At 34.4% G+C, this 72,089-nt stretch overlaps 1 long non-coding RNA gene and 6 other non-coding genes across 7 annotated transcripts; 3 read left to right on the plus strand and 4 right to left on the minus strand.

The window, feature by feature from the left end:
• The first annotated feature begins 14,748 nt into the window (after positions 1-14,748).
• Positions 14,749-15,742, plus strand: LOC108488423 (uncharacterized). The gene is made up of 2 exons (XR_001871754.2): positions 14,749-15,010; positions 15,468-15,742. It is a non-coding gene; the product is annotated as an uncharacterized LOC108488423 (long non-coding RNA).
• Positions 15,743-19,370: 3,628 nt separating this feature from the next.
• LOC128283073 (U4 spliceosomal RNA) lies at positions 19,371-19,521 on the plus strand. Its single transcript, XR_008273415.1, has one exon. It is a non-coding gene; the product is annotated as a U4 spliceosomal RNA (small nuclear RNA).
• Positions 19,522-21,934: 2,413 nt separating this feature from the next.
• Positions 21,935-22,095, plus strand: LOC128282660 (U1 spliceosomal RNA). The gene has a single exon (XR_008273014.1). It is a non-coding gene; the product is annotated as a U1 spliceosomal RNA (small nuclear RNA).
• Positions 22,096-27,186: 5,091 nt separating this feature from the next.
• On the minus strand, positions 27,187-27,347 carry LOC128283343 (U1 spliceosomal RNA). The gene has a single exon (XR_008273685.1). It is a non-coding gene; the product is annotated as a U1 spliceosomal RNA (small nuclear RNA).
• Positions 27,348-35,533: 8,186 nt separating this feature from the next.
• Positions 35,534-35,731, minus strand: LOC128283006 (U2 spliceosomal RNA). Its single transcript, XR_008273352.1, has one exon. It is a non-coding gene; the product is annotated as a U2 spliceosomal RNA (small nuclear RNA).
• A 2,074-nt stretch (positions 35,732-37,805) lies between these two features.
• Positions 37,806-37,965, minus strand: LOC128282916 (U1 spliceosomal RNA). Its single transcript, XR_008273266.1, has one exon. It is a non-coding gene; the product is annotated as a U1 spliceosomal RNA (small nuclear RNA).
• Positions 37,966-57,515: 19,550 nt separating this feature from the next.
• On the minus strand, positions 57,516-57,712 carry LOC128282972 (U2 spliceosomal RNA). The gene has a single exon (XR_008273319.1). It is a non-coding gene; the product is annotated as a U2 spliceosomal RNA (small nuclear RNA).
• Positions 57,713-72,089: the final 14,377 nt, after the last annotated feature.

Here is a 72,089-nt window from a genome sequence, read left to right on the forward strand (position 1 = left end):
TAACAAGCTGCGGCACAAGGAAAAGAAACCCTTAGGGTTTCTACTCAAAAAATATCTTGGGCTGTTTGGGTCTGTCTCAGGATAATTGGGTAGGGTTTCAATTGGTTAAGGCTATTAGGAATTTGGGTTAATAATTTGCTTGTAAGTAGGCTAGGTAATTGGGCTTTGTGACTTGGACATTGAACTGCTGATTATTGGGTTTTATTTTTGTTTTTATTATTTTATATTTTGGTTTTGGTATGGGCCCGGGCAAAAATTGGGCCTTACAGCATACATAATTACCTTCCTAAGAAACTCTGGGATTCCGGCAGCAACAAGAGAGGCATCAATGAAATCCCAACTAATCCTGTCATAAGCTTTCTCAAGGTCCAACTTAATGGCCATCCAACTCCTACCCGTTTTCCTACTACGTATGGAATGGATTATTTCTTGTGTAATGATGATATTATCCGAGATGCTCCAACCAATAATAAAACCCGCTTGCTCAGGAGAAATAAAATTAGGAAACACCACTTTGAATCTATTCGCAATCACCTTCATCACTAGCTTATACAGAACCGAGCAGAGGCTAATTGGCCGAAATTGACTAAAATCCTCCAGGCTATCCTTCTTCGAGATAAGCATGATATGGGTGTTATTTAATTCCACCTCGATGCTATTACCAGGGAAAATACCCTGAACCCACTTACAGACTGCTCTTCCAACTGAGTCCCACTGACTTTGGAAAAAATGTGCATGGAAACCATCACTTCCTAGCGCCTTCAGCGGGGCCATATCAAAAAGGGCCTTCTTGATTTCATCATTTAACACCGGCTTATTAAGAAAATCAATGTCATGCTCCTTAAGACATGGAAAAATATTTAAAGGAAGATCAGACATGGAATTAGGAATTTCACCATACAAATTCTCAAAGAACCTGGCTACCTCATCACTAAGAATAGACTGATCCAAATACCACTCCCCATTGCTAATTCGTAAGGCCATAATGCGATTAGACTTCCTCCTCTGCAAAGTGCGAGAATAGAAGAACTTGGTATTACGATCCCCAAATTGTAGCCAGTCACATCTCGCCTTTTGTCTCCATAAAAGCTCCTCATGATTAAGGACACTCTCTAATTCATCACGAACCTCTAACTCCAGATTAACAAGTCTCCTAGAATTAGACTGGTCCCTAGCCTTTTAGATATTCCCAAGCGATCTCAAAAGCTTCTATTCCTCGTTCCAATAAAGCCATAGACGGACCTCTTCCAATTTTTGACATGTGAGGTAAAATTAGATAAAGATTCCGCCATATTACCTGAGAATTTCCATTTCTCCACAACCAGTTCTTTAAAATTGGCTGTAATGCCCCAATTTTCGGGAATTCTATGAATGTTGGCATAGGTTTAATTATGTTAGTGGGCCTTTAGAAGGCCCAAGCTTAAGATAGAACCCGACAATTTTAGTTAATTTATGTTCCATAAGAAAAAGAGGGTGAAATTATGAAATAGAACCTATGTGAAAATGTTTGAAAATGCTATAGGCTAAATTGAAGTGGCCAAATAAATAGGAGTGCAAAATAGGAGGATTTGCATGACAAACCTCCCATTTTACATGAAGTGGCCAGCCATCATGTTGTTGTAGACAATATGAGCACTTGATATCCATAATTTATGGTACAAATTGATACAAATTGATAATGGGTTAGGTAAATGTTCCATGATAATGGATTAGGTAAATATTCCATGATAATGGGTTAGGTAAATGTTCCATGATAATGGTTTAGGTAAATGTTCCATGATGGGAATTTCATGTCTTTTGTATTAAAGAATTAAATGGATGAAATATGAAATTTTATTAAAATAAAAAGGGGTGAAAAGAACAAACTTTGTCCATCTTTGTTCATCATAGCCGAAAGTTAGAGAAGAGAAAGGAGAGGAGAAAGCTCTTGAATGTTTGGTCACTTGGGGAAGAAAATTGAAGGTAAGTTCATGGTAGTTTGCTTTTATTTTGAGGTTCATGAGTTCTTCTTGATTCTACCTTAACTCTTGAAGCATATTTTGGTTTTTAGTTGTGTTGTGAGCATTTAGTCATGAATTAAAATGAAGGAAATGGTTATTGTTTCATGTTTTTTTGATGAAAAATGGAAGATAGGTGAAGTTGAGCCAAACAAATGAGCATCATGTGCCTTAGATGCTAAAGGGAAAAATCGGCTAACATGTTGTGCTTTAAAATGATGAAATAGAGACTATACTCAAGTAAAATCATAGATATGTGATGATTGATTGGTGATATACATGTTTAAATAACATGCATGCAAGTTATGTGTGAAAGAGTGAATTTGGTAATAACTCTGCTTGGGACAGCAGCAGTAACGTGATTTGAGAAAATCACCATAAATTGTGGAAGATGAATTAGAAGCTGAATAAATTATGTAATTAAATATTAATGAGTCTAGTTTCAAATGGAATAAACGAGAACATATTTTGAATTCTGTACAATGAGAAATTTGATTCGTAATGAAGAGTGGTCAGATTAGTCAAACAGCAAAACATGAGAAACTTTAAGAAAAATCTGGTATTGATTGGCCATACAAAAAATTCTGAAACTTTTATGGATAGAAGATATATGAGTCTATTTTCAGGAAAAATTAACGGAACTTGATTTGGAGTTTCGTAGCTCCAGTTATAAATAATTTAGTGACTGTTGCTCAGGAAGACAGCTTGCAGTGAAATTATGATTATGTGGTAAACATTGACAAAAATTTGTTAATGAGTTGCTTATTGTTTTCTTATAAGCTTACTATGATCTGTAGGTGTGGTTGGCCGAATATTGTAAGGGGTTAATACGTAGTTTGTATTTGAATAGTTAGATTAACGTGTTAGTAATCAAATTGTAGGCAGTTCGTGTGTGGATCTCGTCAGCATATCGTCGCAAACAGGTGTGTAACTAACACCCTCTTTCTTAGTTTGGATCGGCAAAAGTCGAAAAGCCGAAATGCTAAAAATCGGTATTTTGTAGATTTGCGAGTGTGCGAATGCTCGTGAGGTAAATCGATTAATGTTTTTGGTAAGCTGCAAAATTTGGACTGCAAAGTGCATGATTTCTATGCACTCGATATTTTTGGGCTGAATGGGCCAAAATTGGAATGATGGGCCAACGGGCCCAATTCGGTAAGAACTCTCGGTACGTGATTCTGTTAGTACGTGAGAAGTAGGAATATGCATGAAAAACTCTAAAATAGATAAATTACTGAAATACCTTTAAAAGTGGAAAATTTACAGTTTTTCCCCTAGTAGATAAATTACCGAAATACCCCTAGGGTTAAATTGGCCTAAATGCATGTTTGACTGTTGTTATTTACTGCATGCCATATTGTTATTATCTAATGCATGGGATTGGGATATTAACGGAGGAAGTACTGAAAGTGGCTTGTCCACGTATTGGAGGCTTTGCCTCAATTTACTGTTAATTGAGCAAAAAAGGTCAAGAATCGTGGAATGTTAATGGGTGGGTTGAGCTATTCCCACATGGAGTGTAGGGTTGGTACGGGTGGAGTGTAGTGGTTGGTGGGTTGAGTAGTCTCCCAAATGGGCTTGCATATGTTATTGATGTTGCATGTATTTTGAAATGGGCCTATGGGCCATATTATTATCTGAATAAGGGCTAAGACCCGGTTTATTATAATCTGAAAAGGGCTTTGGTCCAAGACCATCATACTGAATGGGCTTAGGCCCAATAGGCTTGAGTGACTTGGGCTTTGAATGGGTTTTCCTTACACACTGAGTTTCCCCAAACTCACCCTTTTATTTTCATCTACGCAGAAATCCCCAACCATAGTGGGCTTGGAGTCGTGAGGGAATTCGAGTGGCCACCCATTCAAAGCTTGATTTTCTTCCGTGAACTGGACATCCTTTTATTTACGTTTGAAGTTTTGGGTTTTAAATGTAATAAGGCCGCTTAATTATTTTTTATGGTTTTAATATGTATTACTAAGATAGGTATTACTTATTTTAACTGTTGAAATTGGATAGCTTTAGGGCACGTTTTCAAAAACAACAATTGATTTCAAAATAACACGACAACAAGCAAAGCTTCCACAATGAAAGTATTTTCCAAAACTAATCACTTTTCCTAAAAATGACTTAATCAAATCGGTTTCCTAGAAATATCCATGACGTTAAGGTGTGGCAATGGCGGTATGCATGTCTAGGATTGGATCCGAAGGGAGCTTGGTACTTAAGCAGTCCGATGGACTCACCACCTCTTTTCCGGTTTCCTACTTGGTGCACAGCTTCCATTCACTTTAACCTATAATGAAATTATCTTTTAAAACACTAAGTAAGTTTTTCTAGATCAACAATATAAAATGTTTTGAACACTTCGATGTGGCATGTCGGATCCGGTCATAACGTCTGGGCCGGGTTTGGGGTGTTACATTTAGTGGTATCAGAGCCTAGGTTGCAACAACTCGGCTGTGGAATGAGTTTACAAAAACAAAGATTTTCAAAAGCGAAAATTTTATAAAGAATGCGAAAAACTCGATTTTCAAAATTTAGATCTTTAGAAGGTGGCATTCTAAATCTCCAGCTCAAGTCTGTATGTATTCTGAATTTTTCTGAATATTTTCCTGAATTATCTGTCTGTACTGAAACCTTATTAGGATACTCTAGATAGGATGATACTGAAACCATAGGAAAATCTGATAAGAGACTCAAACTGTAGCTAGACTTCGATTCTGCGAAAACAAACTCTGAACTACTGTCTGATTCATAAAACATATGTAATAAACACTGGAATATTAATTGATGCATAAAAATTCGTAATCAAGATAATACGATATGAGTACAAGAGGCCGTGGACAGAGCCGAGGAAGTGCTCGAGCGAGATCTTCGTCTTCGAGACATATGCCGTCGGTGGATGCACCGGTACCATCGACAACGGAAGTGGAGTCTCATGATCGTGGTGCCGGGGATGACGCTCTGTCGCATGCAATGCTTCTTATTCTGGAAAGGGTTGCCGGGACAAGTTCGGGCAACAGAATTCGAGGATCGATTTCTGAACGACTCCGGGCCAACAGAGCGGAGATCTTTAGGGGTGTGTCTGGTATCGCCTCGAATATGGCAGAATATTGATTGGAGGCCACAGAACGGATTATGGACAACTTGGACTGCTCTGAGGAGATTGTGAGTGGGGTATCTGTACTAAGTCCTTTGGGTCACTCGGTTAGGGTAGACAAGCTATATAGGGATGCACCCTTAGAAACTCAAGGTAGGATTTTCCCTGGAGATCTGATGGAGTTACCGTTCCGAGAGTTTGATCTCATTTTGGGAATGGACTGGCTTATTAAGCATAAAGCGACCCTGGATTGTGCTGCTAAATGAATGGTGTTAAGGACCACAAAGGATGAGGAGGTTATGGTGATAGGTGAGCGAAGGGATTATTTGTCCAATGTGGTGTCGGCATTAAGAGCCGAGAAGTGGATTCGAAAAGGTTGTGAGGCCTATTTGGCATTTGTAAGTCAGTCGGAAGAGGAGGGACTGACAGTGGATAAGGTTAGGACCGTAAAGGAGTTCCAAGATGTTTTTCTGGAGGAGGTTTCAAGATTGCCTCCGAACCGAGAAGTTGAGTTTGGAATAGATTTGTTGCCTGAACGGCGCCTGTGTCCATTGCACTGTATAGGATGGCACCGAAGGAGTTAGTGGAGTTAAAGGCTCAAATTCAAGAGTTGTTGGATAGGGGCTTCATTAGGCCAAGCGTGTCTCCATGGGGAGCACTGGTGCTATTCGTGAAAAAGAAGGATGGTACGATGCGAATGTGCATTGATTATCGCCAGTTGAACAAACTGACGATTAAAAATAAGTATCCATTGCCAAGGATTGACGATCTGTTTGACTAGCTTAGAGGGGCTTCTGTATTTTCCAAGATCGACCTTCGATCTGGATATCATCAGTTAAGGGTCAAGGAGGCGGATATCCATAAGACGGTATTCAGGACTCGGTATGGTCATTACGAGTTTTTGGTTATGCCATTTGGACTGACGAACGCTCCTGCAGCATTTATGGATCTGATGAATCGGGTGTTCCAACCATTCTTGGATCGATTCGTAGTCGTCTTCATTTATGATATCCTGGTATATTCTGAAATTGAAGCGAAACATGATGAGCATCTCCGTATAGTACTGCGAGTGTTAAGGGAGAAGGAAGTCTTTGCGAAGTTCAGCAAGTGAAAATTTTGGTTGAGGGAGGTAACCTTCTTAGGGCATGTGGTCTCTGCTGAGGGGATTAAGGTGGACCCTCGAAAGATTGAAGCAATTTTGGAGTGGAAGCCACCTAGGACGGTGTCGAAAATTCGAAGTTTCCTAGGGTTGGCAGGATACTACAGAAGGTTTGTGAAAGGTTTTTCTGTTATGGCAGCACCCCTGACAAAACTCATAAGGAAAGGAGAACCGTTTGTATGGACTGAGAAGCAGCAGGGAGCTTTTGAGAAGTTGAAGAAAGTTCTGACTGAAGCACCTGTGTTAATTCAGCCGGAGTCTGGGAAGGATTTTAGTGTGTACAGTGATGCATCACACGTGGGTTTGGGCTGCGTGTTAATGCAGGAGGGTAAGGTGGTTGCATATGCATCACGACAACTTAAACCTCACGAAGGGAACTATCTTACTCATGATTTGGAGTTGGCGGCAGTGATATTTGCACTTAACATTTGGAGACATTACTTGTACGGGGAGAGGTGTATTACATACATAGACCACAAGGGTCTTAAGTATTTGTTGACTCAGAAGGAGCTGAACCTTAGGCACAGGAGATGGATTGAGTTGCTTAAGGATTATGACTATTCGATCGAGTATCACTAGGCAAGGCTAATGTGGTAGCCGATGCTCTAAGTTGTAGAGCTGTATCTGATCTGAGAGCAATGTCTGCTCGTCTGAGTCTGTATGATGATGGAAGTCTGTTGGCTGAGTTGCAAGTGAGGCCAACCTGGGTGGATCAGATTAAGGAAAAACAGTTGAACGATGAGTCTTTGGTCGCTCGTTTCCAACAAGTTAAGGAAGGGGAAACTTCTGAGTTTGGGTTAAATGGCGAAGGAGTTCTGTGTTTCTGAGGAAGAATTTTTGTTCCGAAGGACTCTGATTTGAGGTAGACAATATTGAAGGAAGCTCATGGAGGACTTTGTGCCATGCACCCTGGAGGGAACAAGTTGTATGACGACTTACGAGAATTGTACTGGTGGCCTGGACTTAAACGAGAAGTAACGAGTTTGTAGGGAAATGTCTGACATGCCAGCAAGTGAAAGTTGGGCATCAATTACCCTCTGGACTGTTACAGTTAGTGAAGATACCACTTTGGAAGTGGGAGAGGGTAACCATGGACTTTGTGAGTAGGCTGCCCTTGACACCATCAAAGAAAGACTCGGTGTGGGTGATTGTGGATAGGTTGACCAAATTAGCCCATTTCATACCTGTACGTACTGACTTTTTACTTCAAAAGTTAGCCAAGCTGTATGTGGCGGAGATTGTATGAATTCATGGAGTCCCAGTTTCGATTGTCTCTGATCGGGATCCCAGATTTACATCTCGATTTTGGCAAAAGTTGCATGAGGCATTAGGGACGCGATTGAATTTTAGTATGGCTTTCCATCCCCAGATTGATGGTCAATCGGGAAGGGTTATTCAGATTCTGGAGGACATGTTGAAGGGATGCGTGATTGATTTTCGAAGTAGTTGGGAGGATTACTTGCCGTTGGCAGAATTTACGTACAATAACAGTTACCAGGCAAGTATTCAAATGGCACCGTATGAAGCACTGTATGGACGAAGGTGTCGTACACCTAGTTGTTGGATTGAACTAGGAGAGCGACAAATTCTTGGACCAGAGTTGGTAGCTGATACTGAGGATAAGGTCAGAATAATTAGGGATCGGTTAAAATAAGCATCTGATAGGCAAAAGTCGTATGCAGATTTGAAGCGTAAGGAGATTGAGTACTCAGTAGGTGATATGGTCTTCTTAAAGGTTTCTCCTTGGAAGAAGATATTAAGGTTCGGTAAGAAGGGCAAGTTGAGTCCGCGGTTCATTGGGCCTTATCGGGTTTTGAAGCGAGTAGGCCCAGTGGCTTATCAGTTGGAATTGCCTCCAAAGTTAGACAGGATTCACAATGTTTTTCATGTCTCCATGTTAAGGTGTTATCGTGCTGACCCTGCTCATGTCCTGCCAGTTGCAGAAATTGAAGTTCAGACTGATTTGACCTTTGAGGAGGAGCCTGTGCAAATATTGGCTCGAGATGTTCAGGTTCTCAGAAGGAAATCATCCGTTAGTGGAAGTACTTTGGCGTAATCATGGAAGGGAAGAAACTACTTGGGAATTAGAAGAGACTATGCGTCAACAATACCCTCAACTAGTTGGATCAGGTAAATTTCGAGGATGAAATTTCTTTAAGGAGGGTAGAGTTGTAACGCCCCAATTTTCGAGAATTCTGTGAATGTTGGCATAGGTTTAATTATGTTAGTGGGCCTTTAGAAGGCCCAAGCTTAAGATAGAACCCGGTAATTTTAGTTAATTTTTGTTCCATAAGAAAAAGGGGTGAAATTATGAAATAGAACCTATGTGAAAATGTTTGAAAATGCTATAGGCTAAATTGAAGTGGCCAAATAAATAGGAGTGCAAAATAGGAGGATTTGCATGACAAACCTCCCATTTTACATGAAGTGGCCAGCCATCATGTTGTTGTAGACAATATGAGCACTTGATATCCATAATTTATGGTACAAATTGATACAAATTGATAATGGGTTAGGTAAATGTTCCATGATAATGGATTAGGTAAATATTCTATGATAATGGGTTAGGTAAATGTTCCATGATAATGGTTTAGGTAAATGTTCCATGATGGGAATTTCATGTCTTTTGTATTAAAGAATTAAATGGATGAAATATGAAATTTTATTAAAAGAAAAAGGGGTGAAAAGAACAAAGTTTTGTCCATCTTTGTTCATCATAGCCGAAAGTTAGAGAAGAGAAAGGAGAGGAGAAAGCTCTTGAATGTTTGGTCACTTGGGGAAGAAAATTGAAGGTAAGTTCATGGTAGTTTGCTTTTATTTTGAGGTTCATGAGTTCTTCTTGATTCTACCTTAACTCTTGAAGCATATTTTGGTTTTTAGTTGTGTTGTGAGCATTTAGTCATGAATTAAAATGAAGGAAATGGTTGTTGTTTCATGTTCTTTTGATGAAAAATGGAAGATAGGTGAAGTTGAGCCAAACAAATGAGCATGCATGTCCCTTAGATGCTAAAGGGAAAAATCGGCTAACATGTTGTGCTTTAAAATGATGAAATGGAGACTATACTTAAGTAAAATCATAGATCTGTGATGATTGATTGGTGATATACATGTTTAAATAACATGCATGCAAGTTATGTGTGAAAGAGTGAATTTGGTAATAAATCTGCTTGGGACAGCAGCAGTAACGTGACTTTGGAAAATCACCATAAATTGTGGGAGATGAATTAGAAGCTGAATAAATTATGTAATTAAATATTAATGAGTCTAGTTTCAAATGGAATAAACAAGAACATATTTTGAATTCTGTACAATGAGAAATTTGATTCGTAATGAAGAGTGGTCAGATTAGTCAAATAGTGAAACATGGGAAACTTTAAGAAAAATCTGGTATTGATTGGCCATACAAAAAATTCTAAAAATTTTATGGATAGAAGATATATGAGTCTATTTTCAGGGAAAATTAACAAAACTTGATTTGAAGTTTCGTAGCTCCAGTTATAAATAATTTAGTGACTATTGCTCAGGAAGACAGCTTGCAGTGAAATTATGATTATGTGGTAAACATTGACAAAAATTTGTTAATGAGTTGCTTATTGTTTTCTTATAAGCTTACTATGATCTGTAGGTGTGGTTGGCCGAATATTGTAAGGGCTGAATACGTAGTTCATATTTGAATAGTTAGATTAACGTGTTAGTAACCAAATTGTAGGCAGTTCGTGTGTGGATCTCGTCAGCATATCATCGCAAACAGGTGTGTAACTAACACCCTCTTTCTTAGTCTGGATCGGCAAAAGTCGAAAAGCCGAAATGCCAAAGTCGGTATTTTGTAGATTTTCGAGTGTCACGAATGCTCGTGAGGTAAATCGATTAATGTTTTTGGTAAGTTGCAAAATTTGGACCGCAAAGTGCATGATTTACGTGCCCTCGATATTTTTGGGCTTAATGGGCCAAAGTTGGAATGATGGGCCAACGGCCCAATTCGGTAAGAACCCTCGATGCGTGATTCATTAGTACGTGAAAAGTAGGAATATGCATGAAAAACCCTAAAATAGATAACTTACTGAAATACCTTTAAAAGTGGAAAATTTACGCTTTATCCCTAGTAGATAAATTACCAAATACCCCTAGGGTTAAATTGACCTAAATGCATGTTTGACTATTTGTTATTTATCGCATGCCATATTGTTATTATCGATGCATGAGATTGGGATATTGACGGAGGAAGTACTGAAAGTGGCTTGTCCACGTCTCGGAGGCTTTGCCTCAATTTATCGTTAATCGAGCAAAGCAAGGTCAAGAATCGTGGAGTGTTAAATTGGGTGGGTTGAGCTATTCCCACATGGAGTGTAGGGCTGGTACGGGTGGAGTGTAGTGGTTGGTGGGTTGAGTAGTCTCCCAAATGGGCTTGCATATGTTATTGATGTTGCATGTATTTTGAAATGGGCCTATGGGCCATATTATTATTTGAATAAGTGGCTAAGGCCCAATTCTTATGTCTCAAAAGGGCTCGTCCAAGACCATCATTACTGAATGGGCTTAGGCCCAATAGGCTTGAGCCGACTTGGGCTTTGAATGGGTTTTCCTTACACACCGAGTTTCCCCAAACTCACCCTTTTATTTTCATCTACGCAGAAATCCCCAACCATAGTGGGCTTGGAGTCGTGAGGGAATTGGAGTGGCCACCCGCTCAAAGTTTGATTTTCTTCCGTGAAATGGACATCCTTTTATTTACGTTTGAAGTTTTGGGTTTTAAATGTAATAAGGCCGCTTAATTATTTTTGATGGTTTTAATATGTATTACTAAGATTGGTATTACTTATTTTAACTGTTGAAATTGGATAGTTTTAGGCGCGTTTCAAAAACAACAATTGATTTCAAAATAACACGACAACAAGCAAAGCTTCCACAATGAAAGTATTTTCCAAAATTAATCACTTTTCCTAAAATGACTTAATCAAATCGGTTTCTAGAAATATCCATGACGTTAAGGTGTGGCAATGGCGGTATGCATGTCTAGGATTGGATCCGAAGGAGCTTGGTACTTAAGCAATCAGATGGACTCACCACCTCTTTTCCGGTTTCCTACCGGTGCATGACTTCCATTCACTTTAACCTATAATGAAATTATCTTTTAAAACACTAAGTAAGTTTTTCTAGATCAACAATATAAAATGTTTTGAACGCTTCGATGTGGCATGTCGGATCTGGTCATAACGTCTGGGCGGGTTTGGCAACAAAAATAGGATTAATATGCGTGGAATTAACAGGAATTGAGATAGGATTAGAAAATTGTATTTTACTGGAACTAATGCAAACCGAAGGACTAGACTCAAGAATGGAAATAGGCGTTAAAATGCTCCCTGGTTCTGTAGACATAGTGTTCGAATCCATGGCATTAGGGCCCGCCTGCTTGGTGACTTGTAATTGATTAATTATTAATGGGTCAAAAATCTGCTTACTAGCAGATAACCTAGCTACTCCAAGGCCCGAATCCTCATCAGCAGACTTTCGTCCCACTATCCCATTAAAAATTGGATCCACCGATTTTAAAATAGAAAGCCCAGCATCCATCAAATCTTCCTCCAATCTATTATACCTATTGAGATTGGGACTATCCTGAGTTATTTGCTTCTGCTTTCCTTTCAAGTCCCCAGCGTCGAAACCATTTTTATTTTGAAAAACGGAGGTCGACTTTAAAACGAAAATGGAGTCGCCACTAATCCCTTTTGTTTAGGTGTGATCGGGTCACCTTGTGATCAATCATTTTAATAAAGCATTTCGGTTTATTAAAACAACATTTTTGGTCTACGAAAAACTAAAAAATGGATTCGGGAGTCAGTTACGCGCGAGGAAGGATTAGCACCCTCGCAACGCCCAAAATTGGTATCGTATTGATCAATTAACGTCCTAATGTTGAAAATTTGAAAAAGATTTTAAAATACAATTCCTTTAAAATGTTTGGATAACTTGAATTGGATATTGAGATTCTCTCACTTAGAAGGAATAAAATATCATATCCAGCACGATAGGACACAACATTTCAAACCCTCGATACAAGATCATCTTATAATTTCCAAAACTCATGCATTTGAAATTTCAAAAGGATATTTGGCTATCTAGTCAAACGATAAGTCGAAACCCAGCACGATTGGGCACGATTTCTCAAATTTCCAAACACAAAATATTGCCTCGTTTTAATTTAAGAGAACATGGACGAAATTTCAAAAAGATATTCAGTTATTCGGTTGAACGAAAAATCGAAACCCAGCACGATTGGGCACGATTTCTCGAATTTCCAAACATGAAATATTTTCTTATTTTTTAGAAATCCTTATCTCGGGATACAAAATGTCATATCCAGTAAGTTAAGACACAACACCTCAAATTCCTAAGAATAAGATTTTATTTGAAACTTATACGTTTTGATTGAAAAAGGGTACCCGGTTACTTAGATTAAACGAGGAAAATTGGAACCTAGTAAGTTAGGGCACAATTTTCTCGAACATGCCAAATACCGAGTATTGCCTTATTTTGAAAACTTTTGAATAAAATTGTCGAAACCGTTTTTCATTTCAAGGGAAAAAAAAGAAATCGACTTTTAAACAACATGTGGAGTCGCCACCAATCTTTTTGTTTAGGTGAGATTGGATCACCTGATAAGACATTTAGCTTAAAACATTTTTAATCTATGTAAAAAATAAAATAAAATGGGTTCAGGAGCCGATTACGTAGGAGGAAGGGTTAGCACCCTCACTACGCCCAAAAACTAGTACCAGATTGATCACATGTTGTCCTTATGTTTAAAATTTTAGAAAAGAAATCTTGAAATATGGTTCTTATTAAAATGTTTGAGTGGTGTAAGCTGGTCATCAAAACTCTCTCGTTTCAAAGGTATGCAGCATCACATCCAGCATGATTGGACACGATTCTTCATACTTTTTAAAACACAATTGATTTTTTGACTCCCAAAAGGTTAAAAATTATAAAGGGATATCCAGATATTTAGTCCAACGAAAAATCGAAACCCAGCACGGTAGGGTACGATTCTTCGAATTTCCAAATATTGAACATTGCCTTATTTGAATATTTTTTTAAAATAAACCATTGTAAACTATCTCAAAACGCCTTAATTTTACTTGAAATAAAAGGGAATAATTAACTTTAAAACAAAAAGTGAAAATAAACAAAAGGAAAAATTACGAACATTGGACAATATACACAAGTAATATATCCTTCTAATGAGTTAAAATATTATAGTCATGAAAAGAAAAACAAATTTACTGAACATACAATAACAATGTGCTCACATCCAACGTTAATAAATTAGAATAAAATATAACAAGTTTCAACATAGATGAACGTAAATTGAAGTAATAGTACAAAAGACTGATTGACAATATACAAACATAATATATAAAATAATATGAAAAATAAAACGCAACACATAATATACAGAGCAATATGGACACTTTGAGAGCCAATATAATACACAACAATTTAAAAACTATATGAAAAACTTACAAATAAACAATGCATGCTAGGGTTTGAAATGGTTTACATATATAAAAATAAAACTTAAAAATATGTAAATGGATATTAAAATAAAAATATTGTGAAAGAAGAAATTGAGCAAATATCATACAAAAATATTTTAAAACAATACATATCTATTTGAAGGTGATAATATACATACAATAATAAAAAATCGATGTAAACAATATATATAATGAAGATATAATAAAAATAAGGAATAAACAATATACATAAAAGAATAACAAGCCAATATATAATAAAACTATATATACATGAAAGAATCCTAAATAACAAAGAAATAATAAAATATGTTTTTTTCAAGAATAAATTACATACATAATAAATTTAAAAGGAGATGCAAATAAGCGATTTAAAAGAAATTATATATATAAAATAACATAGAATTAATAATGTTTATAAAATAAAACTATTTTAATATAAATTATATATATAGGTAATTTAAATTAAATATTGTACAAAATTTTAAAACAATATGATATATAAAAGGTGATTTTAAAATAATACTTATATAATAAAAACAAAGTAATTTATGAAAGTAATTTAAAATGTGTAAAAAAATTAAGAGATAAACACTAAATGAATGTTATAAAAGAAATAATGAATTATACAAATTGAAATGGAAAAAAAAACTTAATTGAAATAAAATTAAACTGACAGAGATAATTAATAAATAAAATAAATCAATGAAACTATCATAAAGACTAAAATACAATGCGCGTGAATGCATGAGGGCTAAAAGTGCAAATGTTCCCAACTCCAAAAAAAAACACTCAGGCGCGGACTGAATTGGAATAGCGCTCAAACTTCAAGGCAGAAATGAAAGAAATAGGATAAGATTAAATTAAGGGTGGCGCAAATGGGAGGGACTGGTCGCGCAAATTTTCCATTTAAAGTGAAAATGCGCATATCCAGCTTACAAATTGGGTCAACGCGCGGGCTTTCTTGTTTTACCAAATGACGCCATTTTTTAACATTAAAACTAAAAGAAATTGGATGACAATCTGCCATTTTCTTTAAACAATCAAAGCAAATCCCTAATTTTTCCCTTCTTTAACCGATTCTCAAATATCAAACCCTAGCCACTTCAAAAACGAAGGAAATTCCCACTTTCACTATTCAGCCGATTAACACTCTAAAATCCCCATCTCAGGCTTCGATTTCTATGAAGGAGATAAGGACTCCGATGGCTCGTTTTCGAAGGTAAACTCCCCTCTCTCTTTTCCTTTTGTTCTTAAACGCAATGACGAATGATTGAAAAAGATCAATCGCCAAAAAGTGCAAAAATTTAAAGAAATTTAAATAGAAATCACCTTCTAAAAATTCTGACTGCCTTCTTCGTATTCCCCCCTTTTTCTTTTCACATTTGTTTTTTAAAATGTAAATGATAAAAACAAAAGAAATAAAAAATGATCAACAAAATATTAAAGAGATTTAAGAAACGGCGATCACCTTCTCCAAAAAATCCTTTGAATTTTTATTGAGTATCAGTATGTAGTATGAGTGCGTAATATGCGTCCTCCCCCCAAAATACATAGTACATTCAATCCCTTTTTATAGCTGAAAAATGAAAATAAAATAAATAAGAAAACTTGAATTGCTTTGCTGTAATCTGCTGCGTATTTTGCTATTTGCTCCTTCTTGTGTGTTCCATTTGCAGGTGTGGAGAAACGGCAGTACAGAAGAAGCCGCTCGTGGAAGCCGTGCGTGGAAACTACTCGTGGGATCAATCTGTTGTTGCCCTAGCACATTCCAGAGACCCTTAGAGTTTCTGGTGTTTTCACATTATTGGGCTCCTTTGGGCCGTTTATTAATTGGGTGTAATGGGTTTTGTTGGGCCAGGGATTAAGTTGGGGTTTGAGTTGTTTGGGTTAGGTTTAATTTAGGTTTATTTGGACTTGTTTAATAGAGCATAAATTTGGACTTTGGGCTTTATTATTATTATTATTATATTTTTTTATTTTTTATATTTTGATTTTTTTTTATTTTTTGTATAAGCCCGGACAAAAATTGGGCCTTACAAAAATGATTTGACAACTTAAATGCTATTAAAACACGACCCTTTAAACGAATAAAATGCGATGGAATAATAATGTACAACGCAAAGTAATAATTCATAAACAAAATGTTATAATAATAAATTACAAATAACAAATAAATACAAAGGAAGAAAATCTAAAATAAAATATAAAACAATTCTAAGCAAATAATACAAAAAAGGATTTAAAATGGATGTTATAAAAGCGATCTAAAGTATATAAAATAATTTTAAAAAATTAGTATCCATTCAAGATAAAATAATGTATAAAACTCTTTAAAAATATTATATAAACAATTCAAAATATATAATATGTAAAAAGTTTGAAATACATAATATATGAAAATATTAAAGTAAGTAATGTATAAAATTGAAATGAGCGGTATATAAAAAGTTAAAATAGATAATAACAAAAAATGTAAAATAAATAAATAAATAAGAAAAAGTAATAATTAAAATAATATTAGTATATAAATAGAAATAAAATATAATAAATAGAAACATAATAATAGTAGAAATATAAATAGATAAATAAAATTAGATAAATAATAATAGTATTAGAATAACAAAATAAATATAAATAGAAACATAAAAATAATAGGAATAATATATTAAATTAGTTAATTTTATAATAAAATAGCGAAAATAAAAAAGGATTAAATCGAACCTTAAAGCAAAATTCTGGGGCAAATCAAAATTAAATAAAAGAAAATGGATCAATTTGAACGTGTGAATAACAAGGAGGGACCAAAAGGGAAATAATCCCCACCCTCCAAAACACATAGCTTCAAGGAAGATCAAAATGTAGTCAAAACAAATTTTAGGGCCAAAATTAAGAATAATGAAAACTTAATTGCAAAACAAATAAAAACAGAAGGGCTAAAAGCAATCGGATGAATTTAGAAAAACAAAGAAATTGAAATGAAATGGACAAAATTCCCACGTAATTGAAAGAAAAAAGAAAATAATTCAATTCCAATAGAAATAGGAAAAGAGAGAATAATCCAATTCTAAATTGAAGTAGGAATACCAAAAGTCCTCCAAAAGTAATTCGTTCCCCTTTCAAAGAACAAAATACCCCTATTTATATACATGTGGTTTACTAAAAATAGCCTAACTAATTCAATAATAAAATAAAATAAAAATAATATCTTTCTATTTTTAGCCTTTTACCAAGTCAACAAAATTTGATAACCCCTTGGCTTTCTCCATCTTTTTGATTTGGCCACAATTTAATGACTGTCTTTCAATTTGGCCCTTTTTGGCTTGTTTTCGACCGATTGCATCCTTTGGCTTTGGTTTTTATTTTTTCCGGCCCAGGCCAAAATTGGCCTATTACACTCAGCTTTAAAATTCTCTTGGAAATCAGCCACTTTCCCTTCCTCTCTTATATTCTGCTCTTTTTCTAAACCAGCCATACTTTCCATGTTAGCCAAAGCACCAAATCTGGACCCCGATTTCCCTTTTTCTTTGGTATCCTGTTTGACCCGGGAATTTCACCGATTTTTCCTTTCGACCACCATCTATGGCCCGTACGTCATCAATTCACCTTCTTCCCCCTTCTCTGTTGACGTGCCATCGGTTTGAACCTTCTCCGGGCCAAAAATCGGTTTCATCAAGCCACATATCTCCTTTGTATGGCCATACTTCCCACAAGTGAAACAAATAGTCGGTAAAGCTTCATATTCAACCCTCTGAATTCTGCCATTAACAAGAAGTTGAGCAATCAAAGGTTTGTTCAGATTAATATATACTGCCATTCTAGCGAACCTGCCTCTTGTCCTGTTATCAGTATTGAAATCCAGCCGAACTACCTTCCCAATGGTGCCTCCATTTCTTCAATAATTTTTCTCTTATATAAAAAACCAGGAAGGCCTGCTAACCCAATCCATGCCAATACAATGCTTGTGTATGGTTGAGAGGAATTAAAATCCTTTGTCCAGGGTTGGACTGTCAAGTACTGGCCATAAATCATCCAAGGACCCTGGGACAAAACTTTAGTATAATCATCAATAGATTGAAATTTAACCAGATAATATCCATTCTCAGTATCCATGAGATGGAACGGCTTGATGGGATTCCAAAGACTGCTAATTCGGTTGTTCAGGATCCCATATCAAATGTTTCTCCCAAGTAGGTTAATCATTACCGTGAGTTCCATCTCTTTGAAGAGGATTTTTGGATCCTCTCAGAAAAATCAATGGCAGGAATACCATTAACAATAGATCTCCGAATGTCTGCTTCAAAAAACTCCAAATCAACATCAGTGACGGCACTAGGAGATTCCAACTTTTCATTATCGATCGCTCCAGGATTGACCCCCAGAAGTTTATCCTTCCATGATATCATTGGACTCGAGCCAGAATCCACCACCATGTCAGTATCTTGCTCACCATTTCCTTCCTTGAAATGAACTTTCTTAGTTGTCCTATCGGCATCTGACCGAGCCTTATCTCCATCATCTATAACCGAATGCGAAGAAGTGCTAACAGGGTTTAGAGAGATTCCTTCCATTATTTGCCTAAAAAACTCCTCTTTAAACGCAAAAATTCACATAATTATTTGTGATTTTGTATTCACGAAAATAATTCATCGAATAGTGATGGTATCTAATTTAATTTCCGAAGTTCATTGAAAATTTGTTGTTTCAATTTGTAGTTGGCGCATAGAATTACTGTTCAATCATTTAATTGGCTTTTCAATTCTACGTTCTAATCATTTAAATTGAATTTAGAAGCTTTTTTATTTTAATTTTTCACTGTTTTACGATAATTGAAAATCTTATAAGCATCTACTGTTCGAAGTTCTAGGCATAGAAACAATGCTTAATATTTGTATATAACATACATGGCTTCACACACATGGTGCCATGTTCTTCAATTAAATACCACGTAATCGAGATGGAGTTTGGTAATTGTACACTAAGGCTGTTGTCTTGGTGAAGCTGATGGAGGATCTTCATCAATTGAGTGAACTTAGGGTTCTAAACTCGGAGGTATTGGAGTTGGATAAATGCTTGACTAATCTCAGAGGAAGACTTGAAGGCAACGAGTGTCTTTATGATGGCATTCTTGTGAATGTGTCATGGTGTCTTTATGGTGTTGTTCCGCAACGCCAACAGCATGGCTAAATTTAATTTTTACTCAAATCATCTTTTTGCATTTTACTTTGTAACTTATAATTATTTAGAAAAATTGAAACTTCAAAATAATTCAACCACCATTTTACAAATTAATCTGAAAAATTAAAAGTGGCTGAGTTGAATAGAAGACAAGTAAAAAAAAAAAATCATATGTATCGTATTTTTATAGTATTATTAATTAATATAGGTAAAAAGTTTTAATTACACATTTATTCATTTAATTTTATTGTGAAGTTAAACAAAAAAAATAACTACACTGGAAGCTAAACAAGGTTACAACAAAATACACAAAATTAGGCTATTATATCCCACATGTACTGGACAATAACTCAGACAAATCATGCACCTGCTATAAAATTGAGCTAAAAGGGTCTGGTCAAGCCATCTTTGCGCTTGGGGCAATGACGCAGCTAGTGAGGTTTTAACCGAGGCGCGTCTATTGCTGGTTGAAAACTATTTCCAAACCCCCTCTTAGGCCTTGGTTCTGCCCTGGCCTTTGAGAATTTCTGGAAGGGTTCCCTTCGGGGTAAAACTCTACAATTTATAGTTAATTAGTTTGCTCTTCTTTTTCCCCTAAAATTAAGATGAAACAGTTTGTTTATGAAGTTAAGGTGTTCAAAATATTTGAAGGATTTAGCATTTGTAACATTTATTTTATTTGTAAGAGATTTTTGTATTTAAAAATACATACAAAAAATTCTTGATAAGTGTTCGACACAATAATGAGAGGTTGAAACTTGTTGATCCAAGCGTATTATACATTGCAACAATTAGTTAGGGTAATTTATTAACTAATTGATCCAACCATTTACAATTCAATTGTTGATTATTTCACAAAATTCGATCTACTCAATTAATGAAATATATAAGTTTAAAATTTTTAATTGAACTAATTAACTGTACACCAGGTAATTACTATCTACTAGAAAAATAATAAAAAGAAAATGTACAACATAATAGAATAGAAAAAGTAGAAACTAAAATTAGTAAAAGAGCAATAAAAATTGAGAATTGAAACATAACAACAAAAAGAATAATAAGTATTACAGGGGTAATAAACCTCTTTCACCAATGATAAGAAAGTTGTGAGCTTGATTTAATCAAAGAACTTGATGAGGTATTAAACGCAACTATAGAGATTATAATAAACTAGATGAAGGAGGTTACAGGAATGAAATGTAAGAATACACATTTTGAGTTGGTTCGTATGGATAGAGTATGGTTGGGATCATATGGATGGAGTAAGCTTGGCTTCAATTCACTTTCATATGAGTTACGCCATTTTTTCCTCTTTTCATGGCTTCAGACTCTTCTATAGGTTGATTCAGGGGCGAAGCCAGAACAATCTTTTAGGGTAGGCAAATGAAATTTTAATTTTGTATAGTTTATATCTTTATAATTTTTAAAGGATTAAATCGAATTTTTATAATTTTAAGGGAGTAAAGCACAAATTTACCTTTACTAATTTAAAATTTTAAAAAAATTTAGAGGGCCTAAATGGCAATTCTTCATTTTAGGGGGGCCGGGGCCCATGCCACCCCCCTAGAATCTCCTCTGGGTTGATTGTTTAGAGAATTTGGATATTTCTTCTAAAAAGATAACATTTTAGTCTCGATAAGATTCCTAACCTTGTATTCCAAAGTAGAATGATTGTCTGTTGAGTTCCAATAATTTTCATAATGATAGCTACAATGCTCATTAATATTATTAGATTTTATCTCACCCACAATGTGGATGACTAAAAGTATTTGATAATTAGAACATTACTATAAAAATATGGGTTAGTATTTTGTACACTAGCAGTGTCCTTTTTATATTCTACAAGTAGCCATAAAAGTTGTCATGTGTCTCTTTTTTAAATATTTTTAAATATTTTGCTATATCCCTATAGGACACTTGTCAACCTCCCGATCTTACTTGTGTAGTCTAAAACTCCATTAGAAGTGTACCAAATATTTTTCCTAAGAATATATCAACAAACGATTATTAGTGAGCAGCAAGGACTTTTTTATATGAATTTGTTGGTCTTGTGTTCAATTCCTAAATAATGTTTTTCAATTATTTTATTTGAATATTATATAAAAGTATGAAAATATGAAAATATCCTTATAATAAATTAATTACCCTTTAAAATAAGGGTATTTTAGTACTTTCAAAACTAAATTGATTTCGAGTTGAATCGTGATACCAACTCAAGGCTTTGATAGAATAAGCATAAGGAGGTAATTCTGGAAAAAAGCTAAAGTAGAAATTTGGTGTCTTCCTATTATGTTGTTCTTACCATTTTCACTATGTATGCATTTCTCATCCACTCTTTTGTTTGGATTGAGCACATCCATATATAAATTAAACTATCGAGAAAATGGCTAAATGATATCTAATGAATATAATTTTTTTTACTATGTAGACTCTACTTGAATAAAATTTATTGTCTTGGAAATAAATCTTTTTCAGTCAATTTATCCAAATAAGTACTTTTATTATTAATTAAGTAGGATTAGATAGGCTTTTGATTTTCATTCTTCAAAATAGAGGTTGTACAATGGATTTATAAATATAAATATGATTTACACACTTAATAATCTTAAATTGAATTTTATTTAAAAATATTTCAATTTTAAATTACTTAAGATGAAAATATCACTTGGAATTCAAGTGTATTATACATGGCAACAATGGACAGACTTTTATATTTATGGGTATTTTAAAGGATGGATATTCGATATTTAAAAGTATTTAACACATCACTATAAAATTAACAACAATGTTATTATTGAAGGAAATCGAGATTGGGAAATGTTAATAATTAGTGTTTAGAAGCATTGAAAGATAAAAATGTTCTAGATCTTTATGCTCCCAATGCAACCTCAATCCCACATTGCTAATATATAGTAAACAAAACATAAGGGGTGGTGTATAAGGAGAGAGGATAGGGCAACACTAAAACATACTTACCTGGACGGGGTCAATGAGTGATCAGGAAGACTCATGGCCTAGAGCAGTGACCTCCATTGCACTTGGGAGGGGTGTTGCTTTAAGGTCTCCCCAAGAGGGAGAGCCTACGTCATAATTTGTGGCAGTGGGGGCTTGCGTTCGCGCAGCCCCTATCAATTTCAAGTAAAAAGTAATTGGTACCAAATTGTAGGATATAATTCTTTTTTCCATACGGGTAAGCAGCTTCAAAAGCTGTTATTATATGATCTCTCCTTACAGAACACCCTTAGGTATTTTTTGTTGTAGGGATGTAGGTTCAAGTTGTGGGCTTAAGGGCATAAGGGCTTAGGACATTTTAAACTTTTAATGCTTATAAACACTAATTAACATTTCTCAATCTCGATTTCTATCTATAATAAATATTATTTTGATCAAGTAGCGTTGTTCTTCATTTTGTAAAGATGTATTAAACATTTTTCAGTATCACATATTGATCCTTTAAAGTGCTAGTAAATATAAAAATTGCGCCCATTATTTTCATGTTTAATACACCCCATTTTATGTGGTATTTTCATCTTATCTATCAAATGGATTGATCTTTACTTATTTGAAAAATCAAAATATCTTTTTAGTCATATCTATATATATATAAATCTGTCATCCAACATCTATTTAGGAGGGAACGGAAGCTTATCTAATGATTCATAATACAAAGGACATAATTGAATAAATTGATTGATGAAGATTTATTGCATGAGCAACAAATTTTGTTAAAAGTAGAGTTGGTATAATAAAAAAATGGTATTCATATGACACGATCTGTCTATTTTTGCATTGACTATATAATTTTGGGCTCAATCCAAAGAAAGTAAAGAGTAGATGAACAAGATATACATAGTAAAATTGATACGAATGACATAATAAGCGGATAACGAATCAAGTCATCTAAATTCCTATGACGTACATAGAGTTTTTACGGTATTTTTTTCAGAACTACCATTTAACGCCTGTTCCATCAAAGGTAGTATAATTAATTAGCATCGTAGCCATCGTTAAAGAAATTATCAGAACTCAACAAAGAATTGTTGTAGTTTGAAATACAAGGTTAGGGATCTCGTCAAAGCTGAAATGTTATGTTTTAAAGAAGAAAACCTATATTCCCTAAAGAAAAAACGTGTCGAAAAATTGAAGCCATGAAGAGGAAAAGAGGTTGTGACTCGTATGAAAGTGAACTAAAACCAAGATTTTGTAAAAACAGATTTCAACACAAATCCCAACTATCATCTAACTCAGAATGTGTATTCTTACATTTCATTGCCATAACCTTACTTAACCAGCTCACAACTTTCTTATTTCAGCCCATAAAACAAATATCGATTTAACACTCCTTTTCCTTCTTAGTTTTCAATTCAAAAATTTTATTGCTCATTAAATTTTGGCTTCCGCCCTATCTTTTCTATCATGTTGTACATTTTCTTCCTACTATTCAGCTAGAAATTTTAAACACTGAATTTATAGAAATTATATATTTCATTAATTGAATAAATCAAATTTTTAAAATAATCGAAAATTAAATTGCAACTGGTTGATTCAACTAGTAAATAAATTACCCTAAATTTATTCAAAATTATCTGTAGATATAATTCATAGTTCCTATGTATAATACAATTGAATTTAAATGGTATTTTCATTTTAAATAATTAAATAGATTGTTCTTATATAATTCTTGAAAGATTTAATTAATTTTTTTAATCATATTTTGTTATATCGTATGTCGATAATAACGGTAGGAATGATCGCAAAGCAATAAGAAAGAAAAATAAGAACACGCAGATTTTACTTGAAAATTTATTCTCGGGAAAAACCATGGGCAGAAGAGGAGAAATTCACTAATGTTGAAAAAAAAAATACAAGAGGTTTTCGGCTAGGCACAATTTTTGAGGGTAAGAAGTATAGTCCTATACAAATTTAACTTGTGTAGCAAGGTATGTACCGCAAGGGCTCTGCCCCCGCACCCTCGGTCAAGATTAGTGGTTCGACTCAAGGCCATAGCCCACCACAAATTCCAATTTTGCATCTATTTTATTTCTTTAATAAGTGAGTTATATATCAAACTTTTCAAATCGAATCAAACGGGTTTCAGATCACACAACTCTAATATATTCAATTTAAGATTAGAAATCGTAAAACATGTAGTATAAATAACATACAGACAAATCAACCGGAAGCTGGTGAAAATTTTAGTAACCCTCTAAATGAAGTAGTGATCACGACCTGCTAAACCTTCAAACATCTGATCGATAAATAGAAAAGCGAAATGACATTTTTTTTTCATTAATGAATTCAATTTTCCTATAATCTATAAAAACACGACACCCATTTTGAACCGGTTGGCATTTAACTCACCATTAAGATTTTTTTAACACAGTTATACTTATTTTCTTTGGAACTTGTCCTTACAAGAAAAATGGGAAAATCCAAATTTCGCAACCACATTTCTTGCTATTGTGAATTATTTCAACAATATTAGTTGTGATTATGTAAAACTGAAATATTTGTAATAGATGTTAGATGTTGCTGCTAGATATGATTTGTGGGTGTTTATCTCAATCATAAAATTTTGTCGTTACACATTTTAAATTTTATACATAACGACAAAATAAGCTATTTTTCAAGAAAAATAAATTATTAAATGTTATAATATTAACCATAAATATAAAATAAACTATTTTTCAAGAAAATAAATTATTAAATGTTATAATATTTACCATAAATATAAAATATCGTTATATAATTTAACTTTTTGTTTATTAATCGTATCAGTTTTAAATGCCATTATGAAACATTTGCAAATGCATTTAAATGTGTTGTTGAATTTAACTTTATGATTACTAATCTCAATAATAAAATTTATCTTGCGACACAATTCCTCCACCCCATTCGGCTGCAGGGGGAGATAGGATTATTAGGGTTGGTACATCGACAGGTTCTTTTTTTTGTTAAAAGTGTTTATGGGAAGATTTGGGAAAGATTGTGGAACCCGAAAGAGACGGTGTGGAAAATTCCCTGGAAATTTCAAGGACCCCAACAAGTTAAATTCTTTATTTGGCTTGCTTTCAAGTAACGTTTGCTTAATAATGTGGAAAGAGTACATCGGGGAATTGGGCATGATACGACTTGTGGTCTTTGTGGGCATGGTTTCAAATATATACTTTATGTCATTATGGATTGTTCTACAACAAGGAGTATTTGGGATTAGTTAATTCCAATAGATCGACAAGCTTGGTTTTATTTTGGTAATTTGCATGAATGGCTTATATCAAACTTACAGAATCAACATGGCTAGTGCTTGGGAGATGTGGATTGGAATTGTCTTTTTGGAATCATCATTTGACACATTTGGAAGAATCAAAATCATTTTATTTTTCAAGGTGTGTCTTGAAATATTAGTGATATTACCAAGGTGTCCTATAGTTGGGCAAAACAAATATGTCTCTTTTAAAAGGGATTCATTGTTTGAGACACAAAGATCGATTCTAACCCCATACTTGACAGGTAATTGGGTTTGTTTAAACACTGATAGGTTAGTCAAAAATGAAACAGGTTTTGCTGCAACAGGAGGATTGTTTGTGATCAAAATGGGAGGTAGATTCTTGGTTTTAACAGGTATTTGAGGAATTGCTTTGTTTTCGATGCTGAATTATGAGGCAGCTTGGATGGATTGGTATTCTTAATCGATCGGGGTTATGATAATGTCTTGATTAAAATTGATAATCTTAAGGCGACGAAAGCCATTTAGGAGAATTCTTTTGAGAGTTCCAAATCTACTTTGATTAGAAGAATTCATCAACTTTTGGTACAAATTGGGCATTAGGGTATATGCCATATCTCTAGAGAAGATACCCAGGATGTTGACAACCTGGTCAAATTGGTACAAGACAGATGAAATGGTTTAAGCTTGTTTGAAACCTCCCAGTTGGAGGGGATGCTTTAATTTTTTGTAGTTAATTTATTTAATTTCTTTTTACACAAAAAAAAAAATTACCCCTACAAAGTATTAACTTTTGATGTAATTAATTATTTATATTTATAATAATTTATTATGTTAAATTTTTTAAAAAATTCAAAATAAGGAGAAGGAATAAATAAGTCTGTCAGGCTATACAAACGTTCTTTCAATCATTTTAGAGGTCTTCAACATTTAAAAAGAAAATCAGACCTCAAAATTAAGTTGGACAAAAAAAAAGACGCGTGGTTCAAAAAACATACATTGCGTCAAGCTAATTTAGTTGCGGAGATGTGGTCACTGATAGTATGATATCCCTGGCAAGCTCTTTCTGTTTTCCTATAATTTTTTATACTAAAATAACCTTTTACCAACAACTTTTCATTGAACTTGCAAACCAACCGCAATGCCTTTCATTGATAAATTGTTCTAAAAATTTATTACGTCACTTTGTATTTCTCGAAAAACTGGTTTATTTTTAAGAGATTCGGATTCCAAGTAATAGAACTTTTTGCTTTTGGTTTCTTCTCTTCTCTGTATTGGCTTATTTCTGTTGCCACACTATTTGGCTTTCGCTGTAATCAGACCTCCGTAAGTAATAGTCTGCAATGATTAAATTTGGTTAATTAGAAATTAACAAAAACCGAGTGAACCAAAGTTATCCGTAGTACAAGCTAAATTGATCGAAAATATTGAACTAATCAAAAGCTGGAGAAGCATGTAGAGTAGACCTGCAACTACGCAATGGTATTGGTAAGCCATTAAATAAAACAACAATTTGCAAAATGTAATGTGTGAAAGGATTAGATTCTGTTTGTATGGTTTTGCAAAGGCTTCAATCTTTACTTTAGAAATTTTAAATTATTTATTTATTTATTCAGAAAAAATGGGGTTTCAAAGCCCAATTGCAGTGGTATCGTTACTATGACATAATTTTCAGTAGGTAGATTTGTAAACATATTTATTTGTGAACATTCTGACCTGAATTATTATCTTAATTCTCTTTTCAGCTAAAAAGATAATATGCCTGTCTCCTCTTGCCTGCCCGCCTGGAATTTTGGGAGGCTACCTTGGTGTTCTTAAGTATGCTTGCCTTTGACCCTACTGAAGCTGTACAGGATCGTTTCCTGCTGGTATCAACGTCACAATGTTCACTCACACACTTTCTACGCTCTTTTCGAGATTCTGGAGCTGTTTATCCATATAGAACAAAGAATTATATCCTAAAATTTGACATCAATTACTTTAACTTGAAATTGATAGGGGCTGCGCGAACGCAAGCCCCCACTGCCACAAATTATGACGTAGGCTCTCCCTCTTGAGGAGACCTTAAAGCAGCACCCCTACCAAGTGCAATGCAGGTCACTGCTCTAGGCCATGAGTCTTCCTGATCACCCATTGACCCCGTCCAGGTAAGTATGTTTTAACGTTGCTCTATCCTCTCTCCTTATACAACACCCTTATGTTTTGTTTACCATATGCTAGCGATGTAGGATTCAGGTTGCATTGTGGGCTTAAAGATCTGGAAAATTTTTACCTTTCAATACTTCTAAACACTAATTATTAACATTTCCCAATCTTGATTTCTGTCAATAATGATATTGTTTTATTTTATCAACATTATTCTTAATTTTATGGTGATGTGTTAAATCCTTCTCAATACCAAATATCAGTCTTTTAAAATACCCATAAATATAAATAGTATACTCCTTGTTACTGTGTATAATACACTTGAATTCAAGTGATATCTTCTTGGCCGCTAATTTAAAATTCAAATACATTTTTCTAATCAAATTCAATTTAAAATTATTAAATTATTTATAATTAAAATACCTTTTAAATAAAATTGATTTAAAATTATTAAGTGTATAAATCCATCATACAACCTCCATTTCAAGGTAAGAAACACCAAAACCTATCTAATCCTACTTAATTCATAATAAAAGTACTTATTTGAACAAATTGATTGAAAAGGATTTGTTCACTAAACAACAAATTTTATTGAAGTAGAGTCTACATAGTAAAAATGGTATTCATTAGATATGAATTGGCCCTTTTCACCTTGTTAGTTTAATGCTCAATCCAAGGAAAAGAGCAGATGAACAATACATACATAGTGAAAATGGTAAGAACAACATAATAGGCGGACTAAGTATTAACTCATCTCAATTCATATAATGTACACCAAATTTCTATTTTAGCTTTTTCAGGGACTCCAGCTAAAATTTTGTCTACTCGAAATACAACTCGCCTACAAAGAAGAAGTTATTACATCTATCTAATGTTCTGTGCTTGCTGAGCATCCGAAAAAATCTTATGTCATCTCTCGGTTTACTCGACAATAATGTATTTCTTGAATTTCATCCATCTTATTGTGTTATTAAGGACATCCAGACACATGAAACTTTGATGCGGGCCAAGTTCGTGATGGTCTCTATCAATTTTCTCAATGAGCATCGATTCTATCGATTCAAGTCCTACTATTCACAACACCAGGATTCAAGATTGTCCTTCAGATGATAATGTCTTTACTCTGAGGCATAAAAGACTTGGTCACCCTTCTACTATAGTTGTTAAACTTGTTCTTAACAAGTGTCGAATTGTTTCTAATAAAAAATGTCTTGATAATGTTTGTATTGCCTGTCAGAAAGGGAAATCACATAAATTGTATTTTTCACATTTTGCTATTGAATTTATGGAATTTTTGAATTGGTTGTTTATGATTTGTGGGTACCAGCTCCTGTTGCCTTTGGGGGTAATCTGTATTATGTTACGTTTGTAGACGTGTAGTCGGTTTACTTGGGTTTATCAGATTAAAAGTAAATCTCAAGCAGTTGAGTGTTTTCTTCAGTTTCAGAAGATGGTTGTCACTCAGTTTGGGAAAAACATTAAAAAATTTCAAAGTGATTGGGGTTGTGAGTTCCGAGCATTTACATTGGTTCTGGCCAGTCAAGGGATTCTTCATCATATTTCCTGCCCATATTCTTCAAAACAGAATGGGGTTGCTGAATGTAAGCACAGGCACATTATGGAAATCGGTCTTACACTCTTGGCCCAGGCCAATCTACTTATGGATTACTAGGGATATGCGTTCTGTAGTGTTATGCACCTTATCAATCGTCTACCCACTCTGGTCTTAAAAGGTCAGTCTCCGTATCAGACTCTTCATAGTCGTGAACCTACGTATGATCATTTAAGGGTGTTTAGTTGTTGTTGCTTTCCGTATTTGCATCCTTTTATGCAACACAAACTGGATTTTCATTCGCAGCTATGTACATTTCTGGGGTATAGCTCTCAACATAAGGGCTATCATTGTCTCACACCAAATGCTCAGGTTATTGTTTCTCGCCATGTTTTTTTTCATGAACTTCAATTCTTGTTTCCTTCGCCTACTCTGGCCACTGTTTAGTCTTCTTCCAGTATTCCAACATATGTTCCTATTGTTCGGCCCTCCTCTGTCCAGTCCACTCAGAACCCAGCAGCACTACTGTTTTGCACCTGGTGTACCTTTGCCTCTACTCCAAGTTGCAATCCCATACAGTCTGTCTCAGTTGGGTCACCAGCTATGTGCCATCCAAGACAGCCCGTCTCAGTTGGTTCGTCGGTTGAATTTGGAATTGATCATGGAGAGCATTGTCTTCCAATTCCATCCACAGAAGCTAGTCCATTCAGTCAAACCAGTGTGTCTCCAAATATTTCTTCTCTTCCTTTGGGAAATACTCATACTATGGTTACTCGGTCAAAGGCAGGAATTTTTAAACCTAAAGCTTTGTTAGTAAATGCTATAGATTTTGAGCCACGCTCTGTTGAGGAAGCTCTTACTCATAAGGAGTGGAAATTAGCAGTTCAAGCTAAATTTGATACTTTAATGGCCAACTCTACCTAGGAACTGGTTCCTCTTCCTCTTGGTCGTAAAGTAATTGGGTGCAAATGGCTTTTCAAAATCAAAAAGAACCCTGATGGGTCGGTTGATTGACGAAAGGCGCAGTTGGTAGCTAAAGGATGTTCACAGGTACCTAGATGTGACTTCAAGGAAACCTTTAGTCCGATGGTCAAACCTACTACTATCCGAACCATATTATCTGTTGCTGTATCAAATGGGTGGCAACTCCGTCTGTAACACCCCTCACCCGTATCCAACATCGGGACAGGGCTCGAGGCATTACCAGACTTAAACATTCATAAACATACAAAATCGGGTCACTAAATTTTGCCCAAAATTAAAAATTTTAGAACATATGCTATGGTCCCTTAAACAGGCCATCGAGGCCTATAACATATATTAAGGCGGGTCGGGACAAAACTGAAAACATTCGGTAAACTTTGGGCAATTTAATAAATCTCTAGCTTTGGATTGCCACACGCCTGTGTAGGTGGGCCGTGTGGACTCCCACGCCCGTGTGGCCTAGGGCACGTCCATGCCCTTAGCCCGTGGGCAACACTGACTTTTAAACATGGCCATAGCGTACGTCCATGCTGCCTGTCCGTGTTCAATACTGATTTTGGGACATGACTATGGGACACGCCCGTGTGACTTACCCGTGTCCTATACTAACTCAAAATTTCAAATGCAGGGGACACACGGCCATAGCACACACCCATGGGAGGGAACCATGTGTCACACACGGCCTAGACACACGCCTTGTGTCCAACCATGTGGACCTTAATAGGTTATTTTCCAAGCCTTAAGTCACTCCTTTTTACTCCTTATACCATTATACTATGTTTACTAGCTTATAAATTAAACATCCATGTTCAGGGCACTAACAACTTATTACTATATCACACATTTATTCCATAGCCATAACCACCTCAAATGGTCCTAAGGCACTCACCATGTACATATGCCATATACTTCTTATACATAGTGAACAAGCATAATCACATACCCACATCACAAGACATTTACACATATCATGCATGAATAGGCTTACAAGCCAAAATCATTATAAGCCACATCTCATGGCTACATACAACAAATCATTATAAGCCAATGCATTTGGCTAATCACAACGACATCGATCATAGAAAAACTAAGTCCCTATACATGCCACTCACTTGAACAAGTTTAACATATACATGTCAATACTCCTAGGGTAAAGGCTCAATAGTGTGATGCTGCCTCCAACGATCTCCAACCCTGAGCTGACCTGTCAAAACTAAAAAGATGAAAAGGGGGAGTAAGCTTTACCTTAGTAAGTCCATATGAAAATAATAAGCATTATAATAACATGTTTCCTTAGGTAAAACAACTATAATTATGCTTTTATTCATATTCTGGTCAAGCTGTCTACTCGAGTCATAGTCTATAAATTATTTATAACTCAAGCTACAGCACCCCAAATTAATATCCATAAATTTTCCCAGAAACTAGACACATTTATCTTCTTAGAATAAAATTTTCAGAATTTTTGGTCTAGCCAATAAGTACAGTTTATTATTCAAAGTCTCCCCTATTTTGCAGTTTGACAGCTTCGACCTTTTTTCACTAAAATTTATTTATCTCCTAGTACGAGACTTGGATAATGTTCCTGTCTCTTTCTCCTAAAAGTAGACTCATTAAAGATTTCAGTCATATAAATTTTAACTCATAATAACTTTTGTAAAATTTCTAGTGATTTTCCAAAGTCAAGACAGGGGAGTCTGGAATCACTCCGGCTCTGTCTCATAAGAATTCAAATATCTCATGATACAAAATTCTTTTGCTTTCATCATTTCCTTTAGGTGAAACTAGACTCATTAAGCTTTAATTCCATCTTTTATTCAGTCTTTAATTCAATTCACAATTTTTAGTGGATTTTCAAAGTCAAACCAATGCTGCTGTACCAAGTCATCTTAGTGCAACAAGATAATAACCATAACAATTTGTCATAGAAATTATTCACATAAATATCATTCATTCATTTGCACCATCGTCATAAGTCCATTTCATTTCACATGTCAAGTCGTGTTCATGGGTTTCAAGTACTTACCTATGCTATCATTTAGCACCGCACTCGTCCAAACATGACAACTCACATGCATAATAATATTATCATATAACATACATTATGTATCATGGCAAGAGCCTTTTATTTCATTTCTCATATTAATCTCGTTGAATTTCTCGGAATCTCGATGGATATCCCATTCACTGTCAATTCATACAAGTGATCATTTCACGTGCGCATTCCCGCGAACCTCACATCTTATGGCGGGATTACCAGTCCAGGCTAAATCCCTTGTAATGACAAGCACTCTCAATGAGCTCAGATCTGAATTACCAGTCCAGGCTAAATTCAGACCCCAATTTGATTACTCGTCCAGGCAAAATCCTTAATACACAGATTCTTTGGGAGGCTAGATCACTTAAGGAACACCCTTCGGGCTAGATCCTTTCTATATTTGAGATCACCGGATTACCCGTCCGGGCTAAATCCTTTTCTGCAACACATGCAGGATCTCAAGTTTGTCCATCGAATTTCCCTTTTTATTCAACTGAGATTTTTCTCTTTTCATCAAGTATCTCATTATGCATAGCTGCTCATGCCATGTACATCTAATTCAACACATTTCTTTGTTTATTTAGACATTAGTCCATAAGATAAACATGGTATTACATATAATTATAATTTGGCATTTATTACAATATATAATCTTCATATCAACTAAACAAATATCCATCACACAATGTTCACACATCAATTTAAGTTCAAGTATGAACAATAATATTATTGCATTATCATTGACATATGAACTTACCTCAGTTTCGAGTACGACTATTTATTTCGAGTTGTGCTTAACCTTGTTCAACCTCGTTCTAAGCCCGAATCTTGTTTTCCTTGATCTATAATATCACATTTAGCCTACTAATTAGTCACATTATTCATAGGGGTCGAAAAATCATATTTTTACAATTTTTCATTTTGACCCCTAAACTTTTGCATATTTTTACTTTTTCCCCAATACTCGGAAATTAAACTTCATCCTATTTTCTTATGTTTTATGACATGCTGGTCATTTTTCATAACTATGACAGCCCGCAATTTCCACTAAATCACCCATTTATGACCAATTTTACAACTTTTATAAAACGGTCCTTTCGGACGTTTTCATCGAAAACCGCTTAGTAAAAGTTGTTTATTAAACACCCAACACTCATTTTCTACCATTAGACATCAAAATTCATGCATATTATTCATGGGTAAATTTTTAAACATAAACCCTAGCTCAAAATAATGGTAGAAATAGCTAGAATATGTTATCGGGATTTCAAAAATGTAAAGAACTTTAAAAACGGGACTTGGGATCACTTACAAATGAGCTTGGAAGCTTGAACCAAACCCTAACCATGGCTTCCATGGGGGTTTCGGCTGATACATGGAGAAGATGACCAAATTTTGGCTATTTTGGCTTTTTAATTCTTTTAATTATTGGTTTACCAAAATGCCCCTAGCTTAAAAATATTTTATTACACCCATTTCATGTCTATTTTTGTCCAACAATTAACTAATGGTATAATTACCATTTAAGGACCTCCCATTTACAATTTCATAACAATTTGATACCTCTAACATGTAGAACTCAACTTTTTCAATTTTTACAATTTAGTCCTTTTGATCAAATTGAGTGCCCAAACGTCGAAATTTTCGAACAAAATTTTAACGAAATCATTTCGTGAAATTGTAGACCATAAAAATATAATAAATATAAATTTTCTTACGTCGGATTCGTGGTCCCGAAACCTCTGTTCTAACTAGGCCCTAATTCGGGATGTTACACCGTCAAGTTGATGTCAACAATGCTTTTTTAAATGGCGATCTCACTGATGAAGTGTTTATGCAGCAACCTCCAAGCTATGTTCAATATAGACCACATAGTGAGCCTTTGGTATGTCGTCTGACAAAGGCGTTGTATGGATTACGGCAAGCTTCTCGTGCCTAGTTTGATAAATTGAAACAATTCCTTGTTTCTACTGGTTTTGTCTTAGCAAAATCTGATGCTTCCTTATTTTTTGAAATTAAAACCAAGCCCATTATCTATGTTTTGGTTTATGTGGATGATACTATTATTACTAGAAGTTCGACTGAAGAAATAAACTATTTTGTTCAGCAGTTACATAACGAATTTTCTCTAAAGGATATGGGCGACCTCCACAATTTTTTAGGTATTGAAGTCAATCGGTCCTCTGCTAGAAGTCTCCACTTATGCCAGTGCAAGTACATTCGAGACCTCCTTGATAGGTGTTCTCTGACTAATGCAAAGAGTGTTTATACGCCGATGGTTAGTTCATCAACTCTGTTTAAAGATGAGGGTGATCGTCTTACTGATCCTACTGAATACAGAAGTCTTGCTGGTGCTCTTCAATATGTGGTCTTAACTCGACCGGATATTGCGTATGCAGTAAATTATGTGTGTTAGTTCATGCATGCCCCTACTACAATCCATCTGGTAGTATTAAAACATATCTTGAGGTATTTACATGGCACTATTAATCATGGGCTAGTTTTCATCGATCCAACATACTCTTTTTAGTTGGTTATGCTAATGCCAACTGGGGTCTAGATTTTGATGACAGCAATTCTACGACAGGCTATTGCGTCTACTTTGGTCATACACTTGTCTCATGATGCTCCAAGAAACAACAATTTGTTTCTCGATTCACGACAAAGGCTGAATATCGAAGCTTAGCTGTAGCTACCAGTGATATTGCTTGGTTAATTTCTCTGCTAACAGAATTACATATTTGTTCTGTTGATCCTCCTACTGCCTGGTGAGACAATTCCAGCTCAATTGCTATTGCAGCTAATCCGATCTTACACTCCAAATTCAAACATGTCGAACTTGACTTATTTTTTGTTTGTGAGAAGGTGGCTAGTGGTTCACTACTTGTCGGTGAAGTGCCAGCCTGTGACTAGGTCGCAGATATTCTCACTAAACCATTGTTTGTCTCTACTTTTGCTTGGTTTCGAAGTTTACGTCGGGTGTTACATATTGAGAAGCCGGGTGAATGATAGAGTATAGAGGTTAAAGACTGTTAGTCTATTAGCATTTAGTTAACTAGTCTAGTATATAGTTGGTTAGGAGCAGTTACTCATATTCAAGTATATAAACATCAACAGTGTATTAATTCAAGTAGATAAAAATACTAAGTAATTTTCTCAGTAAATTGATCTCTCTTAATTTGTTCTATCTCAATTTGTTTTTTGTTTTCAATGAATTAGTGAAGTATCTAACAATCAATGATCGTAAAACAGTGAAAAATTAAAATCAAATAGCTTCTAGGTTCAATTTAAATGATTGGAACGTAGAACTAAAAAGCCAATTAAATGATTGAACAGCAATCTATGCGCCAACTACAAATTGAAACAACAATTTTTCAATAAACTTCAGAAATTAAATTAGATACCCATCCATCACTTCAGACAATTAACCTAATCTAGGAGGGCAAACAGTAACTAAGAAACGCATTTGAAAATAAAGAAAAATTATAGCCATATGGTTTGGACTAAAACTCAAGAACACTAACCCTTGAAATAGTGTCTAAGCAGAATTCCACCTCAATCATAAATAGAATCCGAATAAGAAGCAACCGTCAAATGGTTCCAAAGGTTAAAACTAAAATCGGAGGGGTGTGCCAGAACAATGCAGTAGTGCAAAACAAAGACGACACTCGAGGACCCCCAATAGCAAGCTATTTTCAATGAGCTCTACCCCTAAAAATATTGATTTAATATCATATGGATCATTGATCCACATATCAGATAATAAACTGATAAGAACAGATACTACACTTAATCTTAGCCAAAGGACCGAGAAAGGTATGAGCTTAAACTCATCTTGATATTTCTTTTATAATGCGTTTCTGCCTTAGGCTTGGCTTGCGCTCTCTATATGGGATTTGGACTATGTCAGAAGGAACTTTTAGTTTGCTATGGACAAAATTAGTATAACTTTTCTTGCACAGCACATTGCATGTTGGTGAATTTGCATATGAAATTTTTTGGATTTTATAACACTAGTCCTCTTATTGCAGCTTGATATTGATCAAAAGATGAAGCAATCAGTCTTTCCAACTATGCAATATTGGTAGGTTAAGCCATTAAATACTAAAGAAGAATTCGCAAACTGTAAGGTTTACATTACATGGAAGTTTCTGTTTGTATACTTTTGCAAAGGTTTCTATCTTTACTTTGGGAATTGTTGACGTATCCACAATTTATTAAAATATGTTATATTTTACATTTACCGTAATTAAAGCATCTTATGAATTAATGTCTTGCACTAATTTTTGAATTAATTAATTGTTTATTCAGAAAAAGAGTTTCAAAGCCCAATTGCAGGTGACATAATTTTGAATAGGAAGATATGTAGCTGCTTTGATGGATATGATAGGAGAAGACTCAGTTCCTCCGGATATGGTATTGGCAGCAGTTCAAGGAAAGTTGTAGAAATGAGCAGGCCTAGTTCGTCCGTCCAGTGACGTTCCACAAAACCGGCAGCTATCAACTTGCCTTTTGAGTCCAAAACGCTGTTACAGGTAGCCTCTTCATAGGAAATGGAGTGGCTCATCAGTTGGAAGCTGATGTTGTTAACAACATAAAATCTCTTTATTTTGACTACATTGAATTATTAGATTTATTCTGTTTTCAGCTAAAAACAATTTATGCCTTCCTTTATCTCCTCTAGTCTTTTCTGTGACCATTTTGGAATTTCTAGGAGTCTCCCTTTGGGGGTTCATACTTATAATTGTGTCGAAACCAACTGATATTTGCCTTGCCCAATTAATTATATACTCCAAACAAAACCATCAATCAAAGCCATTGAAATATAGGCTCGCTCTCATTGAAACCGCTCTGCCATTTCATCTTTGGAAACAATGGACACCGACATCGGAAGAACATAAGAGTTGTCCGAGGAATTTATAGGACGGAGCAAGAGTCGTTGGTCATAATCTTACTTGAACAGTATCTGTTCAATAGGCACGAATCTCTGGTCACAACCTTACTGAAGCTGTGTGGAGGATGGTCACTACTCACTAACCTTGGCCATGAGACTCAATGATCGCCCATCGACTTCGTTTATATGCCGCACCCCTTATAGGGATGTTTAAACGTTGTGATATGCTCTCTTTATATGTCCCACCCTTATGTTTTGTTCATCATATACATGTGGATTAATTCAGTTATTATATTCATTAAAAGTGTCACATCATCATTTTTATTAAAAGATTTAATAAAGAGTGATTAAAACAGATTTAATTAAAACGTTGCTGATGAAATTAAAAAAATTATAATTTAATTATCAAATAGGAACATACTAAAATTAAGTGACTAATAACTTAAGTTATTCTAATATTATTTGACATAATTTATTTGACGTTGGCTTTATGGGATTACAACATGGTGAGCTAGACTTTATTTTCCAATGCTTATTGCTTATGAACAAAATAAATGTACAATGTTAAAATTATTCGGTATTTTAGAAACGTTAGTTCTACTAGTTGACATATCCAATATTAATAGGTTTGTTTCCGTTTATATAATTTTAATTTGTAAATCAACTAGCATGAAATGGTCACAAAATTGCCTGATGAACTTTGCCACACTTCTATTTCTGCGAGCTTCTTGAAAAATATGCTTTTAAACATACTTGGCGATTGCTTCATAAAAATTGTCATTCATTATTAAATCCAACGATTGACATACAATTATTTTATTAACTTAAAATTGGTATCAACTCACCCTTCCCTGCTGGTATTAACTATCATGGAATGGTCACAAGGTTGTCTCTCTCACACTTTTTTAACTCCCGCGAGCATTTCAAGCTATTTACCCATAGGTAACAAAGAATTCTGTCCTATATTTTGTTACCAACAACTTTTTACAACTTGAAATTGGTAGAGGCTGCGCGTACGCAAGCCCCACTGCCACAAATTATGACATAGGCTCTCCCTCCTGGGGAGACCTTAAAGCTGCACCCCACCGAAGTGCAATGGTGGTCACTGCTCGAGGCCATGAGTCTTTTTGATCACTCATTGACCCTGTCCAGGTAAGTATGTTTTAATGTTGCCCTATCCTCTCTCCTTATACACCGCCTCTTATGTTTTGTTTACCATATGCTAGCAATGTGGGATTCAAGTTGCATTGGGGGCATAAAGATCTAGAACATTTTTACATTTCAATGCTTCTAAGCAGTAATTAACATTCCCCAATCTCGATTTTTGTCAATAATAATATTGTTTTATTTTGTCAACATTGTTCTTAATTTTATAGTAATATGTTAAATACTTTTCAATATCAAATTCAATCCTTTAAAATACCAATAAATATAAAAAGCATGCTCATTGTTGCCATGTATAATACACCTGAATGCAAGTGATATTTTCATATTAACTAATTTAGGATTGAAACATTATGATTCCATTTAGGATTCTTAAGTGTATAAACAATATCTTTTATTTATAAATCCATCGTCCAATCTGTTTCAAAGAAAGAAAAACCGAAAGCCTATATTATCCTAATTAGTGTATGTCATGATTCAAGATAAAGTACTTAATAGAACACATTGATTGAACTTTATTTGTTACATATCCACAAATTTTATTGAAGTGAAGTCTACATAATAAAAAAAAATGGTATTCATAAGACATGAGTTGGCCATTTTCTCCTTGAAAGTTTAATTTGTACGGAGATGTGCTCAACCAAGGAAAAGAGGAGCGGACGAACAATACATACATAGTTCAGAAAATTTAAACAAAATCCAACATGTATCAATACTTATATTGAAGTAGTGATATCTTTACTATAGCATTAATATTTTGACTCAAGTATCGTTACTTTCCTTAAGGTATCGATATTTTACCCCTGGTATCGATACCAAATCTTGATTCGATGTTCGGAAATAAGAGAAATTCATTATGGCACAATTTACACCTTTATTCCCTAACTTTTCTAAGTCATTTCAAATTAGCCCAATATGTTCAAAATATGCGGTTTTTCATCCAAGATCATCATCCAACAACTCAATTCTTAAATATATATGATATTTTCTCAATTGATACAAATAAGTCATTTAAAGGACTTGTATCATCAAAAATAGTTAACCTTTTCCACATACCATCACTATTGCCAACATTTATCAGTTAATTCTTCAATTAAGACTTCCTTAATTCATTTTAAAACATTCACTCGCTTAATACTTTAAAAGTAAATTTGATGTTCTTCTACATGTTAGCAAATCTATCATTTACAATTGTAGCACCCCAAACCCGGCCCAGAAGTTGTGGCCGGATCCGGCATGCCACATCAAAAATGTAAAAAACAAATTTCCATTCTAAGTCTAGAAATTCGTACTTGATGTTCAAAAGATTAATTCATTAAGGGTTAAAGTGAATGGAAGCTGTGCACCAGGTAGGAAACCGGAAAAGAGGTGGTGAGTCCATCGGACTGCTTAAGTACCAACCTCCCTTCGGATCCAATCCTAGACATGCATACCGCCATTGCCACACCTTAACGTCATAGATATTTCTAGGAAACCGATTCGATTAAGTCATTTTTAGGAAAAGTGATTAATTTTGGAAAATACTTTCATTGCGGAAGCTTTGCTTGTTGTCGTGTTATTTTGAAATCAATTGTTGTTTTTGAAAACGCCCTAAAGCTATCTAATTTCAACAGTTAAAATAAGTATTACCTATCTTAGTAATACATATTAAAACCATCAAAAATAAATAAGCGGCCTTATTACATTTAAAAGCCCAAAACCTCAAACGTAATTAAAAGAATGTCCAGTTCACGGAAGAAAATCAAACTTTCGAGCGGGTGGCCACTCAATTCCCTCATAGCTCCAAGCCCACTATGGTTGGGGATTTCCTGCGTGGATGAAAATAAAAGGGGTGAGTTTGGGGAAACTCAGTGTGTAAGGAAAACCCATTCAAAGTCCAAGTCAGCTCAAGCCCATTGGGCCTAAGCCCATTCAGGCAACAGTGGTACTGGGCCAGAGCCCTTTTCAAATTACAATAAACTGGGCCTTAGCCCCTTATTCAGATAACAGTATGGCCCATAGGCCCATTTCAAAATACATGCAACATCAGTAAACATATGCAAGCCCATTTGGGTAACAGTGGTACTGGGCTAGAGCCCTTTTCAGATTACAATAAACTGAGCCTTAGCCCCTTATTCAGATAACAGTATGGCCCATAGGCCCATTTCAAAATACATGCAACATCAATAACATATGCAAGCCCATTTGGGGAGACTACTCAACCCACCAACCACTACACTCCACCCGTACCAGCCATACACTCCATGTGGGGAATAGCTCAACCCACCCAAACACTCCACGATTCAGCCTTATTTGCTCGATTAACGATAAATTGAGGCAAAGCCTCCAAAGACGTGGACAAGCCACTTTCAGTACTTCCTCCGTCAATATCCCAGTCCATGCATCGATAATAACAACATGGCATGCAGATAAATAACAACGATCAAACATGCATTTAGGTCAATTTAACCTAGCGATATTTGGTAATTTATCTCCTAGGGGTGAAACGTAAATTTTCACTTTTAAAGGTATTTCAGTAATTTATCTATTTTAGGGTTTTTCATGCATATTCCTACCTTTCACGTACTACGAATCACGTCATCGAGGGTTCTTACGAATTGGGCCGTTGGCCCATCATTCCAATTTTGGCCCATTAAGCCCAAAAATATCGAGGCACGTAAATCATGCACTTTACATCCAAATTTTGCAGCTTACCAAAAACATTAATCGATTTACCTCACAAGCATTCGCTTTTCATAAATCTACAAAATACGGTTTTCGGCATTTTGGCTTTTCGACTTTTGCCGATCTAGACTAAGAAAGAGGTGTTAGTTACACACTGCTTTGCGACGATATGTTGTGAGATCCACACGAATCGCCTACAATTGGATTACTAACACGTTAATCTAACTATTCAAATACAAACTACATATTAACCCCTTACAATATTCGGCCAACCACACCTACAGATCATAGTGAGCTTATAAGAAATTAATAAGCAACTCATTAACAAATTTTTGTCAATGTTTACCACATAATCATAATTTCACTGCAAGCTGTCTTCCTGAGCAACAGTCACTAAATCATTTATAACTGAAGCTACGAAACTCCAAATCATGTTCCGTTAATTTTCCCTGAAAATAGACTCATATATCTTTTATCCATAAAATTTTCAGAATTTTTGGTATGGCCAATCAATACCAGATTTTTCTTAAAGTTTCCCATGTTTCACTGTTTGACTAATCTGACCACTCTTTATTACGAATCAAATTTCTCATTGTACAGAATTCAAAATATGATCTCGTTTATTTCATTAGAAACTAGACTCAAAAATCTTTAATTACATAATTTATTCAGCTTCTAATTCATCTCCCACAATTTATGGTGATTTTCCAAAGTCACGTTACTGCTGCTGTCCCAAGCAGATTTATTACCAAATCACTCTTTCACACATACCTTGCATGCATGTTATTTAAACATGTATATCACCAATCAATCATCACATATCTATGATTTTACTTAAGTATAATCTCCATTTCATCATTTTAAAGCACAACGTGTTAGCTGATTTTTCCCTTTAACATCTAAGGCACATGCATGCTCATTTGTTTGGCTCAACTTTACCTACCTTCCATTTTTCATCAAAAGAACATGAAACAACAACTATTTCCTTCATTTTAACACAACTAAAAATCAAAATATACTTCAAGAGTTAAGGTAGAATCAAGAAGAACTCATGAGCCTCAAAATAGAAACAAGGTACCAAGAACTTACCTTCAATTTTCCTCCTCCTAATGACCGAATACTCAAGAGCTTTCTCCTCTCCTTTCTCTTCTCTAACTTTAGGCTATGATGAACAAAGATGGACAAAACTTTGTTCTTTTCACCCTTTTCTTTTAATAAAACTTCATATTTCATCCATTTAATTCTTTAATACAAAAACATGAATTTCTTATCATGAAACATTTACCTAAACCATTATCATGAAACATTTACCTAACCCATTATCATGGAATATTTACCTAATCCATTATCATGGAATATTTACCTAACCCATTATCAATTTGTATCAATTTGTACCATAAATTATGGATATCAAGTACTCATATTGTCTACAACAACATGATGGCTAGCCACTTCATGTAAAATGGGAGGTTTGTCATGCAAATCCTCCTATTTTGCACTCCTATTTATTTGGCCACCTCAATTTAGCTTATAGCATTTTCAAACATTTTTACATAAGTCCTATTTCATAATTTCACTCCCTTTTTCTTATGGAACAAAAATTAACTAAAATTACCGGGTTCTATCTTAAGCTTGGGCCTTCTAGAGGCCCACAAACATAATTAAACCTATGCCAACATTCACAGAATTCCCAAAAATTGGGGCGTTACAACAATAATTTCTTAACATTATAACTCTCCTATTAATTTTTCCTCCTCCTCCTTTCCATTCCACATCCTTTATGTATATATTAGAATGTTTAGCTTTTAGTATAACATGCTTATACGTAACATTAACTATAGTTCCACAATTTACTTATGTGTTCATATCAAAGTTGTCCACTTGTGTTATAATCACTAAATTATTTATTTTTTGAGTCTAAGCTACAAAATTTTCAAAATTAAAATCTGACTAATATTTTTGAAACTCAACTCAAATATCTTTTTACCATAAAAATCTTAAATCTTATACTGTAGCCAATACAGTAAATTCTTCAAAATTTCCCCTGTTTTGTTGCTTGACAGTTTTAACCTTTCTTTACTGAAAATTAATTATCTACGGGGTTCAAATAACGTTTGTGTTTGATTCTCTTGAAAATATACTTGTTAAAAATTTAAACATATAAATTTAATTCCTTAATAAGTTCTGTAAAATTTTTGATGATTTTTCTAAGTCAAAACAGGGGAACTTGAATCCATTCTAACCTTGTCCTGCAAAAACTAATATATCTCAAAATCTACAATTCTATTGCTTACACCATTTATTCCATACAAAATTAGACTCAATAAGCTTTAATTACATCTTTAATTAAACCTCTAACTAAATTTCCATTGTTTTTTGGTGAATTTTCAAAGTTGAGCCACTGCTAGTATAATAGCCCGTTTTTAGTGGTGTCGAAAAAAGTGGTTTTGGGACCACAATTCTGATGAGTAAATTATTTTTTTAATATTTATTTAATGTCTACAAGATTATATTAAGGTCTTTTTAAAATGTTGTTAAGAAATTTTGATGTTTAAATGGTTAATTAGGTGAAAAGGACTAAATTGAAAAATGTATAAAAGTTGAGTTCTATTAGTTAAAGGAGTCAAATGGCTATGGAATTTTAAGTTAATGGACTTGATGGTAAATATACTATTTAGTGAGTTAGTGGATAGTTGTGGACAAGGTTTTATTGAAAATTTTGTTTAGTACTAAGGGTAAAATGGTTAATAAACTTAAAATCAAATAGGCTAAAAATCATCATCTTTCTCATATTTGTTTTCTTCAAATCTATTCATCCATGGAAGAATAGCTAGGGTATGGCTAAGATTTATTTCCCCTTGCATGGTATGTATTCAAGCTCGTTTTTAGTGATTTTATATTTTTGAGTTCATTTTAGCTTAATCTAACTAGACTGAGGGTTAATTTGCAAATATGTTGAAGGTTGAGGGACTTTCCATAGATGTTTTTGAATTTTTGATAGATTGTTAATCTTTTTTTTGTAAAATAAACACGTTTTGTTAAGTGATTTTGACGAAATTGCAAATAGGGATTAAATTGTTAAAAGTATAAATCCATGGGTTTTATTATGAATTGCTGATAATTATGAGTTGTTTTAAGGTCTCTTGTAACATTGGTTAACATGGTCTGTAACGCCCCAATTTTCGGGAATCCTGTGAATGTTGGCATAGGTTTAATTATGTTAGTGGGCCTCTAGAAAGCCCAAGCTTAAGATAGAACCCGACAATTTTAGTTAATTTTTGTTCCATAAGAAAAAGGGGGTGAAATTATGAAATAGGACCTATGTGAAAATGTTTGAAAATGCTATAGGCTAAATTGAAGTGGCCAAATAAATAGGAGTGCAAAATAGGAGGATTTGCATGACAAACCTCCCATTTTACATGTAGTGGCTGGTCATCATATTGTTGTAGACAAAATGTACACTTGATATCCATAATTTATGGTACAAATTGATACAAATTGATAATAGGTTAGGTAAATGTTCAATGATAATAGGTTAGGTAAATGTTCCATGATAATGGGTTAGGTAAATGTTTCATGATAATGGGTTAGGTAAATGTTTCATGATAAGAATTTCATGTCTTTTGTATTAAAGAATTAAATGGATGAAATATGAAGTTTTATTAAAAGAAAAAGGGGTGAAAAGAACAAAGTTTTGTCCATCTTTGTTCATCATAGCTGAAAGTTAGAGAAGAGAAAGGAGAGGAGAAAGCTCTTGAGTATTTGGTCATTAGGAGGAGGAAAATTGAAGGTAAGTTCTTGGTACCTTGCTTCTATTTTGAGGTTCATGAGTTCTTCTTGATTCTACCTTAACTCTTGAAGTATATTTTGATTTTTAGTTGTGTTGTGAGCATTTAGTCATGAATTAAAATGAAGGAAATGGTTGTTGTTTCATGTTCTTTTGATGAAAAATGGAAGATAGGTGAAGTTGAGCCAAACAAATGAGCATGCATGTGCCTTAGATGTTAAAGGAAAAATCAGCTAACATGTTGTGCTTTAAAATGATGAAATGGAGATTATACTTAATTAAAATCATAGATATGTGATGATTGATTGGTGATATACATGTTTAAATAACATGCATGCAAGGTATGTGTGAAAGAGTGATTTGGTAATAAATCTGCTTGGGACAGCAGCAGTAACGTGATTTTGGAAAATCACCATAAATTGTGGGAGATGAATTAGAAGCTGAATAAATTATGTAATTAAAGCTTATTGAGTTTAGTTTCTAATGAAATAAATAAGAACATATTTTGAATTCTGTACAATGAGAAATTTGATTCGTAATGAAGAGTGGTCAGATTAGTCAAACAGTGAAACATGGGAAACTTTAAGAAAAATCTGGTATTGATTGGCCATACCAAAAATTCTGAAAATTTTATGTATAAAATATATATGATTCTATTTTCAGGGAAAATTAACGGCACTTGATTTGAAGTTTCGTAGCTCCGGTTATAAATAATTTAGTGACTGTTGCTCGGAAGACAGCTTGGAGTGAAATTATGATTATGTGGTAAACATTGACAAAAATTTGTTAATGAGTTGCTTATTGATTTCTTATAAGCTTACTATGATCTGTAGGTGTGGTTGGCGAATATTGTAAGGGGTTAATCGTAGTTTGTATTTGAATAGTTAGATTAACGTGTTAGTAATCCAATTGTAGGCGGTTCGTGTGTGGATCTCACAAGATATCGTCATAAGCAGTGTGTAATCGACACCTCTCATAGACTAGATTGGCAAAAGCCGAAAAGCCGAAATGCCAAAAAGTCTGTATTTTGGGAATTTTCGAGTGTGCGAATGCTCGTAAGATAGTTGGGTTTGTATATTTGGTAATCTAAAGTAATAAACTGCAGTACGCGCGATTTCGTACATTTTGATAATTTGGGCTTAATAGGCCAAAGATCGGGTTCATGGCCCAACGGGCCCAATTCGGTAAGTATGCGCGGTAAGTGTTCTGATAGTACGTAAATAGTTAGGATATGCATGAAAACTCTAAAAGTAGCTAAATTACTATAATACCCCTATGTATGGAAAATTACTGTTATACCCCTAGGTGCAAAATTACCGTTATACCCGTAGGGTTAATTTTGACTGAAAAGCATAGCGATCTGATTCTGTATGATGTATGCCATGATTATTTATCTGTTGCATGGGGACATGGGTTATATTATGGAGGAAGCGTTCTGGTGGCTATGCCACAAATATCTGATCTGGTGGCTCTGCCACATATATCTGTTCTGGTGGCTCTGCCAAGATTATCTGTATCTGGTGACTCTGTCACATTATCTGTTCTGGCAGCCATGCTGCAAATTTTGTGGTGTGTAGCGGTTGGGTGGGTCGAGTTGTCTCCCCACACGGTGTAAGGTTGGTATGGGGGTGTATACGGTTGGATATGGTTGGGTTTCGCATAAACATGTAATATCTTACGTTACTCGCTATGGGCCTATGGGCTTTATTCTCAATTACATTGCAGGCTAAGGCCAACTTATTCTATTTCGTGGTTTGAGCTGATATAGGCTATGGTTGGGTTAATTTACACACCGAGTTTCCCCAACTCACCCTTTTATTTTCATCCACGCAGTAATCCCCAACCATAGTGGGCTTGGAGCTATGAGGGAATTGAGTGGCCACATTCTCGAAAGTTTGATTTTCTTCGGTGAACTGGACATCCTTTTATTTATGTTTGAAGTTTTGGGTTTTTAAATGTAATAAGGCCGCTTATTTATTTTTGATGGTTTTAATATGTATTACTAAGATAGGTAATACTTATTTTAACTGTTGAAATTGGATAGCTTTAGGCGCGTTTTCAAAAACAACAGTTGATTTCAAAATAACACGACAACAAGCAAAGCTTCCGCAATGAAATTATTTTCCAAAATTAATCACTTTTCCTAAAAATGACTTAATGAAATCGGTTTCCTAGAAATATCCATGACGTTAAGGTGTGGCAATGGCGGTATGCATGTCTAGGATTGGATCCGAAGGAGCTTGGTATAGCGATCCGATGGACTCACCACCTCTTTTCGGTTTCCTACGGTGCATGACTTCCATTCACTTTAACCTTTAATGAATTAATCTTTTGAACATCAAGTACGATTTTCGGACTTAGAATGGAATTTTTTTTTTTTAGGTTTTTGATGTGGCATGCCGGATCCGGCCATAACTTCTGGGCCGGGTTTGGGGTGCTACATGGTCTAGGTTAAAATGAGTTACATTCAAGTTATGAGCTTAAAAACTAACTTGTGAAAAGTTAAAATGTTAGGGTGAAAATTCATAATTTTGCATAAATATGAACTATGGATTAAATTGAATACTAGAAGTAATTAACTGATTAAAATTATCTATTTAGATTAATATAAACGATATTCAAAATTAAATCGAGGAAAAACGAAAGCTTCAGATTAGTTCGACTCTACTACTACGACCTTAGTTATTAAAGTAAGTTCGTATGAACTGTAATTGTGTTAATGCTAGTTAATTTGATTATATATTATATTGTGTTAATTGTAAATGGATTTGAACATATATGTAACAATGCTATGATGAATTGATGGATAAAGAGTCTCGGTTTAACCTTAAGAATTCTTAGGATACAAATGACATTTCATTAAGGATTTCATGTTTCAGGTACTGGTCTTGAATGTCCTATTGATGGTTGAAGTCTTGCGTTTGTTACGGATTCTCCACAACTCATGTGAGCAGCATCGTATAGCTTACATTTCGACCCACAACTCGTGTGAGCAAGCCCATTTCACAGCTCGTGTGAGCATTGATGTAAAGGAAAGGTTACGGTTATATGGAAAAGCACACTATGTGTGAGCATTCCTGAGTATCCGATGTAATTCTAAATGGTTCAATGAGTAAGAAAAGGAAATGAAATGGTAAGTATGCAAATGAATTGAATCATGATCTTACGAAAATATTTATGAGCTAAATGATGTATTTACATATGTAAATCTACTTATCTTATGGTTGAACTCATTTGTATCATGAACAAGTGTACTAACTTGTGAGTTTGATGATGTTGTATAGGCTTATACAAAGTCTATGGTAGTGTTAATGATTTATGCCTAATCTATAAATTGTATTAATGAAATGGTATGTTATGTTTAAAGTTTATACGAGCTTACTAAGCACTCGTTGCTTTCGTAGTTACTTTCTTTTGTTTTATAGATTATCGAAAGCTCAATCGGTTGGAAGCTCGTCGAAGATCATCACACTATCCAACAATCATTTCTATAGATTTTGTGTATTTTTTCCAAGGCTAATAATGGCATGTATAGGATCTTTGTAATGTATGTTTTGGTATGTTTAAGCTTTTGAGGTTATGTTGGTTTGGTGCACTTTAATGCCTTATCAAGTTATGTCATATTAGTCACTTTTAAGTGCTTGTAAATAAGGTTCTTTTGGTATGTTTTGATGGCTTGCAAATGGTCATGTATGGTAGTTAAGTGAACTAGGTTGTGTGTTTGAGATAAGGTCAAATTGCTTTGGTTTGATTCTTAATGTTTGATACAATTGTGGTGTCTTTGAAAGACATATTTGTTAGGTGATTTAGGATGTTTGAAATGGCATGTTTATGTGTGTTTGAATGATGTTTGAACCTTTTGAATGTGTACATAAATGGTTTGAATGGTTAAGTATGAATTGGACTTGAAATGACTTGATTTTAGATAAATTTTTAGGTCCACACGGCTTAGGACACGAGCTGTCACACGACCATGTGACACACACGGCTTGACAACACGACCATGTGTCTCTTGTAAATTTTAATGTTTCAAGTCAGTGAGTCACACGACCTAACACACGACCTGACACACAGGCGTGTATGGTAACTCAAACAGTAACATGGTCGTGTAACCCTACTCAGTAAGTTACGTAGGTGAGGACACGAGCTGGGACACGGCTGTGTGTCCCTTATTCAAATATTACACGATCTGGGCTATGTCGTATGGCTGTGTGACCCTATTTTCCAATTTTTGTAACTTTTTTCTTAAAATTCCTGTTTTGTTTCAAATTAGTCCTCAATCACTTTTAAGCTACTTTTAAGGCCTTGAAGGCTCCATTTAGGTTTATTTAAATGTTATGATGTTAAATGTTTTCCAATTATACAGTAATGCTCCGTAACCCTAATCCGACAACGGAGACGGGTTAAGGGTGTTACAGCTGGTGTCCAAACTGTTTTAATGGAAATATTTTCCTTTCCATGGTTCTTTACTAGAGGTGCTCGTGGGTTGGGCCGGGCCTAAGCATGATATTAATATAATTTATGCTTGCTTAAGCTAGGCCTGATTGCCCAAACTCGCCTATATTTGCAAAAGACTTAACCGAAGCCCATTTTAAGTTCCCCATATTATTTTTAATTTTTTAAAAAATATTTATTTTATATTATTTTAATATTTAATAATTTTATACATTTTTATTTATTGAATTTTTTATATAGTCATCTTAACACTATTTGAATGTTACATTAGAGTAGTATTATATATTTAGTATAGGTTTATTTTTTTAATATGTTTTAAATTATATAATATATAAAAATAACATAATATAAAGTATTGTAAACTTAAAAACGGGTCAAGCTGGGTCGGGATCAAGCTTGAATGTTCAAGCTCAAGCCCGACTCATATGTTAAACGGCCCTAATTTTTTTGCCCAAACTCATTTTTCGAGCCTAATACTTTTACCCAAACCACCCCAAATTTTAAGCAGACCTTCAGGCCTTGGCGGGTAGCCCAACCAATGAACAGGTTTATTCTTTGCACTATCTTTAATTCAATCATACATAATCACCACATTTTTATTACTATTCAATTTAATCACTTATTTTATGTGTAGATTACATATTCATTTCTTAATCTCAATACTTTTCACAATACAAATCACATTTTCTCTTACTTACCAATTTAGCATTTTAAATCTCTATCCTTTATCAAATACTTTTTATTTCTAGTATTTAAATTAAAATATATGTTTCATACATCTCATTTACAGCATATTTAACTTAATCTATTGAAATACAAGTAGGGTTAGTATGAAACTTACCCCCTTTGTCAAGAATTTCTTCCTCTCTTCTTCATTTCCCTTCCTTCATCAGCTTCGCCACTTTCCTTCCCTTTTTTTTCTCCTTTTATTCACTTTCATCTACTTTCTTTTTGCTTCTAAATTGATGAACTTATTCTCTAGAATCTCTACTTTATCCTTTCTCTTTGGTGTCTAAGGAAATTTTCAATATGAAAAAGTGAGTTTTCATGGCAAAGGACTAAATTGTAAGAAAAATAAAACTTTCTCTTCTCTAGCTATCTCTCACATGGAAATGTGAAAAGATGATGAATTCTTTTCATATTTCCTCTCTTTTATGCCAATCAATTTCATAATAAAATATTAACAAAATCTAATTAAAATATTAATATTATAACATTTATCTAATTATTTAATTTTAAATATCATTAAAATATCTCTCATGTCATCAATACACTCTAGAATTCTTTCTCATGCTAATTGACCATTTAACACTTTATAATCCTTAAAAGTTCATCCTTGAATAATCACTTAATTTGATAAATTATGATTTAGTCCTCATAATTTTCATTTATCCAATTTAGTCCTTATTGATCCATTTTCCTTATTTTCTAAACTCTTTCATCTTTAATATATTTTCACTATTAGCCCTTCAATTTTTCCATATTTATACTTTAACCTCTCACATTTTAAGTATTTATACTTGGACTACAAATTTTTTATATTTACAATTTAGTCCCTAGCTCAAATTAGTATTTTACAACATACTTTTTATTTCATTTTTCTCTAACATCCCTTATCCTTTACATTCTTTATATCTTATTTCACTAACTAGTTTAGCATTCCTTTTGAAAAGTACTTTTAAAAAGTATTATGGAAAAGTGTTTCGGATAAGTACTTTTAAAAAGTTTGGTTTAAGATTTATGTAACACCCCAAACCTAGCCTAGACATTATGGTCGAATTTGAAGAAATTACATTAGTTTGTCTAAAAACCAGAAGTTAAATCCTAGCTTTAGAAACCGAGAATTCTGAAAACAATATTTTTAGCAAAACACTTACATGTTGTTTTGGAAAAATTACGCATAGAACTTATTTATTTTACAAAATAGCTCTTAACTTGATCTTGTTTAAAAACTTTCGATTTAATCAAACTTAGTTGTGCATTTCAAAAACTTAAATTTTGGCAGAATTCTCAAAAATAAGGTAAACATTCGTTAAAAACCATTTAATTATTTACAAAAAAAAGGCTTAAGAAATTACTTAATTTGTAGCAAAAAAATCTCAGAGTTTTAGTTTTGAAAATCGAAATCCATTTTGTTAACTCATGTGATTTTGCAGTTTCACGTTAAAAAAATCAATCACCGACAAGTTAAACAAAAACTAGAACACAACTAAAAAAACATATTACAGTCCCAAAAGTCCAAAATAGATAATTACGAAAATCACTATATTTTAATTAGCTGATAAAACAATCTAGAAGCATATTAAACAAACGAGTGAGCTAGAAGCTCAGTGTAACACCCTATACCCGATCTGGTCACCGAGCCTGAGTAACAGGTTGCTACACCACCGTCATACATCAAACTCATAGTAATTTATCACGTCATTAATAAATCATTCTTATTATAAGGCATTCGTGCGAAGTTTAAGTCCAACATACATTAAAGCAACATTAAAACATGCTCAGTATACTTCAAACAAACTTATTATATCAATTAAACATGCATTAGAGCCACTTAGCAAAAGTTCCTAAATAAGTACAATGGTAGCGATACTGTAACAAAGGTATCAATATTTCTCTTATAAAGTATCGATATCGATTAGAAAATTGGTACCAAAATAGCATTCTGTTTTTCATTTAAAATCAAAGTCTCGAAAATTATCGGTATCCTTATTAAAGTATGGATTATTTTACCTCGAGTATCGATTCTCTTGGTAAGGTATTGATGCCAAAGTACATTATTGACTTTCTGCACATTGAAATATCACAGAGTTATTGTTTTTATAACCCGAATATCGATACCTATTCTCCAAACCACAAAAATACAGCCCATCTAAGCATTTAATCCATGCCAACAAATATCTAATCAACATGCATCATTTAACTCTTTTAAACTAATGTCAAAATGACCAAAATAACAGTTCAAAACATCAAAAACATGTCTGAGCAAGAATCAACATACCAAGGTCCAAGTCTATAGCTCCTAGGAATAATTAAGCTATAAAATATCCAAAACATTATGGCAATATCATGTAATAGTTCTACCACATTATTCAACGTCTATTGGCCATACATATAGTTCATGACATTTCAACATAGTAAATATTCAAACCAAAACAATACCAATGAAATAATTATGACATCCATCAAAAGTGCACGAAAACTAAACTCATAAAATATTATGAGGACCACAATAATAATCAATCAAAGTCTAACCATATTGCCTTATCCCCACAGTTCAAAAAAATATTATTAATACCATCTACGAAAATAATAAAGCCTAACTTGGATCACTTCCTTGGTATCCCCGCACCACTCACACCGCGAATGCTAAATATTTGCAATGGTTAGAGAGAGTGGGTGAACTTAAACAAGCTCAGTGAATGTCGAAGTAACCACCAAGTATACACAATATCAAAGGTTAAACAAGAGCATATTACAACACATTCACAACCATATTCTAACCAAGTCAAAATAGCATATTCATGTTTCATTAAGCCATAAAACTAGCATATACTCTTACATGCAATTACTCTCAAGTCGCTTATATATATAATTCATTTAACAATAATTCGTTGAGACTAAACAACGTATACATGCTTTAATAACTCATAAATCTAGCTCATATATTCACATGCATTCACAAGTTAAATGAAAATGACTCAAACCACAAATACAAATACAATTAACATAATAACATATTAATATTTTCATGAAACTTAAATCAACTCGTTTAGCATATTATTCACATGTTTATGCATCCGTCTCTCACCATATTATCACAACACATAAGATTACATTTAAATAATAATTTGGCACTTGAGGCTATGAAACATAAAAGTGGGCTCTATCACCACACATCGGATACACGGATATCCAACACACCAATTAACTCATAGAGTCAAACATATCCCAAAAAGTGAAGTATAAAGCTAACATTCTCCAACACACCAAACATGTATTGGTGAATGGAGCTCGGCTCATATTCCCTGATCTCTCCAAACTATCCCAAGGCCTCAATGCCCAAATCACAAAACACAAAGGTGAGTATTCACAACCTTATGACATGCCAACTATATCCAACGGCTTTAAGAGATCACAAGGCCAAAATATCCACAATTACCCACTTTTAATTACTGATTTAATGCACATTATCTATATTCATATTCATCAATTTACATAACAAACTTGTACACATTACATGCTTATCGAATTCACATTAATTACGCTTTAAGTGCCATAATGATGCTCATTGAGCCATCACATATCTGACCACATGTGTGCGCATTAAAATAAGTACATCGTTTATCACATACAAGTATTCTCACATATTACCTGTCATAATAATATCACATTCCACAATTCAACACATATATATTTACCAATATTTCGTTCGCTTTCACTACATATTTGCATTATTAGCATATCATTATCATTGTCATTTGTATGTATATCATGCCTACAACACAACACAATTCACAATAGTTATTACACATGTCTCATATCACAATATCACATCATAATAATCAATCCACAATTATTCACATAATTTGCCAATATAAAGCAAGGGAAATAGTAAGCTTAAACTCATGACTTAGGATAGGGGTTTAGGCTATTCCTAAGTTCCCAATTAACACTATGAATCGCGTCTACATGTAGCGATTCCAAATACTTACTGTTCACATTTTTGCCTAATCGCCGAAAGTTTAAACTAGCTTTTCCTTGCCTTTATCTTTACTCGTTGAAGGTCCTATCGATTTTGAAGCTTCAATAAGGTAAATCACACAACAACACAATAAACAATTAGCCAAAGACTCACTTCAAACAATTAAAACACAAGCCTATGCTAAATTATCCTATAATCAAAACCTTCGACATAGCAAACTTAAAATTCAAATATATTAGTCTATACTTAATCTTTTTTTCCTAAAACAAATTTCATTCATCTAATTATTCACCTACGACAGATTCTCCACCTTTAAACTACACAAAACTACCCAATTCATGGTATCAAAATTTTTCGACATGTTATGGCACTTTTCACAAAAATTCATTAAATCCTTAGAAATCCTTAACAAAACTTTAAAGTAAGTTTAGAAACCTTCTAATCACATCTAAACTAATTGAAAAACACTTTGAAACCATATTTTTTTAAAAATCCCAAAATCCGCCATTAACGACTCAATTTTTGGCTTTTATTTGAAACATGCAATCTAATGGCTAAAAACTCTATTAAAAAGACTAGATAACATTAAAAACTAATAAGGAATCAAATTGTTACCTTCGATGGCAGAAAAGCGAGCTTTTGGTTGAAAATCCAGAAAACACTCAAGTATGAAAGATGACAAAATCAATGGTGTTTAGTGTTTTTCTTGAAATTTTATAGAGATTTATGGCTTGGGTGATGGTAGAAATAAATAGAATTAAGGCTTGAAAAATAAAATTAAAATGGAGGAGTTTAGGGAAGGAAGGGACGAAAAACCAAAAATATGGGGAAGAACTAATTTAATATAGATGGACAGGGAAAATAGGGTTTTTTTTAAACATTGGTATAATTGCTTTATAACTACTCCTAAATTGAACCCTTTTACAAAACAGTCCTTATTAAAAATTAAAGGTCTTTTGAAACTCATTTTTAGAAATTGATTTAATTTTCAAAAAGTTGTAATAAAAAATAATTTCAGGTTAGCGTGCTACAAAATTCCCGAGCACACTAGAGCTTAAATCCCTATTTTACCCTCAAAACTTCTAGGTTCAATTTTGGGGTGTGACACTCGGTGTGTGCTTAGTCTACATACAAAAATTTTCTTACTATAACATGCACAATTGCAAATTTCAAAACAGAGTTTCATTTATAGTGTTCACATATACAAATAACATATCAGAATGACATATATCCAAAAGCGTATATCATATTAGAGTGTCATAATTTCAGAAACATATATATCAGATCAAAATGTCATAACATATCAAAATAAATCCTACCCTCATCCACAACACAATATCTTCAACCAACCAATCACACCAATTAGGACTACATGAGTCCATCCATCCAATCAGACCGGAAAATAGTGGTATGTCACTATTAAATATGTAGCTATGCTGCCAGACAGATAATTTGCAGTTAAACCGCCAAAATTATAGTGATACTGCCAAAAACACTTCCTCCATCATATCCAAACCCCATCCAATCACACCAGAAAGTGGTGGTATGTCACTATTAAAATGTAGCTATGCTTCCAGACAGATAATTTGCAGTTAAACCGCCAAAATTATAGTGATGCTGCCAAAAACACTTCCTCCATCATATCCAAACCCACCCCATATGCACATGCATTAACATGCTAACATACAACCATAACGAATCAGAAATATGACATGCTTATGTAAATGTTATTAACATAGATTATATCTTATAGCCTACATAGAGTTTATTAAACCGAGTCATGTTTATCATACAAAATCATGCTTTTGGAGTTATCAAAACAGAGAACGTAAATGTATTTTTCGTGTACCTAACTCATGGCACATGTAGACATATATCTACAAATATCACATTTCAAGTCTTATTTAAGCCAAACGAAACCCAGAAAAGGTCTAATTACATATTGCACATCATAAACGGCCTTAGGGTAAATTTTCAAAGAATGGGCTCACACGCCTCTGTGGCCCACACTACCTCACACATGCTTGTGTGGCCCACACATCCCAAATAGCCCAAACCATGGTCTAGCACACGGTCGTGTGGCTCACACGGTCTGCCACATGGCTTTATGATATTGACAATGGGTTTTTTGGCTTTTTGTCGTTTGTTGTTTTTACAAGATTCACACACCTTACTGTTTTTTGATGTGAATGCAACTTCAAGGTTTCCAGAACCTAAAACCAACAATTAATGATCAATTTCAATAACAAAACACTAATTTCAAATACTAACTTGACTGCAACCACTAATACAAAACCTTAACAAATGGAAATTAACCTTTCGACAATCGATCACTTACCTAAACGGAAACAACAGCCTTACAAATCATTTAAATCGTTGAAAATGTCGATCACTCATCAACTTTTGCTAACAATACATGAAACAATTAGACCAAAGAATTCACTTTTAAAAACAACAATGTTAATTCACAACAAAAACACGAAACCTTACCGAACCACTTCATGCATTAAGAGTGACACCACGAAACAAGAGCATCAACAAATGATCAAAAGAAAATACAATCGATTAAGATAGTTTTGAAACAAAACAAGACAAAGTCAACACAAAGTTAATTATTGTATCTAAGAAAAAGAAAGAAGGAAGAAGACTGAGAAGATTTTCCCTAAGAATCATTAACGTGAAAAATAGAATGGTGTTTTGGGAAAAATAGAAAATGTGAACGGTTGAGTAGGAGCAATTTTAGGGAAAAATTGTTAATAATTATTTTAAAACCAACCATATCCCTACTAACTCCCACCAAATCTAATTAGTTATTCTTATCAGATTTTCCCCAGAGTTTAAAACAAAAATAATTCTTGCTTTACATAATTTTTAGTATCTTAACTTAAAAATCAGGACGTGACCACTCTTGGTTTCATTATCTCACTATCTCAATTTCTTCTAACCCAATTTTTGGGATGTGATAATTTAAGTATTTAGTATTGCTATCAAAAAGTGTTTTTGAGAAATAAAATGTCCATTTTAAACATGGTATTATAAAGTAACAAATATGCATTTAAATAATATTCAAATTAGTTAATATTCGATATTTTAGCAAGAATATAAAAATAATTTATTATAACTTATTGTTAATATTTTATATATGAAATATAAATTTTAAATATTTTAAGCAATTAATATTAATTATTAATAAAATTTAATTAGAATATATAAAATATATTTTAAATATTTAAATATAACCATTAAATATTCGTAATTAGATATTAACACATTTGTATTATTTTAATAAAATAAACATTTTATTTTTAATTAATGAGTTTATTTTAAAATTTAATTTGAATATATAACATATATTAGAAATTAACATAGTATAGAAAACATAAACCTAACAAATTAAAATATTACATGTATTTAGATTAAAATTTCAAAAAGAGTTAAAATTACATTAACATTTGCAATTTAAAGTGAATGAAAAACAAAAGAAGAAAAATGGAGGGATAAAAAAGTAATATTGCTTCCAGATTTTTTTTTGCTCAAGAAGAGCTAAAAGTTTTAGCTTATGAGTAATAATGCTTTTGAAAAGCTACTTCTTTTAGCCAAAAATTGTTTGATTAACACAAATTTTCTTTCAAAAATGCTTTTTTAAATATTGCTAGACACAAGTTAAGAATTTATCTCATTATTTTCTATCAAAGGGGTTTTGGGAATGGAACATAAAGTGAAAAATTAAAATCAAATACCTTCTAACAATTAACCTAATCTAGGAGGGCAAACAGTAATTTAAGGAATGCAGTTGAAAATTAGAAATTATAGCCCTATGGTTTGGACTATACCTTTGAAATAGTGTCTTTAAACAGATTTACACCTCAACTAATAATAGAGAATCCGAATGAGAAGCTACTGTCTATTGGTTCCAAAGGTTAAAACTACAATCGGAGGGGTGTGCCACAACAATGCAGTAGTGCAAAACAAAGACGACACTCGAGAGCCCCAATAGCAAGCTATTGTCAATGAGCTCTCCCCCTAAAAAGGTTGATTTAATATCATGTGGATCAATGATCCACACATCAGATATTAAACTGATAAGAGCAGATACTACACTTGATCATAGCCAAAAGGCCGAGAAAGGTATGAGCTTAAGCTCATCTTGATATTTCCTTTATAATGCATCTCTGCCTTAGCCTTGGCTGGCGCTCTCGATATGGGATTTGGACTATGTCAGAAGGAACTTTTAGTTTGCTATGGACAAAATTAGTATAATTTTTCCTGCAAAGAACATTGCATGTTGGTGAATTTGCACGTGAAATTTTTTGGATATTATAACACTAGTCCTCTTGTTGCAGATTGATATTGGTCAAAAGATGAAGCAATCAGTCTTTCCAACTATGCAATATTGGTAGCTAAGCCATTAAATACTACAGAAGAATTCGCAAACTGTAAGGTTTACATTACATGAAAGAAATTTCTGTTTGTATACTTTTGCAAAGGTTTCTATCTTTACTTTGAGAATTGTTGATGTCCATAATTTCTTAAAATATGTTATATTTTACATTTACCGTAATTAAAACATCTTATGAATTAATATGTCACACTAATTTTTAAATTAATTAATTGTTTATTCATATAAGAGTTTCTAAACCTTATGGAGGTAAATACTTATAATTGTGTCGAAACCAACTGGTATTTGCCTTGCACCATTAATCATAGTCCAAAAAAAAACCATCAATCAAAGCCATTAAAAAATAAGCTCACTCTCATTAAACCTGCTCTGCCATTTCATCTTTTAAAACATAATAGCTGTCCAAGGAATTTATAGGACAGAGCTAGAGTCGTTGTTCAATAGGATTGTACCTCTGTGTCTAGTAGGGCTAACCAGAAAGGATCTCACCTTTGGTTGATGTTGTATGGCCTTGTGAATAGTGCATGACAATCCTTCTTCAGTTCCACCTATTGAAGATGTAGAGCATTGTTTCTTGGACTTAATTGTCTCGACTTGAAAAAGAGAGATATCTTTGGCTATGATATGTTACAAGAATCTTTTTTCTATTAGAATTTAGCCCATAAAAAAAAGTATATTATTTTTTATAAATAAGTGACAAAAAGTTATAACATTTTTTATGAATAAGTATATTATTTTTATAATAAATAACATGGACACGTAAATAAATTATATTCATACTTGGTAATAATTTTTATAAATAAATATTTTAGGGTAATCTACAAAAATAGTCACTTTTGTTTGCCCAAGTTACATTTTAGTCACTTATGTTTGAAATGTTACATTTTAGTCACTTATGTTATTATTTTGTTACGAAGTGATCACTCTACCGTTAGGTTCCGTTTTCTCTCTAACGGTAATCCTACGTCGCAGTCCAACTAGATTTTAAGTGCCAACTTGGATTTCTAAATAGAATGAAAATAGATTTTTAATTAAAAATTTAATTAATTAAAATTTTTAAACCTAAACCTTAACTAAAAAAATTTGTTCATCTCCTCTTTTTAATTTTTCTTCCATCTCTTCTTTTTTTCAATGCTTTTTTTTTCTCATTTGACTGGAAAAACTATTATTAAGATCAAAATAGTTGAAATTAAATTGACTGCTTCATAAAGATGGATTCAATGGAGGGTTCAGGTATGTCTTCTTTGCATTCCTCTATCTCTTTTATTCAATATTAAAAAACAAAAGATTAGATTTTTTATTGTTTAATGAAAACCCTAAATTAAAATTCTTGATATTTTCTTCTACTTTTTGAAATTGTTTGTAAACATGTATTTTATTTTGCGTCAGTAGACATCCCATAAAATGCAACCAGAAACATGTTTTCATGAACATGTTTCATCCAAGCTAATTTTAAAATTTTCAAAAAAGGGCTGTTACTTTCACTGTTCTTATTCCTAATTATTATATTTTCTAGTTCTTTCACAGTTCTTGAATAATTGGTTTCTCAATCAATTTTTTTTATCTGAATTAACTTGTATGTTCACAATCTCTTTGTGGGTATTCCAGATTATTCTTTCTTATTGCTGATTTCAACTATTTTGATCTTAATAATAGTTTTTCCAGTCAAATAAAAAAAAACCATTGAAAAAATAAGAGACAGAAGAAAAATTAAAAAGAGGAGATGAACATTAAGGTTTAGGTTTGAAAATTTTAATTAATTAAATATTTTTAATTAAAAATTTATTTTCATCCCATTTAGAAATCCGAGTTGGCACCTAATATCTAGTTGGACTGCCACCTAGGATTACCGTTAGAGAGATAACGGAACTTAACGGTAGAGTGATCACTTCGTAACAAAATAATAACATAAATGACTAAAACGTAACATTTTAAACATAAGTGACTAAAATGTAACTTGAGGCAAACAAAAGTGACTATTTTTGTAGATTACCCAATATTTTATAACACTTTTATAACATGTATTTTTTTTCCATAATTTTAGAAATTTTTAGGGTTAAATAATATAATTTTTGTTATAAATTTATAAAATACATAAATTATTTTATAATATATATTTTTAGAATTTATAATATAAGAACTTTTTACCATAATTATTCCAAACACTCATTTGGGTTCATATTAATTTTATAACTTGAATAAAAATAATTTTTAAAACTTGATTTCGGTGTAATTACCTACATAATTGAAGTGCTCCAATTACACCCAATTTAGTCGGATCCATCAATTACAATGGTTACCCAAACATGCCCCTATTGTGTAATAACAAACAATTACAACCAAACCTAATTACTAGGTAACTTTCCAAACACTATATTAATGGAAAAAGTTCAAACTTCAAACACATTTTGTTTCCTTCCAAAGCTTCTAAAAGCTGGTTACCATTTCTCAATCTTGGATTTCCATCTATAATAGCATTATTTTAAACAATCAACATTGCTTTTGTATTTATAGTGATATATTAAGTATTGTAAGTATTTATTGATTTAATGAACCAAGAATACGAGTTGAATAATTTGAGACGTGTTAGACATTATTTTTAAAGATATTTCGTTATATAGTGTATCCCTTAAAATTCAACAAGTTTTTTCGTTATAAAACGAGAAACAATAATCTAACAATAGATTGTAACAAAAAATACTTAGTAAATTCAAAAGGAGAAGAGAAAGAGCAAGGAGAATGATTTTCTTAAGGTGTGTTGAGAGTGAAAATGAGTAATGGTATATGTAGAAGTTTTAGTAGCTAAAAATAGGAAAGGTAAGTAGTTTGAATTAGCAAAAAATAATTTGAAAATGGTTCAATAAATTTGGACTTAACTAAAAATAGCTTCTATTGATTAAGCTATTTTAAACTTAACTAAATATATGTGTTACAAGTTAAGAAGTTCAATTTTCTTATACTCTCAAAATTTTGATAGAAAATAATTCCAAAAATAAAAGAGCTCATATATACATTAAACTATGCTTTTAGGCCCAATGTACAAATCCACCTTCTCAACTTGGTTCTTACTAGTCCAATGAAGTAATATGACTTATAAACAAGTGTCACAAAAAAATTATTTAGGAATGTGAGAATTGATTCTTTTGAAATATCTCAATTTTTTCAACATTAAGTACATTTCAATACCAAATATTGATCCTCCAAAATGCCAGTTGTACAGGCCCAATATTGCCCGAGCCCATAAACAAATAAAATATAATAGCCCAACAAATAATTTCACAAGCCCAGACCCAATAGGCCTAAAACTAACCCTAGCCCAACTACCCAAATTGTTTCAGCAACCCTAGCCTCTTTCTTCAGCTGCCGCTCACCCCACGCATGCTAACCACTGCGCATGCCACCTCGGCCACCACGCCCCTGACCGTCGCCTCTTCCACGCGTCGCATAGCACCTACAATGAAAGCAAATACAAAGGCAAAAGAAAGCACGCGAATGATGGGGGAAGAAATAAAAAAAAGAGCAAAAACAAAATAAAAATGAAAGAAATGTTTTGTAGATCGGCTTTAAAAAGCCAAAATCTCATCTTTGTAGAAAGAGGATAGATTGTACTGAAGGGGGGGAAACTGATTGTATTTGAGGAGGGATTTTCAATATTCAAAAAAGGGGGATTTTTCATTTTTTTCAGAAAGAAAAGGAGATTCACATCAAAGGGTTTAGTAAATAAAAAACACGAACTTGCAGCAAAGAATTTCGAAGACCGATCTAAAGGTCTATCTACTGTTTTTTTTATTTATTATTTTACCCTTTCTTTTACTCTTTCTTTGAACATTATTAACACATATTATTTATGTTTATTAAAACAACATGCATCATTAAATAAATATATAAAACAAGGGAAAAAAAAATTATACCTGAGGCGACACGGTGGCCGGAGCGACGGAGCCACGGCCAAGCGATGGCCGGAGTCCTCACCAGCATATGGACCTGCAGAGAAAATAAAAAGCTTAGTTTTTTTTTCTTAACAGATAGTAGAAATGGTTTAAAAGGCTGATTTTTTAACTTATATAGATGTTATAAAATGACGTCGTTTTGGTCGGCACCCATTAGCCCCAAAACGACGCCGTTTCGCCCTACCTGACCCAAAACCGACTTGCTCTACAGAAGGGTCCGCGCGTTTTTGATAGTTGGGACAATTGCATATGCGGTCCTTTCGCAATTTTTTCTATTTTAATCAGGTCTTTTCATGTTTTTAAATTTAGCTTTGAAATTTTAATTCTGTTTTAATTTAATCCTCTGACCGTTTGAAGGAGAGACATTTGAACGGCGTCGTCTGGAAAGGTTGGACTATTTAGTCCTTTAGGCCTTCCTGATTGCTCGCTTGTTCAAATCAGTCCCCTTCCCCTTTTATTTATTTTAAAATTTGCCTCTAAGATTCTGCTTTCAACCCAATTTCGTCCCACCTTTATTTAATACTTATGTATATATGTTATCTGATATTATTAATAGTTTAATATTATTGTTTTTTATTAATGTATTTTTATGTTATATATATTCATTTGATGTATATACATTGCACTACATATATGTATTAGCATTATTATGTATATTTGTTCCTTTTAAGTGTTATATATATGTATATATGTATACTTTATGTATATTATGTATATATTTTTATAAATATTATATGTATATATATATATTTTAATATATTATGCATATTGTGTACATACTTTTAATATTATCATGTACTCATTTTAACATATATGTATATATCGAGGTAATATCATTAATATTTATTTTAAACATTATTATCATTTTTAGCATGTATATACTATGTAAATATTCGAATATTGCATTTTTATTACGTATATATATATTTTAATGCGAATACATTTTTTATATATTACGTGTATATATCTTTTAATATTGTATTTTTATTGTTATACATATACCTTAATATTATATCATTTATATTTTTTTATTTCTCATATTATCTTATGTTTATGTTTTTTAGCTATATCATGTATATATTACTACCATATATTTATTTATATAGTTATTAATGGTTGTTTTTTTATATTAAGATTGTTTCTAATATGTATGTATTATGTATTTACCTCTAATACTATACATTATATTCTTACTATTATCATTACTATATTTATTATCATTATTATTGTTATTATTTTTATCTTTACTTATTTTCTCATTACTTAGTTATTTGTGTTTCTTATTCATTCATATTTTCGCTATTATTACGTTTTAGGCATCATGTTTGTTCGTTTATTCATATGTGTCTCAGTAATTCTGCAAATTTACATTATTCGTCATTATTATTGTTTATATCACCATCTCTGTATTATTATTATGCATGTTAATCCTGCGATTCGTTTCTCATTTCACCATGTGATAATGATTACGTTGATCATTTACTCAATGCACATAATTGTGTTTTCTAAAATAAAACAAGTTTCGTATTTAGACAATTCGAGAAAATTGTGCCCTAACTTACTGGGTTTCGGATTTTCTCATTTAATCTAAGTAACGACATAATCTATAAATCAAATTAAGTTTTACTCAGTTCTTTCATAAAAGTGATATTTCGCATTTGGTAATTCGAGACAATCGTGCCCTAACTTACTGGGCTTCGATCTTTCTCATTTAACCTAAATAACGGAATACTCTTTAAAATCGCTATACGATTTTTGAAAAATGCTTATTCTCGAAGGTACGAAGCGTTGTGCCCTAACTTACAGGGTATGACATTTAGTCGCCTCGAAATAAGAATTGATTTTAAAATAAAGGCAATAATCGATGTTTGAGAATTCGAGAAAACGTGCCTTAACTTACTGGGTTTCGATTTCTCTCGTTTACTCTAAATAATCAAATACCCTTTTTATAAGCTAAAATACGGGCATTTTAAAAAAAAAAGGGGCAATCTCATTCTCAAAGTTTGAGGTGCCGCGTCCTAACTTACTGGACGTGACATTTTATTACTTCGAGACGAGAGGATCCTTAACATCCGTTTTAACTTATCCGATCATTTTTAAATTAACATTCATACAAAGAGGGATTGTGTTTTAAATTCTTTCAAGTTTTTGAATCTTCGACACTAAAGCACTAATTAATCAACTAGGTACCAATTTTGGGCGTATCGAGGGTGCTAATCCCTCATCGTGCGTAACTGACTCCCGAACTCATTTTCTGATTTTCGTAGACCAAAACTTATCGTTTTGATAAATCTTAACTTTTATTAAAATGACTAATTTAAAGTGATCCGATCACACCTCATCAAAAACGGATTGGTGGCGACTCCTCTATTAGTTTTCATTTTCAAAATCTAAGTCGATTTCCCTTTTTTTCAAAAAATGGTTACGACAGCTTGGCGACTCCACTGGGGACACGAATGAGAGAATCAAGCCACAAGTTGATTAACTCTTGTCTTTTTATCGAAAATTGAAAACTTGGTTTTGAAATACGATACTTTCATTGCATTTCATCAGCTATTTTTGTGGTACAATACCTGCTATATTGGTTCGAGTCTTTAAATAGTTTTGCATATTGCATTGCATGACCGCTGTGGTCACACCCCTTTAAGTGGGAGTGAGAAACTACTCCTTCGTGAGGTTTTCACCTCATGCGGGATAGTGGATCGCTTTGGGATACATCCGTACCTATGTCTTCGTGAGATTTTCATCTCCGTGCACCATAGGAAATGTATTCCCTAAACCGAACTTCGATGCATATGAGCCTATAATGGGTGAAGATCGAGGAATCTGCTGGTTCAAGTACCCTTACTCTAGAACCAAACCCCATGTAGCGAGCCTTAAGAACTTACCCTATGTAGAGCCACTCCAAAACCCTAGTGGTCACCTCAGCAAGTGCTATATTTATTATTCTTTGTTTGCTTTGAACTGTGTATAAATTACTGACTTGCTTTGTTTTACTTTGATTGTATTTGCATGACATTTTCATTATAAAAGTTGTTGATTCATAATCGGTTCCTAAATAGATAGCTTATCATGGAAAAGGTGTTTTTTTATAAAGTAGAAGACAACGCGGCTGTCCGGATATGGGCTGAGACAACACAACAAGAGAAAGGTGACAGTCTAATCGAGGGGCACGTGTCAGAGTTATGAAATTTTACTCGGATCAGCGTAACTCAGAATAATCTCCAAGAGATGAAAGAAATTTGGGGTCAGTGGGATGATAAGGTCAAACAGCTATTCTATTGTCATTACGGTGATTTACCTTATCTGCTCGATGTCAAGGTAGATGAACACCTGTTTCGAGCCCTTGCCCAATATTGGAATTCTGCTTACAGTTGCTTCACTTTCAGGAAAGTAGATTTGTACCTACTATAGAAGAATACACGACCTTGCTCCATTGCCCAAAGATTCAGGTTGATAGAATTTATGCCAGACTTGCTAACGTCCCAGCATTTTCAAAAAAGCTGATGAACATCACAGGGATGAGCGAACAGTGGGTGACAACCCGGATCAAGCAAAAAGGAGATTGTAAATGCATTCCTTGGAGGAACCTGAGGGATCTAGTCTTAGCGCACCCCGACGTGAAGAAAAGGGTAGATGTCTTTACCTTGAGCATTTATGGACTGGTTATCTTCCCCAAAGCTTTGGGGCATGTAGACGAGGCTGTTGCTGACCTTTTTGACAGGCTTGGTAAAGGAACCACACCTGTACCCGCAATCTTAGCTGAAACTTTCAGATCATTAAATGCTTGTAGAAGAGTGGGTGAAGGGAGATTTATTGGATGTGTACAGCTCTTGCTATCCTGGTTCCACAGCCATTTTTGGAAAGTGGAAAAGGTCTCGTATCATATCTTCTCTGAAAATTACTCTTCGTTGAAAGAGTTAGTGGCTACACCGAGGCAAGATGATGTGACAGAAGAAAATTGGATGACGGTTCTCCAAAAACTGCAAGAAGAAGATGTTGAATGGAGAGCCGCGTGGATGGTTCCTGATGAAATATTATACCGATGTGGAGACTTCGATTGGGTTCCTTTGTTAGGAGTATGGGGGACCGTCGGGTATGCTCCTCTACTTGCATTGCGACAATACAGATCCAGACAGTTTACACCACCAACATACGGGTTAGCCCAGTGCGAGTTTGTGTTCACAGGGAATAATTACAAAAAAAAAGTTCACGAGATATCAAATGCCTGGAACCAGACTCGTAGAATGAAGAAGTTTACTGCCAATCCCATGACTACTCCTGAGTACAACCGATAGTGGAATCAGTACTTTAACGACAACATCCCTACATCAAATCAAGGGAATCCTCAGTCGATAGAAGAGCACTTGAAATTAATCTCATCTGAGCTAGAAATCATCAGGCAAGATTTCGAGAGAAAGAGTCTGGAGCTAAAAAAAAGAATCGAGCGATTGGAAGAAGAAAAGATGCAGTTAGGGTTAGATGTCGATGTCCAGAAACTAGAAGCTGAAAAACTCAGAAAAGGGAAAAACAAGGCTGAAGAGGACTTAGACAGTTTGAAAATGGACTATAAGAAGCTGCGCAGATCAATGAGAACCGCTGGGTTAGGAAAAACATCCGAACAATGGCGACATGAAGTTAAAGAAGAACAAAGCAAAGCCAACCAGTGGGAAGAAAAATTTCGCTATGCTCAAGCTCGAGAAGGTGCACTGAAAAGAAGTTTGGTAGAAAGCCAGAATGAGAAAGAAGGGTTAAAGATCTGGGTATCAGAGTTAGAGAGGTCATTGTATTAGTATCGCTCGCGTAACTCTGCAATCGAGTTGAAAGCTAGTCAGAACAGAATCGAAAAATTAAAAGAGAATATAGAAGAACTCAAAACAGCGCTGCAAAATCGTGAACTTCAGATAAAACTCCTCGAGGTAAATAATGAGCGATGGAAGGAGCAACTTCATCAATCTCAAGACCAAGTCAGGAGTAGGGACTACGTCATGGGTGAAGCTTTGACTCAAATGCGAGAAGTGGCTGATCACTTGCAAACATTAGCAGTACAAGCCGATGTGCTGAGTTTAAAATACGAGTCAGAATCGGACCGAGGACGAGAGCTAGCTTGGCTTCTTAGGCAGGTCAAGGCCTTAAGTATCAGGGCCAAGCCTTATATGTAATCTATTTTATGTAAAGAAACTTGTTTTCTAGAAAAGTTACTCTAATAAAATCGAATTGGAATCAACGCTTTTTTTTTGCATTCATCGCATTCATGCATCAGCATTGCATCATACGCACTAAAACTCACAAGAAACCCTAAAAATCATGGTAGTTACCCTGGAACATCGTTACGGTACAAGGGGAAAAACAAGGGCAATGGACCAAAGGTTAGAGAGATTGAAACAAATACAAAAAGAGATGCAGGATCAATTACAAGCACGTATGCAAGAACAGCTTGCCAAAATCTAGCAAGATATGAGGGACCATATGTTGGAGTCCTAGGAAAGCATGATGGACCAATTAACTTGTCTATTGGCTGGCGGATTAGAAAAAGGGAAAAGCCCTTTGATCAATGCGGGAGAAGATAATGAAGATCCTACCTACCCTCCGGGTTTTGCCCCAGCGGACGTCCAGACACAACCTAATATGTACCCAAGAAGGCTATCGGTCACAATTAGGCCCCAACCATTTCAAGCTGGTGTTTCGGCACCGATAAATTATCAGGCCAGCTCAGGCTCTAATCCGGGGGATAACCCGACCAATCCTATGGTCCTCAATCTCGATGAAGTAACAGAAGCAGAAAAAACAAGGGTAGAACTCCCGAGAGAGCTTGAAGAAAGGTGTAGATGGTTGGAAGAAAAATTTAAAGAAATGAAAAGCACTGACTATCGTGGTGGAATCGATGCTAAGGAATTAAGTTTGGTTCCGGACCTGATACTCCCTCCCAAGTTTAAAACTCTAGAATTTGAGAAATACAACGGGACTGGCTGTCCCGAAGCTCACATCACTATGTTCTGCAGACGAATGGCAGGCCATGTCAATAATGACCAACTATTAATTCACTGCTTCCAAGAAAGTCTGGTTGGGGCCGCTTCTAGATGTACAACCAGCTGAGTCGCGCCCAGTTCAGTTCATGGAAAGATTTAGCACAAGCCTTCATGAAGCAGTACGGTCATGTGGCAAACATAGCCCCTGATAGAATCACTTTACAGAATATGGAGAAAAAGCATAATGAGAGCTTTAGGTAGTACGCCCAGCGATGGAGAGAAGTGGCCACACAAGTCTAACCCCCTCTATTGGAAAAGGAAACACTATGCTCTTCATCAATACCCTGAAGGCACCTTTTATTAACCACATGCTGGGTAGCGCAACCAAGAGTTTTTCAAACATAGTAATGTCTGGAGAAATAATAGAAAATGCCATAAGATGTGGGAAAATAGAGTCTGGGAAAACGCTAAGAGATCAGCGCCGAGAAAGAAAGAGCATGAGGTAAATAATGTGAGCTCATATTCGAAATCGATCACCGTAAGCCAACCAAGGTCGACAACTACTGGACAGCAGGGCCCACCCAGACAAGAGCCCAACACAAAACAAAATAGGGAGAAACTTCAATTTACGCCCACTCCAATGACGTACAAGGAGTTATACCAGAGTTTATTTGATGCACATGTCGTGTCTCTCTTCTATCTGAAGCCAATGCAACCTCCATACCCCAAATGGTATGACGGAAATGCCCAATGCGAATACCATGCGGGAGCCACAGGACACTCGATAGAAAACTGCATCACTTTCAAGAAATTGGTTGAAAGACTCATCAACATTGGGATTGTGAAATTTGATGATGCATCCAATACAGAGAACCCATTACCTAACCATGGGGATAAGGGAATAAATACGATAATCGAGAGTTTGGGGAAAGAAATTAAGATAAGTATTACAGAAGTGAATACCCCGTTGGAGGAAGTTTGGAAGAAAATGGTGGAAAGAGGGTTGATAGCACAAAATTCAAGGGTCAGACCTCGAGAAGCGAAGAATTATTGTGAGTTCCACGATCAAGAGGATCATGAGATTCAGAAATGCAGCCAATTTATGGCTTTAGTACAAGTATTGATGGATAATAAGGAGCTGGAATTCTTCGAATATGTCGGGAGCCCAGAAGAAGCAGATGTGTGTGCCTCCGAAGAGGGGTCGATGAAAGATGTTTACAAAGTCAACCACCCAGTGGTTATCATATCATGTCCGAGAATGAATGAAGCCAGGGCACAAGTTGAGCCAAAGGTCGTAATCCGGAAGCCCGTTGCTTTCCCTTACAAGGATAACAAAAGGGTACCGTGGAACTATAGCTATAATGTGACATTCCCGGGAGAGGAGACCCCGATTAATGCATCAGAGGAAGTTCAAGACGAAGGTTTTTATATGCGCAGTGGAAGGCGTTATACCCCAAATACAAAAGCTGAGCAGGTTAAAGAAAAATCATTAGCAATTGAGCAAAAGAAACAGAAGCCGGCGGGGCCTGAACCAACTGTTAACGAATCAGTGACTGAAAAAGAAGCCAAGGAATTCTTAAAATTTCTAAAGCACAGCGAATATAGTGTCGTAGAACAGTTGCACAAACAGCCAGCGCGTATATCGGTACTGGCCTTACTTTTAAGCTCCAAAACCCATCGCAGCGCATTGATGAAGGTGCTGAATGAAACTTATGTTGCTAACGATATCTCTGTAAACAAACTGGACCGCTTAGTCAACGATATAAGTGCCGACAACTTCATATTCTTCAATGACGATGAGGTACCGCCAGGGGGCCGAGGATCAACTAAAGCTTTGCACATCATGACCCACTGTAAAGGGTACACATTACCGGGGGTATTGATTGACAATGGGTCTGCACTGAATGTCCTACCCCTATCTACGCTGAGTAGGTTGCCAGTGGATAGTTCCCATATGAAGACATGCCAAAGTGTAGTGAGAGCATTTGATGGCACGGAAAGGAAGGTAATGGGGAGAATTGAAGTACCCCTCTTAATCAGGCCGAGCACATACGAGGTAGATTTCTTGGTCATGGACATTAAGCCTTCGTATAATTGCCTATTGGAGAGACCGTGGATACACTCGGCGGGGGTAGTCCCTTCATCGCTGCATCAAAAGTTGAAATTAGTGACCGGAGGTCGGTTAGTAACGATCAATACTGAAGAGGACATCATCGCGGTAATAACCAGTGACGCCCCATATCTAGAGGCAAATGATGAAGCAATCGAGTGCTCTTTTCGATCTTTGGAGTTTGTGAACGTGACGTTCATCACCGAAGGAAATAAGATTCCAATGCCCAGGTTATCTAAGACTACAAGAATGGGACTACGGCTAACTATTGGAAAAGGGGCTCTACCCGGAAGAGGACTCGGGAGATACCTCCAAGGAAGGATTAATGTACCAATGATGAAGGACAAACAAGACCGTTTTAGGTTAGGGTTTAAGCCGGACATGAAACAAAAAAAGAAGGAACTTGAGAATAAGCAAGAAAGAAGGAGAGCGTCTTCCCTCATATATCAAAGACTTTTGTGTCTGGAGGGGTCATTCACTCCGAGCGGAAGACGTCGTAACAGGAAATCTTGGAAGGAATGATGGAGAGTTTGGACATCAATGCCACATATGAAGAAGGGACGGGGGTAGAGAATTTGTTAGGCATTCGCCCCTATGAGTCGGGAAGTGTTCTGAATAATTAGACTGCGAAAGAGATTCCTGTAATCTTTAGAACTAACTCAGGGTAATGTCTAAAACACACTTATTGCTCTAGGCCTAAGAGTAATAAGTGTCCTTTTGTGAAATAGGCTTATGTTCGAAATCGTTATTTCAATAAAATGCATCCTTTTGACTTATTCCGTACAAATATTCTTTTATTCTTTCATTCATGATCATACCATACATATCATTGTTCTTAGATTCTCTTGTTCTTTGTATCTTTCTTCACACCTACAAGAGGTCTCTAGATATCAATGATGTGAGTGACGTTGCTACTAATTCAGAGTCTTCTTTTGAGCGGGATATGTGTCTAGAGGGATCTCAGGACTTTAAGGATGACGGAGATTGCAACTTATCCCCTGATTTGTTAAGGATGGTAAATCACGAGGAGAAACAGATTCTACCCCACAAAGAGACCGTAGAAGTCGTGAACTTGGGAGATGAACTAGAAAGGAAAGAAGTAAAGATCGGAGTTTGCATTACCACAGAGACAAAGCGGGACCTTATTGAGTTACTCCAAGAGTTCAAGGATGTCTTCGCCTGGTCATATCAAGATATGCCTGGGTTAAGTACTAACATTGTGGTACACAGGCTCCCTATCAAAGAAGAATACAAACCAGTCCAGCAAAAGCTTCGAAGGATGCGGCCCGATGTTTTGTTGAAAATAAATGAGGAGGTCAAGAAGCAATTTGATGCTGGTTTCTTACAAGTAGTTAAGTACTCGGAATGGGTATCCAACATCGTCCCCGTCCCTAAAAAATATGGAAAAGTACGGATGTGTGTAGACTACAGAGACTTAAACAAAGCTAGCCCAAAGGATAATTTCCCGTTGCCTCATATTGACACCTTAGTGGATAACACGGCAGGCTACTCACTCTTCTCCTTCATGGATGGTTTCTCGGGGTACAATCAGATCAAGATGCATCCTGAAGACATGAATAAAACCACATTTATGACCATGTGGGGAACCTTTTGCTATAAGGTGATGTCGTTCGGATTGAAAAATGCGGGAGCAATATATCAGAGAGCAATGGTAACCCTATTCATGATATGATGCATAAAGAAATTGAAGTCTACATCGACGACATGATCGCCAAATCTCGGACTGAAGAAGTGCATGTGCAAGTCTTGAGGAAATTATTTTTGAGGTTGAGGAAATTCCAGCTGAAACTCAATCCAGCAAAGTGTACCTTCGGGGCCAGGTCTGGAAAACTACTAGGATTCGTAATCAGTGAAAAAGGGATTGAGATTGACCCAGATAAAGTCAAAGCCATACAAGAGTTACCTCTACCACGTACTCAGAAGGAAGTTCGGGGATTCCTAGGAAGATTAAATTACATCGCTCGGTTTATTTCACAACTAACCGAGAAATGTGACCCCATATTCTGTCTCCTTAAAAAACACAACCCTGGTGTTTGGGATGAGGAATGCCAGAAGACATT

This window comes from Gossypium arboreum, chromosome 10 (genome assembly GCF_025698485.1).
Source record: "Gossypium arboreum isolate Shixiya-1 chromosome 10, ASM2569848v2, whole genome shotgun sequence".
NCBI lineage: Eukaryota > Viridiplantae > Streptophyta > Magnoliopsida > Malvales > Malvaceae > Gossypium > Gossypium arboreum.